Raw genomic sequence first — 71,333 nt, forward strand, 5'->3', positions numbered from 1 at the left:
TAGAGTTGGGGACAACTCAAGATTGATGGAGTTGACGGATGAATGCAATAATGGTACCTTCATGGTGGTGGAGTGTAAAGTGTAATGCTTGGATACCATTAAAATGATAAACCAAAAAAAAAAAAAAGTAATACTTTTGATGTAATCTCTTTTAGTTTTGTTTATAGGGAGTCAAACAAAGCAACTCATTTGATGAGTCTTCTACGGAATGTAGCAGTTATGTCTTACATATGAGGTACTATAGTCTTATGCTTTTGATTAAGAGATTGTTTGAAGATGTATTTTGCTTTAGTTACTATGTCATTGGCTCGATTTTTATCCTAGGAAAAGCTTATACTTTATGATTATAGGAAAGAGTTAAGACGTACTCATACATCCACTACAAGAAAATAACCTTTTCGTAGCGATTATTTTAACCTTTAGTATCGATTGTATTGCAACAAAAAGCTTTCCCAACGAATGGTCATTCGATACAATATCCCCCGTTGCCTTAGCCTTTAGTAGTGGTTTTCAATATCGCTGGGGTTGGCCTCAATTATCGATACGAAAAACTACATCCAATCGTGGTGATTATTGTAGCGATTACAATCGCTATAACTGTTTAACTCATTTTCTTCAAAAAAAAAAAAATATGCGTATGATCTTTACAAAATTCGAACATGCAACCTCAAACTCTTATATTAAATGTTTCATCAATAAGCTATGACATATTTTATATATTCTTTGTCAAACTATATTTATATATCTAGTGTTGAAAAGGTTTTTCGTATCGATTTTTAGGATTTAGTGGCGATTGTAAATGATACGATTTCTCAAAATTATATAAATGTGTAAAAATAGTATGGAAATGTATTATTATGTTTTCCGTATCGATTTTATATGGGAAATCCATGGCGATTGTAAAAATGATACGACATCCTTAATTATTTCACAAACATACTTGCATATTGTAGCGAATGTACAATCGCTATGAAATAATCGCTACGAAAAGAGATTTTTCTTGTAGTGATCATCAATTAAATACTTGTAGTTCATAAATGCTATCTCGCTCCTCTATTATATGGTCCAAAGACTATCTAAATGCAGGGAAATATACTAATTCACATAGCCTTTGTGCCAGGGTGTTCAATGAGGGTTTTGTTTTTTCCATAACACTCCTATTGTAGCTATAGAATGATGCAATAGCTTTGATTGCCTTTTTATATAGTAATGCGTACATTGGTGAGTTATAATATATATGATCATCTTCAAAATAAATAATCATAACACAAAACATGTTTTTACAATTAAATAAATTAAGATATAATCTCTTATTGATCGACCTAAGATAAGTATAATTCAACAGCAACTCAAAGTACATAAATTTTGAGATTCGAATTTATAACTGTCCAACGATGGCTAGCTGTATCGCGCGCATGCTTCCTTAGTGAAATATAAAAGGGGCATGTGTCAACCATAAATTGTGATAACCCAAAAAGGCAATAATTGGAAAATAAAGAAAACAAATGTAAAAACTTCAACCATTAATTCTCCTCCAAATGACAAAAATAGGAATCAGCATGAAACATGAATTGATTAAGATCCGAATATGCTCCTTGCAAGTAACATAATTAAATTACGTGGTCAAATAACATTGTTATTAAGACTTTTAATTACGTGCTCTACTACTCTGTACTTTGCATTTTCGTAGTATTTTAATTACATGATTTGCAACAAACACGCAAATTAATAACTTACTCATCCTAGCTACTACTAAATTTGTTATGCATTATTGAGTATTTTTAATTTTACTCTGAATATTCGGCCTTGTGTTAATTTAATTGACCGGTTTTAAAAGTCAAATGGAGCAACGAATAAGAGAATGATTTTATATTAACATACTTGATCTGCTTCTAGTGTTTCTTTGATTCGTTCTAATAATGTTGATAAGCCATTTGCTAATAATATAGGATACGATATGAATTGAATCATACTCGTATAATACTAATGATAAAATTACACCTTATTTATTGTAGCAATAATTAGCTAAAACACATGATAAACGCTACTAAAAATGTATGCCGCTCTTATTAATGTAGAGATTTTATTATTAAAAAAAAAAACAGGACGTTAACAAAAAGGAGCATTTTGATGATCATTTTGGGTTTGAAATGATCACATAAAAACTCTCAACAATGAATTGGGCCTGATTGTAAATTAAAATAATTGGTACAAACAAAAGAATTGGGTCCCAAACCCCAACCCATTCCAACATTCAATCATCCCATTAACAATTTCTAGGTCCATCAAGGTGATCAAACACCGAAAATGTATTAATACAAAATAAAAATAATTAATTCATATTAAACTTGAATTGAATAGATTAATTTCCACCACCAAACAAGAAGACGCAATACATTATTGACTAGAATTGAATTTTATTGTGCAATACAAATTCTTAAATAAATTCATCATCACAGACTATCTTATAAGTAAATTGGGATAAGGAGAGAGAAATACCGAGATAGTCTCATGCTTAACGTGATTCACAAAAATGGTCTTATGATGATAAGATGGTCTAACAAAAATATTTCCTATTTTATTAATTTAGTCGCATGTAAATGAACAACTTCTGATTCACACGATCATTTAATTAACCTTAATGATTTTCATTAATTGATAATGAAATTCGTTTATCAACAATCTTACAAACCAGACCAGAACAGACCAAACCAAACCAAATCATATAACAAAAAAAGTCAATCAACCAATAACTAATAATCAAATAGTTGAGTATTTTGATCAATAAAGAAGAACTTTATACTCCTATACTTTATAATCCTATATTGTATCCTTAAAATTGGATATACTCTTTTTCACATAACTTAGCAAACGGCATCATTTCCTCCAACCTTTCCCAATTTCTTTCTCATAAAAAAATTGGAGTTTGACTAGTTGGTACGGAGTATATTTTTTAGACCTCATTTTATTTTCATTTATTTGGAAAAGTTTCTCTCTACCTCTTTCATATAACTATCAATTTCTCTCTCATATCATCCATTATTATTAGAAAAAAAAAAAAAAAAAAAAAAGCTCAAATTTTGTTAACAATGGAGGAAGTTGAAAGAGAAGAAAATCAACAAGTATTGAAAGTTCTAGAACTCTTAAAACAAGCTTCTCATGATTTACAATCAAACCCAAGTCGTCAACCAACTGAGTCAAACTCATCCGCCGTTAAAGCTCTGTTAGAGCTCGAAACAGAGTCAGACACCATTCTTTCCGATCCAAGTTTATTTCAGCTTTCGCAACATCTATCATACCTTAAAACTCTCGTAGAATCACTCCATAAAACTTGTGGGTATAGTTTAAGGTCGTTTCTAAGGCGTAGAGTCTCAACACATCAAATTGTTCGAGTCGCCGAGTCGATTGAATCAGAGATTCAAGCTTGGATTGATCGTGAGTTTATTGATTCTCTTGTGAAAGCGCTTCGTGGGTTGGTTTCAGAATCACCAAATTTGGTGGAAGAATCAGAGTTGTTGATTAATCTATTGATTCAATTTCAGAACAGAGTTTCGCAAGGATTTGATCGTGAATTGCAGGATTTAGTGCTGAAAGCTGGGATTTTCAATGAATTGGAAATGTGTTTGATTAATTCGGATTTGTCAAATAAGATTAGAGAAGAATCTGCTTTTGCAATTGAAGGATTAATAAGGTTTAACAAGAATGTGTTTGTTGGCCAAGTGTTAATGGGTCCTACAATCAAAGCTTTGATTTCAATGTCATCAAGTTCATCACTGAAAGTTCTTTGTTCTTTGATCAAGTCAATCAAAAGTCCATTAGTTGATGAAATTGAATCAAACAATGAAATTCCGAGTATAATTGGGTTTCTAAGATCGGAGAATTTGGCAATTCAAGTACTTGGGTTCGATTGTGTGCTTGAAATCGGGTATTTCGGGCGAAAAGAAGCGGTCGAGGCGATGATCAAGGAGGATATAGTGAAGATTTTGGTGGGATTGCAAAGATCAGAGCTTGGAGGAGACTTAATTGATGTAAGAGAATGTGAAACAGAGGAAAACAGGGGAGAAAAACAGGGGAAAACAGAGGAAAACAGGGGAGAAAAAACAGGGGAAAACAGAGGGAAAAAACAGGGGAAAAGAGAGAAATATTTAGAAAGACATCCATTTGCAAGTTGTGTAGCAAGATTTGCAGTGCAATTAGAGGTGGGAGAAGGGTTGAGGCAAAGAGAGAAGAGGAGTTTTAAGCAAGAAATTTTGAGAAGAATTAAGGATGCTTCATTTTCTGATGCTGAAGTTGCTACAATTCAAGCTGAGGTTTTGTGGGGTTCTTTTCTTTGATCAAATTTTTTGTAGGAAAATTATTAGAAATTGTTGAGTTATGTTGAAATTTAGTATAGTTTATTTGGGTTACTAATTGTTTTTTTTTGGGTGGTTGTAAGTATTTTTGTGTATTTAATGTAAAAGGATTTGTTTGATGAGGTGAAATTTGATCATCATTTTTTTTAATACCTTGGAGAGATTAAAAAAGATCCTATTGAAAATAATCATATATATATATATATATATATATATATATATATATATATATATATATATATATATATATATATATATATATATATATATATTCTTATGGTAGAAAATCTAATTTAAATTTCCTTAGCTTCCAAAGCGTTTACATAATTTGTGCAAGTTAAACAAAAAAAGTGGTTTTTTTTAGCATACTATAACTTGTTGAGTAGTTTAACAAAAAAAAGTGATTTTTTTTTTAAATACTTCATATTGATATAATACCTCCGTTTCATATTATTTTTTTTAATTAATCATACTAGAGAAGCGATTCCGTACTTTGTTTGAGGGGGAAAATGAGTCTGTACATACAATTATACAAACTAAGCACCAACATCTATCAATGTGAAAAGGTCTATAATATTCAAACAATTTTTGTTAGAGAGTATTAATCCTCGTACTATAAACACTGAAACTTTTATTCATTCTATCAGAAGTATCATGTGAATGTCTGATCAAATAAATAGCTTTTTCACAGTTTTCTTATACGGTATTATGAAGTTGGCTACAATAATTGAATTGAAAACTACCACACTTCTTTAAGGTATATATGTAGGGTCTATTAAGGTTCAATCTCAGGCACTAGAGACAGGGGGATGGGGTGACCCATCTACGAACTAGAGAACTTCCTTCGTTTCTAAATGTTTTTTTTTTCGGCTTGCATATTTTTCAATGCATGTATTTGGTCATTAACGCCTTTATGTATATCATTACATGTGTGAGACGAATCTAATAGGACTCTGATGATGACTCATGATTATAATTTTCTTTTCAAGTGATACGTAGTATTCAAAATAAAAACAACTTTTAAAAACGCGGATTATACACGGCCATGTTGTCTTCCAAAAGGTGGTTTCCAAATATTACTACACGTGTGCATCTCAACACCAACAAAAGCATTGAAACAAAAACAAAACAAACTGTTGTGTTGGATCACCTTAAACAGATATATTGATGCATTTCAGAGACTAGTATACTGTAAATTGTGATGCATTTCTGGCTGAAATTCGTACACTTTTGATTGTATTAATAAAATTGCCTCCTAATTCCTACACTCAAGATCAAAATGAGCAAGTACTACTCTCTTCCTCCAAGAACTATATAAACAACAGGTTGTATCCCTCAAATCTCACTAATCAGCAAAATTGAAACGTAAATCTGTATGCTGCTATAAAAAAGGCTGATAATTGTCGGTTACTGAGGGAAGGACGCCCTATGTATGTCAATGCTCAACCTAAAACTCCAGAAGTAGGCAGCAGGATGATTTCATCCCACCTCCTGAGCTTCAGTAAGTTGAGATTTATGTTCCCTTTTTCGGAAAATAGCCCTGGCAATAGTGAACACAGCGATGAAAGCTATTTGCACATGTTCGGAGCTAGAAGTCTTGATGGAAACTTGTCCCATATTCCGGTTATTCAAATTTGCATTAACTGACATTCTTGTACCTCGGCTTGGACGGAACTCTGTCTCCAAATTTCCACTCAAGACTAACTCATTCTTAAAAGACAGAACATTCATGGTCATACTGACCTTATCACTCCTCACTGGGTAGTCTCTTCCTCTTAAAGTAGCTTCAAGGCTCCCGCCGTATGCAGCTTGGCCACCACCCTCCAATCGACCCACATTAACTGCCAATTTCAGTCTCTTACCTAAGTGAAGGGAATCTTCAAGCTTAGTACCAATGTAGTACTTGTTCTGGAATGATATCACAGAAACTCCACACCCAGCAACATTTTGCTTAAAGTTTCCCGATTTTGCATTACTTCGAACAGTGTAGACCATATCACGGCCAGATGATTGAACATCAAGGCCTATAGAGTATGTGGGGCCCCTTGGATCTGTATAGGCTGCAGCACACTCAGAGTGAATACTGAAATCATGCTTGTCCTTGCTCATTTGTCCAGAAACTGAAGCAGTTAAGTTCCTTTTAATCTCAACGGCTGTTTCCAAGTTTACTCCGTCAAAGCCCACATCATGGTCCCATCCATGGGGATCTAACACAGGCCTCCAGAGCCATTTATCACTCATTACAACACCTCGATACCTGTATACAGGTGAATCACAGTCAAAACTTGGAGGGACTGCTATATCAGGGAGCTGTACAGCCTCTGGCAATGCTTCAGGATCATCAGTATTGCCTTCAGAGGGTAATATTTTATCCCCTAAAAGCTTTCTTTCTTTTCTCTTGCGTGACTCTTCCTTCAGTTGCTTCTTCAAAAATAAGGTTTCTCTGTAATCAAGCTCATCAAGATAATCTTTCTTCTGAGAGTCACTCAGCTTTTCAAATTGAACTTTTGTCAAAATGCGGATAGGAGGTAACTGATCATACTCATCCTCTTCACTATCTGAAAGGCAATATTCATCAACTTCATCTGTCATTGAGGGGCGCTGCTGGAGAAAAGACGAAAGCAGATGGGGCAGTGAAGGCAGCCGGGAGTTATTAGATGGCCCAAGTTCAATGCTGTTTTGGAGTCCCAAAAGGGAATTAGCATCACCCAGTACCTTAGTGCACGTGCACAATAACAACAATTGTCGTTTCCAGATCTGCCCATTCGGAAGTATTCTTTCTCCTGAGTTATTTGTCCTACATGAATGGTTTTCAGCCAAAACAACCGGGTTTTCAAGCTTGGCATCAGAAACCACCAGCTGTATGTATCTTTGCAAAAGGTCAGTGCAATGGGTCACGTATGATTCATAATTGATGGAAGAGCCAGTGGGTCCCTCAGGAAGTTCTGCAGCAGCGTTCGTCATGACAAGAATGGTGTTAAACCACATTGCAGAACCAAAAATATCTGTCATTAGCCTTAAGAGGGGGAAGTCATTATACCCCTTGCTCATGGTATCAAGGCGTTCAAGATACAAAACAACATCTGGAGGATTTTTTTTAATGTACCTTTTTATAGAAAGCATAATTTTCCTGTTCCTTCGTGCATTGCGTGTAGAAGATGGCCAGAAACCAGGAGTGTCAATGACTGTTACCTTAATATCATTCACAAAACCAGTAATCTCTTGGATGCGATCCGTAGCAGGCTTAAAAGCATTTGTCATAGCCTTTGTCTGATTAAAAATAGAGTTAATTGTAGCACTCTTACCAACACCGGTCTTTCCCAAGACAAGTATTCTCAAAGAAAAATCAAGTGCAGGTCGCCCAGCAGCCTCCTGTTCTGTTGCTAAAGATCTAGCTTTATCACTTCTGAGATTAATTCTACTTAAATCTGATTCCCCTGCTCTAATCAATGTTGCTAGATGAATCCGGTATAGGACCTTAGCCACAAGTATGTCTTCAGGTGATTGCCTAAGCCGTTGCAGAATACGGAAGAAATTGATTTGAAGTGTCTCAATTTTAGATAATGGATCCAACTTTATTCTACCAGTAGAATTGGGAGAAGGAGAGGGAAGGTCAATAGAATCCATTGAGCTTTCTTGACCTCTGTTGGAAGAAGGCAGCAAATCAGCAGTTACATGCGATGCTATCACCCCAGCATTTTGTGCAGAGCCTGTACACACCAAGAGCAGCATCACATAAGAAGTTGTTCAAAACTAATGGTACACTACCCAAGTGAAGTTTCTCCACCAAGAATATCTATCATATCCTAAACATACTCTGCTATAACAGTATCAAATGTTTAAAGCTTCATATTACATTTTTTCTTGGAAAATTAAATTCATATTACATTTATGTAACATGTATGATACAAATCGTGTATTACGAAGAGCAACTTGTGCTACATGGCCCTCAAACCCAAACAATAAGCCTACAGGCAAAGTAAACCTTTTCTCCCCAATCCACAGGTAAAGCTAAAAAAAAAAGAAGTCGAGGTGCAAAATAAATTCCAAGGGACAAGCCTCCAATTTAGCTAACAGATTTTTTTTTACTCATCTTAACGCGGGAGCCCTATGAAGCGAGGGGGAGGGTGGGGGGCGGGGTGGTGGTTGGAGTAGTGTGGGTAATAGGGGTAGAATCTAACTAATGCTGATCCTTTAATTTTGAAACTTTGATTTATCAGCTATGAGGTGGTCAAATAATTGCAACAACATTGATTGTTTTACTACATATTGCAGCTTAGAATCCAACCGGACAAGCATCAAAAATTCAAAATCACCTGGGTGCAACATACTGACGGAGCAATCTGACAAAGGCCCAAAGCAACTGGATTTATAGAACTTTCTTTCTACCAGAAAAATGAACATAAGGGGATAGCACCTAAACCAATATAACCTCGATAACATGCTTTCTCCTAATAATGTTTAAAGACAAAAAATTGGATGCATTTTGACAGCTGGCATCAACAGAAGCACAAAACTGAATACCAACAACATAAAGACTCAGGTAACATTACACATACTTAAAAAAAAAGGGTTCTCGTAAAGCATTTGTGTAAGGATAATCTTCTATCAATCTAGTGTAATCAGTTGTGGTGTAAATAGGGTTGGTACTACCATAGAAGTAAAAGTTATTAGCAACACTCGATCATTCACTAGGTAGCACTTCTTCATGGCAATCTATCTGGTTACATAAAAAATACATCAAAACCAGCTTTCCAATAATATCTAATACTTGGTTAACATAAATTCCTCAAATTTTAAGTTGAAGTACCTGAAGAAGCAAACTCCTCATTCTGGGGTTCTTCTTCCAAACTGCTAGACAAAGGCCTTGGCAAGACAAATGAACCAGAAACTAACTGAGCGAAAACCCAATCCCTGATGCTCTTCATCTTCAAGAAGACAAGAACTAGAAGTAAATACGAAGTAGATATCTAAAGTGATAACCCAAACTTTCAACTAAGAGAAGCTGAAAAGCTTAAATGAATAGAAGATGCTGAAATTGAATATAATTCAAGTTGAACAACTCGATTCCTTAAGGCTAGAAAGCTAAGTAACAAAATGGTAGAACCGTAGAAGCAACTGAACAAGCATAACAATCAACACAGTTATGTTAATTACTTTTAATCAATTGCATATGTAAGATTATCTTTTTGACTAGTGAAAGCCGAAAGCATAAGAAATGAAGAAACACAACTCAAATAAGTGATCATAACAGTTCACAACCTTCCATCTACTTGCGACTTACGCCTTTAAGAAGCGTAAAATTAGTGCTTCTAGCTTGGATATAATCCACTAACAATCTTTCAAAGATCCAAATGGTCACTGTGAAGTATACTTCGTAATAATAAGTTATCTTAGCAACGGCGATTTTAGTTACCTAAGACTAAAGCCAAATTGATTAATTGAACCATAAACAGATTGTTTCTCTCCTAATTATCACAAACCTATCCAAAACCACAATACATAGTACATCAGAAAACCTTCAACCCAGCTCCATTGAGATAGTGGCAACTGATATTTGATAATACACCAGCAAAAATACTACTGTACTCCATATGTTACAAGAATTCAAAAACTCATGCCAGACACAGGTACGTCCGTACGTGTCCAAATGTCCAACTCCACTATTTTGTATAAACAACCATGTTTTTGGTCTAAAATGAAGTGTCAAAAGTCCAGATAACAATTGTATACAACATCCAATTTTCTCCATTCTTATTAGTTATTAACGCACCAAAGGCAATCACACAAATTCAGATACCACTGAAAATAATCTGCATTCTATCATAGCGATTACAGAAACTACCAACCAAAACATAATTACAGCAAATAAAAGATGCATAATCAGATTATCGATCAATTAATCAAATCATTCCAATCACAAAACTTTTTCCATAATTTTCATCACAATGCAATAATTCAAAGAAAGAAATTGAGGAAATTACCTTCATTCAAATGTTGACCCACGACCAATTAGTACACAGAAACAAATACCCTGATCTTGAAAGATTGAAAATTCCATCAAAATTGAATCTTCAACTCTATAATTAAGGGGGAAGTCGACGAACCCATTTGACAAAATTGAGGATAAAATCAAATGAAAAAACTAAGAACACTAACACACTCTTCTACCTACACCACAAAAAGGCGATAAAACCCAAGCTAAAAATCAAATCTTGGATATTGTGAAAAGACAGAAGTAAGTAAATTGTTTGTTGACGATTTTTGCGTCAAGTATCTGAATGTAAGACACAAATAAAAACCCAATTTTGAGATTGAGAAAAGAGGAAGAAAAGGAGAGATAATGTTTTTGTTGTTGATGTGGCGTATAATTGGTTGGTGGGATTTTGGGCTTTGAGAAGCGAACCTCAAGTACTCTGCATGTGGTAAATGAACCTAAAGCTGACCCGACTCCAACCTGCTTGAACTAATCTTGATTAATTGAGATTCAGTCCTATGTCGTTTTGATTCGTCCCTCTCCTACCCTATTCCCTCTAAACACCTATATTTTGGAAAACGAGGTTAGCAGTGCTTCTTATATGCTAAAAAATGCTAAGTACTTAATTGAGACAAGTCACAAAGCCTAAGTGTTGGGGTGTGGAATGGTGCAAGGGGGCGTGTGGCATATACACAAGACATGTGCACCCAAGGATAAGACATACAAGTAGTTAGTTTTGTCGTTTGAGGGTATGTCGTCGTTGCCTTAAGACATGATGATTAAGGATGAATGAGATGGCTCTGGGCATTATCCATGACTCCCAAGGCCCTTTGGGAAACTCGTGGAAGTACCTGGATGCATAATCTTGTCGGGTGAAAAAATGATGTACGAAAGCCAAATTTGAACTATAATACAAGAAATCGGAGTAATTTAGAAGGTATCGGGATCCGGTGTCAGAAATTCACGGAATTGTACGGGGATGCAACCTGGGGCCCATATGGTATTATTTGGACCCATATACGACCATAAGTCGGTTACATAAATGCCCCGCGGAAGCTTATAGCCAATATAAGAGGCGTGTAAGAAAACGGGTAAATTGTATGCTTAAAAGCAAATTGGATGGTTCCACCCACCCAATTGGACTCCTGGAGGGTATTAGGGTATATATGTAGCTTCTTGACAATTTTTGTTTTCGGGTAAAAAAAAAGCCGAAAATTGGCAATATTGAAAGCTATCATACACGTTTGTTTGGCCAATTTCGAAGGTTTCGGGACTCGGTGTCAAAAGGTGTTAATTGAGACATTAGGGGATACATCCCGGGGTCATATAATATCGTTTGGAACCATATATGATCGTTATATGTTATTATAAATGTTCGTGGTAGCCTCGAGTTTATGAAATCGGTGCAAGTTGTAAAAGGGTAAATTGACAGTTTAAAGGCATATTGGATGGTTTATGAAATCGGTGCAAGTTGTAAAAGGATCCGTGGGAAGCATCTCGGCAATATATGTTTTCGGGTCCAAAAAAGTGAAAATTTGTCCAAAATTAAAGGCTATAATACACGATTTCGAGTTAATTTTTGACATTTTTTCAAAAAAATGAACTGAATGCGTGAGGTGACTCCTGAGGTCATATAAGGTGGTTTGAAACCATAACACACCTATAAAAGATGTCTATAAAGTACCAAGAATGAGTTTTGTTTCTATTTTGAAATTCATGAATTTTTGAAATATAATGATGTCAGATAAGTATAAAAATGTGATATGGCTTGATTCTAATGATGTCATAAAAATATAATAAAGTGATGTGACTTGACAATAATGTCATAATATTATGTGGTTATAAATATAATGATGTGATGTCATAATATGATATGACTTGACAATAATGATGTCATAAGAGCATAATAGTCTCATATAAGGAAAAAGGAAATAATTTTGGCAGACTTCTTTTGTGAGAGTATAGTTTTCTATACTCTACTCACATTAGGGTGTTCCAAAATCAATTATGGACGTGCCAAAATCAATTTCCTAAGGAGAATGATATCATATAACCATAATATTGATGTGATGTGACTTGATACTATGGCTTAAAATTGGAAAAGAACACGTGTTATAATGTAACTATAAAAACTATATACAAAGTAGTATATACCAAGTAATACAGCCACGCACTAAAGCACAAACACAGCAAGGTCTACCCTTTTTTAACACAACTTAAAATTGTACATCATCTAGCTTGAAAATCAAGAGGCTAATCATTTTTTTTCTTACAGCAATAGTAGAAATCCACCTTCAACACATGCCCCTCCCCCTACCGTCTCAAGCTCGGAACCATATCTTAGCACATATCAACCATGTCAAAAGAGAAGAAAAGCTTGTTTTGTAACCAAGCCAAATTACACATCCTTCCATTTTGATGAAGGGGTCACAACCTAGAGATTTCTTTGAATATGCTGTAATTGATATTTGGAGGCCTTCATACATTAGGACTTTTTTGTTCGTCCAATACTCTACTTTTGTTTGTTGGGTATTTTGAAGCCCATTTATTACACACTTTGGGCCAACTAATTGCATTGTATTTCAGCCAACACCTTATTTAATCCAATACTAGATTAGTCTCTTCAGACATCTAATTTTAACAATTTTTTTTTTTTTTTCTTTTGTTTTATTTGTGTGTAATATAAGTAATTGGAAAAATTCTTTTTGGTACTCTTGTGATTTTATTTTCTCTGTGTATTATCTTTAGTAATCATGAATTATTAATTTCAATTAACCAGAATATTAATATTAAATTTTGATTAAAATCTTTAACCGTTAGTTTTGGACTAACATGGCATGGCTCGTGCCCATATATATAGTAGTCGTGCCTTTCAAAATAAGTTCAACAAAAATAAAGGGGTTTGGAGTCTAGGACATCACCATAGATATTCATTGAATCAAAATTATTTTGTATATATTTATATATATTCCATAACCAATATCCACTCTATGCCTAAATCTAATTAGACAGTGAAACTAGAAATAAAAAGTTACATATTAAATTTTCACAATAGAAGACTATAATAACAAAAAACTACATTTCTAGACATACACAATTCTCAAAAATTTCCCCAAAAAATTAAAAAAAGAAAAAAAAAAAACCCCTTATACCACAAGTTTTTCATGATGATTTGGATTAATCCTTTTATCCTTTCTTAACATCATTATTAGATTGTTGCTTCGTATTATTGTTATTGTTATTATTAACGAGTAATGAAGTCGATGAAGCAGGTTGATATCCCATAGCATGGTAAGGATACTCTGATAGAATTTGAACCACTTCTCTCATTGTTGGGCGTTCAACACTATTCTCTTGGGTGCACAGCATAGCCACAAAGAACAAATGCATCGCTTCATCTTGAGGTACCGCGGTTAGCCTTGAATCAATGATAAGAGGCACATTTTCCTTACGACAATTCGTTTGAACTCTTGACCATTGCACTATGTCCACCCCTTCTCCAAAATCTCCCACGGGACGACGTCCTGTCAATAATTCAAGTAGTACCACACCAAAACTATAAACATCACTCTTCTCGTCCACTCTTAAAGTGTACGCATATTCTGCACGTCAAATTAATTGATAAGTTAGATACTATCATAATATCATATAGTAAGATAATACAACTACAAAAAAAAAGACGGCAATATGAATAAGAATCATGCATTAAAAAAATTCAAGTATCGGATACTAAGCACATTAAAGAAGTCGCATTCTAAAACTGTCGGAGACTTTAGAAAACAAAATCATATATTTGAATCCTTGAAAGATTCATATCGAATCAATCAACCAAATTAGATTCTTAATACACCCAACTCCAAAGTTGCCTTTTTTTTTTTGTGTGAAAATTTTACTTAACATACATATAGGCACGATTAAAACACTTAACTAATCGTAATTGTTACATTTACTTTATTATTATAGGTACCCTGAGTATGCACCCAAAAAAAAAAAAAAAAAAAAGGTACCCCCGAGTTAACCTAACATACAATAAAACAACATTCAAACACACACAACCTAACTCAATTAAACTTGTTACGGAGTACAAAATGTAAAATAATTATTAATTTAAAATTAAAACTAATCCAAATAATCTGATAGTCACCTCTATTATATTATGTGTTGTTGTATTATACGCACACGACGAAAATGAGTAATTAAAAAAAAGGAGAAACATAATAGGCACTTTAATTTCTTTATGTAAAGAGAAAACATTAAGGGGGAAGTGGGCACGATAATATATGTGCATGTGGTATTCACTTTCACAGCACACGATGGATGATAGTGTCACACTGGCCCAGAGATACTAATCAGTCAACTTTGCTTTGCTTCTTTTTTTTTTTTTTCCTTCCTTTTTTGCTTATTTTTTTAATTTTTACATTTTACAATTCTTTAGCTGTTTTCCATAAAATTCTCCCCAAAAATATTTGCTCCTCTGACACCTAACAATTCACCAACATTTCATCACATATAGACCCCCCCCCCCCCACATCTTTCACTTTAGCCTCGACAAATCATGGACTTCCCTATTACTAAAATGTGTCCCACGCCTATTACTATGCATGAATAGTTCAAAATCTAACTCCATCACTGTAAAAACATTACTTCCTCCGTTTCAAATACGATATTATCCTATAGCTAGCGATAATCCAAATTATGCATAATACGTACATAACCCTAATATATATATATACTTATTCATTAGTATGTATGTGTATTTAGTTGGGTCAGTTTTGTCATGTCTAACTACGAGTTTTAATTATTATGAGTGTAATTTGTACTAGTAGCGTGAATATATCTAGGGATGCGAGTGACGGTAGGTTTAAAATAGAGCTAATGATGAGAGTAATGATAATGTTTGGTCGCATTCATTGGACATTGAGAATGAGAGTACAATGCAATGTAACAGCTAAGCAGCCTTTTTGTAAGGTTCAAAATAGATCCCAGTTTTGGAATTTTACACTCCCGATAAATGTTTACAGTATTGTTGAATGCTTTTTATCCTTCAAATTAAAATAAAATTACCGCCATAATAGTGTATAGTGGAGTACTGTAATTTATTATTGTGTCAAAAGAATCTGAGAACTTAAAACATGTACTCTTAGAAAATTGACCTATATATTCTTATTATATATAAAAACACTTGGAAAATAAAAATAATTATAGTTTTTTTTTTTTTTTTTTTTTTTTTTTTTTTTTTTTTTTTTTTGTTGTTGTTGTTGTTGTAAGTACGGGGTACAAAAATAGATTGATGTGATATCCTTTCAAGAAAAAAAGACAATACGAATATACAAAGTACTCCCTAGATTTATTTATGGGAAAATCTATGTGTATGGATTTAAACCACCCGACACGAGCAAAATATTCACTTATATATTACTCATATATATGTTACTCTTTTATATATCATGCATTACAATATGTTATTCTAATTTTTTAGTGCTATTATACTAAGTATGAAGTAATACTTTGGGTTAAAAAATTATTGTTAGTTAATATTTTAAAAAATATGGTGTAATTTCAAATACGAAGTATAATAATATACGCACGAAAACTAGAAAAATAAGTAGTATAATGAGTACAAATATTATTGTTATTATTATAATTATTAGAATTATTTTGGTTTATTTTTAAGGCATGTTTACCAACAGCAGACAATCACAATTTACCAAAAACTATATAAACCAAAGTGGGCCACTTTTGTTCACTAACAAACTACTGACCAATTGACAGAACTTCACAAGTTCACTCACACTATAAGCATTTCATATAAATTAATTAACTAAGTTAACGAATTTATGCAACAATTAATCTTAATTTTTTTAATTAATTAATCCACTGTATGAATCATGCAAGGACACTAAAATTTTGTAAGCTAGGAAGAGCAAAACTGCAACACTCAATTGAGAGAATGATAGTCACATACCTGGAGCTATATAGCCATAAGATCCAGCAATTGCTGACATGCACTCTGACGCGCCGCCCCCGGACAAGAACTTGGCTAGCCCGAAATCCGCCACGTGTGCCTCGAAATGCGAGTTCAAGAGTATGTTATTGGATTTTACGTCACGGTGAACTATCAAAGGTGAACAATCATGGTGAAGGTAACAAAGTCCCTTAGCAGCCTCTATTCCAATTTTGTACCTCATATTCCACCCTAGGAACCCTCCCAATTTTTTACCATGTAGGGCTTCGCCGAGGCTCCCGTTCCGCATGTACTCGTACACCAAGAGATTGGTGTGCTTGTTTGAGCAGAACGCGAGCAACCTGACTATGTTACGATGTCTTATCTGCCCAAGGGTTTCAATCTCCGCTTTGAAACCATGGTCATGCCTATTGGGTCCGAAACCTAACAACTTTTTTACTGCGATTTCGGACCCACAAGGCATTTTACCGTGGTAAACAATCCCCGCACCCCCTCTTCCAATCACATTGCCATCCTTCATGCATTCAAGAATATCCGAGACATTAAATTCCACCTTTGTGAAAGTAGTCATTTTCCAAGAATCTGACCTCTTTTTAAAGGATTTTGCCTTGATGACCGCAGCCACCGCGAAAATTAGGGAGCAAACCAAAAGGGCAAGAGCAAATATGAGCTTAAACTCACCACTACTCGATTTCCTACTCGGACTTGGAACAAAGGTTAAGTTACAAGGGTTATTCAAAGACGACCCACAAAGTAACGGGTTACCCACAAAGGATGAGGCATTAAACACGGCAAACTGCCCTGATTCGGGCAGTTTGCCCGAGAGGTCATTAAAGGAAAAATCAGCACTCGTAAGACTTTTCATAGACCCTATCGACACGGGTAACGTACCATTTATGTGATTCCTAGACAAATTCAAATAACCCAAAATTCTATTACTAGAAATTTCAGGAGGAATTGACCCAGAAAGATTATTTTGGCTAAGATCAAGATATGTAAGATGAACACAATTTCCAATTTCAAGAGGAATTAACCCAGAAAGATAATTTTTGCTAAGATCAAGCTTAATCACTTGCTTAAGCTGACCAATAGACTGTGGAATTGGACCAGAAAATTGGTTACCCTCAAAATAAAGAAATTGAATAGAAGTAAAATTGGACAATGAAACAGGCAAAGGCCCTGATAATCGATTATTCGACACGTCGATTTGGTCTAGTTTAGCAGGATTGAATGACACAGGATCAACATTTTCAGGCAAATTACCTGAAAGATAGTTGTTTTGAAGCTCTAACAAGTTAAGTTTGGGTAAGTAGACCAACCCATTTGGGACACTACCATTAAGGTAATTTTGGCCTAATCTTACCCTAACAAGACTAGTACAAGAGCCTAGATTTTCAGGGATTGGTCCAAAAAGAAAATTATTCATCAAAATTAAGACACTAAGTTGGTTAGAATCACACAAATTTGAAGGGATAGTACCAGTGAGTTTATTTGATGACAAATCTAGCTCTTGAAGCTTCCCATTTTGGCCTAAAAATCGCGGTATCTCACCCGTGAAGTTGTTCTTCCACAGCTTGAGAGTGTCCAAGTTAGGCAAACCATCAGCCACATAATCAGGAATTGACCCATGTAACTTGTTCATGAAAAGATTGAACAATTTAAGGTTTTTAAGGTTGATAAACTCATGAGGTATCTCCCCACTAAGCTCATTAATCGAAAGATCGAGATTAACTAAACTTGTGAGGTTCCCTAATTCATTAGGGATACTTCCTGAAAGATGGTTCATATGCAAGTAGAGTGTATCAAGGGATGCTAAATTCCCTAACTCTTTCGGTATCGGACCGGATAATCCACAACTTGATGCATCCAAATGAACAAGGTTAACCAACTTCCCTAACTCCTTAGGAATGCCACCTTCATACACATTGTATTGCCCTACATAAAGCTCCCTTAAATTTGTCAAGTTACCCAACTCTTTTGGGATACTTCCTTGAAGATCATTTCCTCCAAGAAACAAATATTCTAAGGAAGTAATCTCACCATAAATTCTTGGGATTTCACCAAAGAAAAAGTTCCCTCCCAAATCTAAATGCCTTAGTTTTTTCAACCTTGTTACCCCTAAAGGAAGAGGTGAACTAAGGTTATTGTTATTCACATCAAAGACTTCTATGTTCGGCGAAGATGAAAAGTTCCAACCAGCTAAACCACCATTGAAGAGGTTGTTAGATAGGTTGAGGAAGCGAAGATTTTCTTTGTTATCAACAACGACTTGTTCGAGTCTACCCGAGAAGTTGTTTCCTGCTAAGGAGATATGAATGAGGCTATCTAAGGTGGCTAAAACAGGGGAAACAGAGCCTTCGAGGTTTAAATCAGTTAAGTCTAATGAGATTACTCTCCCATTTAGACACTTAACTCCTTTCCAAAAACAAACCGAGCTCGAATTCGAGTTGTTCCAGCTATTCAATGAAGGGTTTGAGTTATGAAAACCTTGCTTAAGAGTAAGCAATGCTTCATAATCTGAGGCTAAAACATGGGATAATGAAGATGATGACAACAACAAGAAAAAGACACTAAATACTAACAAATTTAGCAATGAAGTGAGCATTTTACTGATGTTTTTGGTAAGAAAAAATGGGCTAAAAATAGAAGTTTTTTAGTGTATGATGAAGAAGAAGAAGAGGATAAACATTTTTTTGGAAAGATTTATTTATTTTGAAGGGTTTTTAAGTGAGTAAATAAGAGAGTGTAAAAGTGAAGAGAATCTGGGAAACTTGTTCTTGAGGTGTGAAATAGTAATGGAATCAAACATCCTCTTAAGAGAGAAAAGAAGAGTCTTCAAATTTAAGCTAAAGATTTTTGCTTTATTTCTTTCTTCTATCTTTCTGTAAAATGGGATGATAAAGAAGAGAAGGGTGCTGCAAAAAAATGAACTTCTGGGGCCTCTTAATAGTATCCTAGTTGCTCCGTTCTTTTTTATTTGATCGACTTTACTTTTTACGGTTTTAAATATTACTTCCTTCATTAATTTCCATTTGCTTGTCTGAATTTATTTTGTGTGGTAGTAAATAAAAGAAAGAAATTATGAGGACTATGCTAGCTAAAGTATAAGCGTAACAATCTGGTAAAGGACAGAGGGAGTATAATATTACACGATGTATATATACAAAAGATGGGTTTCCAATGAAGGGAGAATTTGCTTTGAAAATTTATTGACCTACTTGAAGTTGAAATTTTTTTAGTCTTAGCAATAACAAATATGCTTACATAAGCTGTTATTATTTTATATTTTTGTTTGGATTTTGTAGCTTTGTTTTGTTAGAGAGGCAGGCAATTTAATATTTTATTTTTTGGTCATCTTTGGACGTAGACACGTAGTATATGTAGATTTGATAAACAAGATTTTCTTAAACAAGGTTGGTTGATAATTTGATATACATGTTCATAATCTTCATATAAAAAATAAAATAAAACACAAAACCTACTTTCTTGTATGTTACTTTTATTTGCTGCTTTCCTTCTAGTTGTTCTTCTTTCTTTGCTTTATTGCTTTAGTTTCATCATATTTTGTTTACTCTTCTCCTTTTCTTGATTTTTCCTTTCTTTTCTTATGCTTTAATCTTATACGCCATGTCGATCTTTGAATTTAGATTATATTTTATAGAGTTTTGTTTAATTTAATCGACTTAAGTTATTTTGGATGAAAGAGTGCACAAAAGATTTAAATTATATCACAATTAATATAAAATTGAGTTAAGCTTGGATGAATCGTGAGGTATGTAACTTAAATCATTTACATGAACTAAATACAACAAAAGAGTTATGAATAACTATTTATAAATTTCGCAATATATGTGTATGAAGTTTCAATGTATTATTGGCTTTATACAAAGTACGAAGTATTAGTTATTGAAATATAATTAATTTAAGAAATATTATCATGAATTCGACAACTATATAAGTATATATACAAGTCAAACCAGTATTTTGGCCCAAATTCAAACTAACTCATAATCATTTACATTTTTGTCACGCTTGTTGGACCAAGTATAAATTTAGTGGCGCAAGAGATTTATGTGTTAAAGTGGATGTGCATATGCATACTAAAGGTAATGAACCCTAAACTTATTTTGGATTTATGTTCATAAGAATGAAAAATAAAAATTGGCATTATATTTTTACTTCAAAATTGCATATAAAAGATGTTTGGACATTGTAATCATGAGTCCTTCTACAACTTTTCAAATTTCGTTATCAATTTTTGTATTTTCTTTGGCCTAGGTTTATGTTATAATTTGGGTTGACTTCCCTTATATCATACATAGGACCATACATGTTCTAATATACATAGAAGAAAAGACTCATTAAGCTACAATCAAGCTTACATATAACTTGTACATAGGTGACTAATATTGTGAGACGGTTTTATAAATTATAATATAAGACGAATTTACTTTCAATTACTCTTTTATTCGCGATGCTAATGATACTATACTTGAACGAATATGTAAATCGATGGGGGCAGCTCCAGGAACTTCCTGTATTATTATGAAATTAAAAAGTCCACGAAAAGAAAAAGCAAGAAGAAATAAAGCCGTTTGGATAACAGAAATTTAAAGTTGATCATCCAAAAAAAATTAAATGAAATAAAAAGAAAGAAAAAAAAAACAGAAATTTAAAGGTAATAAAGATTTTATGTGAAAAAAGAAAATAAAGAGATAGAGAGAGGAGAGAAGTAAAGTTGGATTCTCTTCTTCTTTGTAAAATAAAAATTCATTGTGACAAAAATACCCTTTAGCTTTAATCAAAGGCCATGTTTGCTTTTTCTCTTTTTATGCTACTTGTACACTAAACTTATATGCTTTAGATCGGAGAGATGATGAAGTTACACTTTATATGATAATACATGAAGAAATAAGGAAAAAATAATTATATAAAGATGCCGCATGATTTTGATCATATGAGGATCCACATAATAATTGTATAATATATAGTGAATAAATATTATAAAGGTGGTGAAATGTGGTAGACAATAATCATGATGAATAAATGGTGTCACTACTAAGTAGAATAGTAGTTTCCATGATCATTAGCATTGGATCTTGTGAATTTTTGTTGATGTTTATAGGCATTAAGGTTGTGTAATCAATTACTATGAAAAGTTTCATCTTACATAATTAATTCAATACATTTAATGTGTATTTGTACTCATTATCTATTTATAATGTATTCAAATGTTTTTCTCTTCTTATGATACCGAATATATATAATCGTCAATTTGATGATGCATGAAACACTACATGCGTGTGTACTCTTTAATGAAGTTGTACGTAAAATAGTAAAATAATTGAAAATTAAAATGATGGAGCTCTTCTATATATATATATATATATATATATATATATATATATATATATATATATATATATATATATATATGCATGCACCTTATTGAGGATCACTTGCAATGGCAACAATCCTCAATTACACAAGAATTTTCCATGGATCAAGTCTCATTTCACCTAGGCTCCATATCGAGTTAAATGTAATAGTGACGGGGAGAGTGAACCGATGTCCTAATAATGTAAATACTAATAAAAATGTTGAAATTTTGTAATATAACTATTTGATAATTTTAGTCAAGCTAAGAAGTGGTCGGTCTCATTATGAAAAATTATAGTTTCCGTAGAAAGTTGTAAACTACTCTCTCATAACTGTTCGTCGATCTATACAGACACTGTACATATGACACGAGCACCTTAACATATATTGAATGTAGATCGATCGAGGTACTCCCAAGTCCATAGAAAAGAACTTTAGTATCAAAAACCTAACAAAAATGAGCAGTCAACCATTATTTGAAATAGTTAAGGTGTAATTATATCGATCCCTATTTCCGATCCTAAGTCCCTACATGACATGGAAAGGGTAAATAAATACAGTTAAATAAAATGGTGAACAAGAGAGCAACTAGTAGAAGCTGAAAATCAAAAAAATAACACAGATAGTTTAAGTGTTAATTGGGGGCCAGAAATTGATATCAAGATTTGAAGATCCAAAATCTTTACTCCACTATAAATTATTGAAGACAATCAATAAGCAAGAAGAAGACTCTAATTAAGCCTTTTTTAAACCATAAATAAAACAACAAATTATCATTGTTAATAAATCTTTGCATCCCCCAACTTTTGATCAATTATGATCATGTAAACTTTTCTAGAGTTGGTACAAGTGTAATGTAGTAGTCAACCATATTCTCAAGATATATATTGAAAGTTAATTACTTGAGTTTGCTTCACAATCAACCCACTACTTTAATTATACATAGCCTTTATTTTTGGACAATTTTTAGCGAGAATTCAGGCTCCGAAAGGAAAGAGGTTGGATGATTCTTGTAGAGTCCATGATGAATTCTTGGGAGGTCATTTGGATGTTTGAAACCATCTCTTTAAACTCTTGACTACCAAATACCAATCAATGCAATGGAATTATGAATAAACAACATATAATTGAATTAACCTCGTTCTCGAGACTTTACTGCCCTATTTATATACTTGTTATTATTTCCAAACCAACTTTTATGACACTGTGAGATCTCACATACGTGCTTACTTTATTTTTAGAAATATTTCCCGAAATTGGTCCAAAATCGTTGGTTATACCTTCAATTCTAGACAATTTTCGACTCTTTTGAATTTGGAAAGGCTTACAATTTTCGACTCTTTTGAACTTGGAAAGGCTAGGATGCTTCGAGGGACTAGACGAGATTTGAGGAGGCAATCCGGATAGTTGAAATCATCTGTTGTAGCTTTTGACTAATAATGCAAAACAGAATTACGAAATAGTATCATAATTGAATCTAACTCATTCTTGAGACTCTTTAGACCTATTGGTAGGCATGTTATGATTCAAACCCAACTTTTATAACTTTAGATGACACGTCATACACTCCTTCATTTTATGGGATAAGTGTTTTATTTATCTACTCAAAATGGGGCAAAGAAAATGAAATTGAATGGTCATTACTTAAAGTCTTAAATAGATCATTTTGAAACCTTTGTCATTGATTTTTTAGTATCATCACTTGAAAATACTACCTCCGTTTCTTATTATGTGCAACAAAGGAATATTTTATGTCTCACAAATAATACCCCTTTGTTGCACATAATAAGAAACGGAGGTAGTAAAATGTATGCACCTACTATACATTTCATACAATCATACATGATATAATTTCCATGCAATAAAAGACCAAAGTACCATAGCTAAGTGGGCAAGTGGATAAATTTCAATTTATCAACTTTATTACCTTTTGCCCTAGCTAGTTCATCTTAAGTTGGAAACATGTGCCTGCAATGACAGTGAATTTGTAAGAAGGTAAAAGATGATGATTATTAATATATCATTACATTTGTCTTCTAAAAATGATCAAAATATAATTTTGCAGCCTGAAAATAAGGGTCCATTGATCCATTCTTAGAACAAAAACTTTAGCTTTTGTTCATTTGTTTTTTCCTTTAAGACCTTCTTTGCCCTTTTAAAATGGGACCAAACTCTTCAAAAAATGTGAAAATTAATTAATTTACTAGTTAATTATGGTATTTATATGTTTATAATATATGAAAGGAGCTTCTTTAGAAGATGGAATAGTCTTAAAGAGAGGGCTGAAAAAGCAAAAGCAACAAAATTTGCATTGTTTTTGTTCAATGCTTTCGATCTTCCACTTCAAAAAGAGAATTCAAAGAAAATAAAAGGAAACTATGTGCCTTCTTTTTACATGGAAAAGAGTGATTGTCTTTCATGTTAACTCTCTTCAAAGGGAAAATGAAGTTTTACAAAGAAGAATCCATTATTCATGCATTGAGAATTGTGCCATTGTGTTGAATACAACTCTGCCCATTTTCAATTGGTAAAAGGTACACCCGATTATATGTAGATTTGCATGTAATGGGTAAAACCACAACTTATTATGAAGCATCCTGCTTTATTAATAAATATGATTTGATTATGTGAGATTATACGTGCTTTTACTTTTATAATGATGTTTATGCTCTTTATGTTACTATTCGTTTTTGACTACTTGCTAAACATTTATAATTAATTTTGACATAAAAAAAAAAAGTACTCCGTGAAAAAAAAAAAAAAAAGTGTGTAACGGTATAGAATTTTCATAATAGTTTGTGCTGTTATAATATTTTTATGTAATTTTATCCGGAAGAGGGGTAGACTCATTTTTGCTCGTTTTACCCTATGTGCATAAAAATAAAATTTTTAAAAATAATAATAATAATAATAATAATAATAATAATAATAATAATAATAATAATAAAAATTAAAAAAAAAAAAAAAAAAAAAAGCTCGCAGACTTCGATCATACACGACAACACAATCTTTAAATACTATCCTGAAATGTTGAAATTTTTAAATACTATAGTAAACTGTAAACCACAATACAGCATGTTTAACATATAACAACATGACCAGAATAAGTGATGACATTAATTTCTTCAAATTCAGATTTTTTTTTTGTAACATTTACAATAAGATATTATATGTTTAACAGGTTTCTGTACTATGATTAGTAGATTCCTACAAGACACTAATCAGCTAATCATCAATTTGATTGCCTACTTGAAAGAAGTCCAAGGAGTTACAGGAGATAATGGACGAGGGAGCTCTATGGGCGCGTGAGGCAGACACATACAATGAGTTTCTTCTACGTCCTTTTCATCACACCAGGACATATTTCGCATCTTCTTGTTGCAACTGGATGCTGCTCTCATTCCTCTTTCTTTCTGACACTTCGAGCAAGCAGCTGATCAAAGTGCGATGATGTTCACAAATTTCCTCTTAGCAAACGCCAACCACCATTTGTTTGGTGTTCCATTAGGTCGATAAGCAACACCCAGTAGTCTCCCACTTGTCTCTTCTCTTATCTGCTTCAGGTAATTTCTGAATAACACTGTTAAGGAAAAAAAAAGGTTGAGTTGCTCTGTTGCTCATTGTCATGAAATGGAGGGCAACGGGACATCAGCTCAACACGATATTTCAAGGATGATATCTGAGGAGTAGAGCAGCAGTAATACACTATGTAACCCCGACTCATATTATCACGGCCTCAAACACCCCATGTCAGATCCTCGACACTCTGATATGGGTGAGGATACATGACAGGTCATTTCGGACCAAAATAAAAGGAATTAATTTTAGCACGAATGTAGGATACAAATATTTTTTTTATACCATATTACCATACCAATACGCAATTCCGGGTAAGTTAACTGATACATTACAAGTTGATAATGTTTTATTCACAATCTCCAGAGCTATTAGAACATAAAATGCCTATGTCATGACATCTGATAACAAAATGATGAAGCAAATCAGAGGTAAAGCTATATAAAATTTCATGTACAATTAATCAAGTCATTCTCAGGATGAAGACAGCATGAGAACTGAATTCTGAAATTGGACCTCAACAAATGCCTTTTGGATTATTGAAGCTGAAAAAGGGCTCTGAATCCTAAAATTTTACACAAGTGCATTTTGGGCTGTCAAAAATGAAGTTTATATAGCACTAAACCTGGAACTTATCCTTCAAACATGCATTTTCAAAGGGCAAATTATATTATCCTAAATCCAATTTGTAAAAACATGCTGCAATCGTGTAGGAAAGAAATGGTTCACATAAGCAGATTACACAACAAAAGATGCAAGTTAACATGTATTGTATAATAACCATAGAAGGGTAAAGAAAATTTACATGCTTCCTGCTGCGATTTAGGAGGTGTAAATAAACCAGGGAAAGGAAACCCAGACTCTCCAGGGACTGGAACATCCTCAAGACCCAAGTTTATGATTGCCTTGGTACCTTCAGCCAATGTTCTACATCCCTCGAGCCTCTTCAATGCAACGTTGATATAGTAAGTTAAGTAGATAAGCAGCTTATCAGCAGAGCTCTTTATGTCAAAATTCCTGAAGAAGACATTAGCGCGGAAAAAGGTAATTGCTTCATCAACAATATCAGTGCTTTCTGCACAAGTTTGCACAACACACACTGATCAACAACAGGAGAATATAGCTTGTAGTATTCATTTACGGAGTACATGAAATGGGTTCAAAGGAATGGTGATTAGCCTAACCTTGATCAGAAATTGGTGCAGGACCCTTGATATGGCTTTTTAAAGCAAGTAGTGGACAACCACAAGCTTTCGTTACGCCTTCCTCATCAACAAAACTAGAGTGGTAAACCTATGATCATAGCCATAACTTATTAATTCTGCTAGCATCAAAAGCTTGAAAACAAATCATTTCGAAGTCCAAACTACAACGAATTTGCCTATTAATCCCTTGATTGTATTATAAAGATTAGAAAAACCCAATTCCAAAACTACGTTCCACAAACTCAACTACATAATGTACATGTCTAGGTGATCGAATCACGAATTTTCCAAAGATCGTGCAGTTCACCAACACGAAAGCTTCAAAGTGAATCGAGTATCCAACACGAATACTTAAGGTGAAACAGACAAAGCACATAACATTGTATTATAATTTTAAGATTTCCACATAAAAATCATATCAAATACGTGAATATCATCATCAGAAGAGAAAATTTCAGTTGGAAAATTCTTGTATTATGTAGCTAAAGAAAGCACATTTACATAAAACTCCCAGATCAAAAGCAATCCCAGAAGCTAAAATTGTATAAATGCTATAACATCATAAATTGTATAAACAAGAAAATTGCCATCTTTAACTAAATCCAATGTCATACAAATTTAATTAAACAAAAATAAAGAAAATTTAATTAAAGAAAAGGTGTTATTTTTTTCTCACCATAACGAGCTTCAGACCTCAATGTTGCAGAAATTTAGCCTTGCAAAGATCTGGGCACAACAGATTTTAATCACAAATTTGATTCTACAAACATCAAATTAAAGACATTTCAGACAATGGAAAACATGAAATGTTCAAAATTTTATAAATTTAACAAGAAATTTAAGGAAAGATGAGAACATTTTACCCGAATTAAAACTTGGAATTATATTGGGGTTTTTGAGTTCTTCCTTTATTCCCACTGATGAGAGCTGATTTCATCGATTTCAGCAATTGTTAGGTGGTTAGTTTTGTTTTAGTGCTAGTTATACGACGTCGTTTAGGAGGACCACAATTTCCGCAACCAACCATATTATTTTCATTTTATAACTATGGTTAGGTGATTCGTTTAATTAATATGCTTGAAAATGAAATAGTAATACATATGAAGATTTGAACACGTACAAATCGAACATATAAAGGCTTGAACATGTTTATTTGTTCAAAACGAAACTATTACAGTCAATATTAAATACAGTGGCGGAGCTATGAAGGGGCCTGGGTGACACCGGCCCTGCCATTATTTTATTTTTTAAAAATTTTAGTAAAAGATGTAAATTTATAGGTTAAATACAATTTTAATGCAATAAATAACATTAAATTAGTTTTGCCATAGTGGTAGTGCATTGAATTGAATTTAAGTTAAAAGTCTTGGGTTCAAGTCTTTATATAAATATTTTATTTTTATTTTTTATTTAGTGCCCCTCCACCTTAAATATTCTACATCCGCCGCTAATATTAATACTTCGTAATAAGGTCACTAAGTTCATTAGAAGTGTTAACTTTTTAAACTAATACCAATGTCACATACATAAGCTTTGCCTCAATATAAGATGACATGAATATATAAGTTGGTTGATGAGCTCGATTACTATAAAATTCATTCGAAAAAAGAGAAAAAGAAACTTGACCAAACGAGCCAAGCCCTAGCTCAAACATATGAAGTACTAATTATTATATAAACAAAATTTAAACTGAAGTTTTGATATTTGAAATAATGGTGAAGTGAAAGAGATAACTGCCTAGTAAAAACTATTATATGGATGAGACAATTCTAAAAGAATAACTAGATGAGAGAAATTCAAGGGAAGATGAAATACAATCAATATGCCTAAATCAAAGTAGAAAGATGTCAAATTTCACCTATACTTCTAAACTTCACATAGGAAGTAACTCAGGAATCAAGTCAGTACTGCTGCTACTACTGCTACTGCTGTTACTATTGAGCACGACGACATGTCCACTCGAATCAATATCCAGAATAACTGAATCACCTTCTTGGATTTCACTTGCAAGCATCTTCTCAGCCATGCTATCCTCCAAGAGACTCATGATAGCTCGTCTCAGCGGCCTTGCTCCATAACTTGGATTATAGCCATCCTCCACCACTCTATCTTTGAATCTCTCGGTCACTTGAATATTGATGCCTTTAACTTGAAGCCGTTTGGAAACTTCTTTCAGCATGATTTCTGAAATCTCCTTGACTTCCAACTTTGTAAGCTGCCTGAACACAATCATATCGTCTAACCTATTCAAAAACTCCGGCTTAAAGTACTGCTTAAGCTCCTCGACCACTAAAGTCTTTATCCTGTTATAAGTGCTATCGTGTTCGTCGTATGTCAGATCAAATCCCATACTGCGGCCACCTTTCTCAATTACACTGCTTCCAACATTTGAGGTCATAATCATGAGAGTGTTCTTAAAGTTCACCGTCTTCCCTTTACTATCAGTTAATCGCCCATCCTCTAAGATTTGCAACATCATGTTAAACACATCAGGATGAGCCTTTTCAATTTCATCAAAGAGCACCAATGTATAAGGGCGACGCCTCACAGCCTCAGTAAGCTGCCCACCCTCGGAGTAACCCACATAACCTGGGGGTGAACCGATCAACTTAGAAACTGTGTGTCTCTCCATGAACTCACTCATATCAAGGCGGACCATGGCTTCTTCAGAACCGAAGTAGTAAGCAGCTAAAGCTTTTGCAAGTTCTGACTTTCCTACACCAGTTGGACCGGAAAAGATGAAGCTGGCAATTGGACGATCAGGATCCTTTAGGCCAACGCGAGAGCGACGAATTGCACGGCTGATGGCTTTGACAGCTTCGTCTTGACCTATTACACGACCATGGAGATTGTCTTCCATTTTGAGAAGACGGCTTGATTCGTCCGCTGAAACTTTCTGAACTGGTATACCTGTCCAAGAGAAAACAATATCCCTAATCTCTGCGTCTGTCACAACTGCTCCAACGTAGTCCATATTTGCCTCTTTCTGCTCCTTGTCTTGGCTTATGAGTGCAGATATTTGTACCTTCAGTTCTAGTTCTTGGTCACGTAATTCACCAGCCTGCATATGGCAGTTTGTAAAACTGTTTAGCAAGAACACCACATATCACTGGCAAAGCATGAAAAGTCAGGCATTTTGCAGCACTATGTACTGAGAGAGTGGAAGTGGCTACAACTCAAAGCCTCAAAGAAATAGACCTGCCCACAGAAGAAGGAAGCTTGATACAGTTCATAGTCAACCATAGCAGACAGACAAATAAATCTGAAAACTCACCTGACCCGAACCAAACCCAACATAAACTGACTTGAATTTTTAATAGGCCACTAAATGTCAGATCGAGAATGAAATTCACCTAAAAATTGAGATCGACAAACCCGACCTAAAAATAGCAGAATTTTGTTCTTAACCAATTAACCAGAACGCTATCTTCTAAAGAAGTGACTATGTTTAGAATAGAAGGATTAGTAGGTAATTAGGAGAGTAATTCAGATAGTAGATGCATTTATAGTTTTATAAGCCTCCTTGGTCATTCCGAAATTCCAACTTTCCAAGAAATAATATACTGAGGTTTCTGTATCCATCTTTTTAGATCCATACAATATGCAAATTCTTGTATATCAGGGTCAAGGGCACCATTAAAATGGTTTAAAGACAAGGTCATATAAGCAGTGAACCTTGTACATGAGTTCATGAAAACAAAATTATGACAGGGCAGTAGCAAATTATTGAATTCAAAACTTCAAATCATAAGTTCATAACTTTCTAGCGACCAGTATAAAAGAGCACACAGATTTACTAAACTTAGTGATCATGAAAGTGTGACACAGGTGCTACAATTTACAAGAATGAGTAAAAAGGAGTATATCTCTGTAAACAAAACTTTTTACCTTCTCAAAATCTTGGTTGCGGACAGCAGTATCTTTCTCATTTACAATCTGAGTGACCTGCTTCTCAAGTTCTCTTACTCCTTCAGGAAACTGGAAGATGGGAGAAGAAATTAAGGCCCCAACATAAAAGTTTCAAGCCCAAAACTTTGGAAGCATAATATCATACCTCAGCATGGCGCAACCGCACACGAGCACCAGCTTCATCAATAAGATCGATAGCTTTATCAGGAAGAAACCTATCACTGTGGAATATACAGAGACATTAGAACAAGTTACAAATGACTACAGTATTAGAAAGGAAAAGAGCAGAAATATAAGAAGAAATGTATCTTATAAAAGTTTTTTGTCAAACATGAAACTTTATTTGTCTTCCTTTTCCCCCTGAGAGTTGGGAGGGCTATGAAAGAAAGAAGTAACAAAGCTCCATACACTGTGGACTGTAGGAAAGGAAAACCAAAATCAGCATGGTTTCACTAATCTTTATGAGTGAGCCTAAGTAAAAAGTGGATCATATTTCTCAAGACGAGTCTTAAAGTATATAGGTTGTTTCATACCAACTAGCTACTATGGGTAAACAAAGAAGATTCCAGAGATGGGGCAGATTGCCAACCTATGAAAGAAAGAAATGTTTAATCTGAAGCAAAATGGAATGAAAGTGAATTATTATTACACAGCTATGAGTAGTTTATGAGTAGAACTATTAGGATGACAATGTGACATCATAAGCAACCTACCCTTCCACCCCATAGATAAAAAGCATATGTAACCAGATTACTTGACAAAGTGGTACAGTAACTACGCATCAACTGGCTTACACTTGTTTTCAGAACATTGATCGGCTACAAGACAATCTGTAAGAGATGGATGATAGGCAATCTGTAAGAAGCTGAGCAAAAATAAGGAACGAATACATGCCTGATGTACCGGGATGACAGTTCTGCTGCTGCAATTAATGCTTCGTCTGTATAGGAGAGCTTGTGGTGAATCTCATATCGCTCACGGAGCCCTCTGAGAATCTGTATTGCTTCGTCTACTGTGGGTTCAGGCACTTCAACAGGCTGAAATCTTCTCTCTAATGCTGGGTCCTTCTCAATGTGTTGCCTGTATTCATCAAGCGTTGTGGCCCCAATGCACTGTAATTCACCCCTTGCAAGAGCTGGTTTTAACATGTTAGCAGCATCTATTGCTCCTTCCGCTGCCCCAGCCCCAACCAAAGTATGCACTTCATCGATAAAAAGAATTAGGTTATCTGATTCTTTGACTTCTTCCATTATCTTTTGCAATCTACCCTCAAACTCTCCACGATATTTAGTTCCAGAAACAAGACGGCTCAAATCAAGAGTAATAACCTGAAAGCAAAAAAATGAGTTATAACCTGAAAGCAAAAGATGAGTCTTAAATGTCTATAACTGGGATGATCAATTGTAGATTCAATTCAAAGAGTGGACCCTGTAAGAAACAATTTTTATTTTCATAGTAGTATACTAGTATGTTGCAAAGCAATATCAGCCCATGCTATGATAGAATTGGATAAATTCATGAACAGGTTGTTGAGTTGAATATTACAAGAAAAAAAATTATTGCACACTGAATAGCTCCTTAATCCATGTGATTTTGCAGCAATATAAAGTGGCGCTCACCAAATTCTATGAGCATATTAAACAAACAAGCATATATCTCCTGGAATCCTAGTTCTTTTTTCATAGGCATCCTCTCTAAAAGGGTAGACAGGAGCAGGTATGCCCCCATCTTCTCTATTAGCTAATACGGTTGAAAAGCAAGAATAAATATAATTGCACTATCTTTTCAATGTATAAGCTTTCCACAAACACTATTAATGCGTACAACTATTAAGAGTGACTTACTATGGTAAAAGATTTGGTAGATTATAAATATACATGGAAAAATTAAAATTGGAACATCACTTTAAATGTGCTCCACAATATGCATTACATACCTGCTTTCCCTCGAGTGTTTCTGGGACATCACCAAGAGAAATTTTCAGAGCCAGACCTTCTGCGATAGCTGTTTTACCAACACCTGGTTCTCCAACGAGGCACGGGTTATTTTTTGTACGACGACTCAATATTTGGATGACACGATCTATTTGTTTTTGCCTTCCAACTACAGGATCTAATTTTCCCTTTACAAATAGAAGAGATTCAGTTAGAAAAACAATGTACATACTACATAAAGACATAGTAGTATATTAATTCAGTTTCTGATAGTCATCAATAAGAGTTCCAGCACATATTTCCAGCCACCAAAGAATAAAAGAGAAAGGTCTACAAGGGTTGTGCATACCTCTTCCGCCACCTTTGTTAAATTTGTGCCATATTCTTCCAATGTGAGCATAACAGCACCTGATTTTCCACCTGCCTGGACAGGCTCCTTTTCCTCATCCATCATGCTTATAATCTATTTACAACATGGAAAATGTCACTCACATGAACAGAAAGGTTATAAAAACTCTTTACACACACAAATTAATCATCATAGATATAAAAAAAATTACAATTACTAACCTGTTTGCGGATTTCTTTTGCATCAACACTTAGATTATCAAGGACACGGGCAGCTATACCCTCACCTTCACTAAGCAATCCCAACAGCAAGTGTTCCGCACCAATATAATGTTGACCTTCAGCATACAAAAAAAAAAAGGCACACAAATGAATCTCGGCCTTAGAGGCACACTAATGAACCTCCCCAAGCTTAGAGGCAGAACTTTAACTTCTGATGTATACCAAATACTTGAGAGACTGCTATACAATAAGTGCATGCAAAATGCAATATCAGAAAACATCCCATTTTTCTCCTAGGAACTACAGCTTCAATACACAACTATCAATAGCAAAGTCTTACCAAATTTTCGTGCCTCTTCCAATGATAACTCCAAGACATGCTTAGCACGAGGACTAAACGGAATTTCAATGGGAACAAATGCACCACCTCTTCCAACGAGCTTCTCAACTTCCAAACGCGCAATTTTCAAGGTAATACCCGCGGATTTCAGAGCCTTAGCAGCAATGCTGGACCCTTCACCAACAAGTCCCAACAAGATTTGCTCAGTGCCAACAACATTATGACTTAATCGCCTCGTTTCCTCTTGAGCAACCAGTACAACTTTAATCGCCTTGTCAGTAAAACGATCAAACACCGCATTAATAACACCCCTCCTTTGTTTCTCTCTACGAACCAACACAGCATCTTTCATCTTAGACTCAAACCCTACAGTCCTAGAGCTTCCCATAAACCCAAAGTCTAAAGTCCTAGAGCTTCCCAAAAATGGGGTACTCACTCGTAGCTTGGGTAAAGCTTGAGTTCTTAATCTAGGGTATTGAATAGGTGCTGTCATTCTAACAGATGAATTCATCATCCTGTTACTCAGAAATTTCTCATTTCTTCTTTGATGGTTTAATGAAACAGGTATCTTAAGCAAGTGAGGTGCAGAAATAGTAGCCATTCTTTTAATCTGAATTCAACAAGAATTCTGCATTCAGTACAATTAAACCAACCAATATAAGCACAATCATCAAATAAATTCAACAGTTTAACACTAGAACCAATAAAATGATTAAAGAAAAACTCATTCGTTCATTCATCATTTCATTCAATTATACTGCATACAATCCAACCCAATACTAAAAATGGCATCATAATCATAATAATCTTAAATAGAGTATAAATCTAAAACCCATCAAGATTATCATCGAAAAAAATTAAAACAATTTAGTTAACACTAATTACTATTGAATACTCATTAACCCATTAATCTAAACCCCATAAAACCCAGAAAATTTGCTAATAAACCCAGTAATTACAACAACAACAAAAACCCAGAAAATTAACGAAAGATAGAAGATTACTGTTTAATAAAGATGGGAATTGCCGGCAGAAGAGATGCTAAACGCAGGAACAAAGACTCTGAAAGTAGAGAGGTGAAAGAGAAAATTGGTAATAAACCCAGTATTATTTTTTATTTTTTTGGTGAAAGATTTAAGGTTGAAGTAAGAGATTTAAGGGCCCATTAATGAGCTTTTTGGCCAAGTTTCTACCTGAAGCCCGCAAATTCGACTAGGATTGGTATAGAACAAACAACAAGATTTTGAGGTGGGGTTGCATTTTTTTGGCCTTTTTTTTTTTGTTTTTCTCTTTTTATTTTTAATTGAAGAATTCTTTTTTTAGTATGGAAAAATCCAATCTTGTGATTGTTTCCACGTTTGGAGTACTCTGGTGGTTTAATTTGTAGGCGATTTTTTTATACTACTTTCGTTTTATATTATTTGTAACGGTTAGACATTTTTCATCTCTATTTTAGTACTTTATATCAAATCGTTTCAAATAATATGAAACGGAGGTAGTAATACGTTCATTTGCAAAAGAATGTTTAGCTCGGTTTTTATTTTGCATACATATTTGGGGGTTGTTTGGTTACACAAAGAAAATAGGGGAAGTGGAAAATCATGGGAATTTGAAAATACATGAATTGTTTGGTTGACAATAAAATGTGTAAATGAGGGAATTGCAAATTCATGGGAATTGTGACTTCCCACAAGATATGGGAAGTTAATTACCTAACCCCCCCAGGTTAGTCAAACTTCTCATGATTTGCAACTTCCCTCATGCCAACCAAACAACTTTATACAATTCCCATAATTTTGATGTAGGAATTTAATTCCCATTATTTTGATGTAGGAATTTAATTCCCATGAAATACAAATTCCTATGGGAAGTAATTTCCCATAGCAACCAAACGACACCTTCAAATCATTAATATATTTACTTTAATTCGCATTTTATGTGATTATGTTATTTTTTTTTGTTGATTAGTTGAAACTATGTGAAAGCACATAAAGTTTGGCTCAAAAATCAATAGGGTATGTAAAGAGTATAAAGAAATTGTGCTTTCCTAGTCCTCTATGATATTTTTCTACTTGTTATTTGGTGTAGTTTTTGAAACAATGTTTTTTTTTTTTTTTTTTTTGTTGTTAAATTGCATAATATTTGCAACTCGTATTTAGGACCTGTTCACATTTACTAAAATGAGCTGAACTGAACTGATTGGAGCTGAACTGAGCTGAAATGAAAATTTTATGAGAGAGAGAAATTAAGAACTGAACTGAACTGAACTGAACTGATTGGAGCTGAACTGAATTGAACTGATTGGAGCTGAACTAAATTGAATTGAACTGAATTTAAGTAAATGTGAACAGGCCCTTAAGCAATAGTTAATCTCTATCACTCTACCTATCACATTTTGGATCACCGATTTTAATATTTCTCTCTCTCTCTCTCTCTCTCTCTTTTTTTTTTTTCTTTGTGCATTCTCTCTTTTAATCTTTCTACATGTTGCATCTATAAAATAGCTATAATGATATCTTATGATAATATTACTCGTAAATGATAAGTGGCTATGGAACCATAAAATAAATTTGATTATGGGTGAAAAGTTACTCATAAATTTGTTTATTCAATTAGGGTTATTTTCTTTGTTTGTTCGTGTGCTAAAGTTTGAAGATTTAGGGTTTCATCGTTTCCGAACGTATCTAGAAAGCCATATGAGTTTTTTCACCCAAACAACTACACATCCGTGGATCTCAAGCCGAATTAGTGCTAAATCACATATTGTATTGCTTCGGATGAATTTTTTTATTAAGGCAATCGTTGATCGAATCTGCGATGTAACTAGTTTTAATGTGATTTGTACTTGTGTTAGAATTTTAGATTTTCTAGGAATTGTTTGTAAGTGCCGTTTGAAAAAAAAAAGCTCATCAGATTCACATAATGATAGAAACATACTTATATATATATCTATACTCTATATTTTATTTATTTTTTAGTATTTAAAAACACAGACCATCATCCCTATAATGCCACATGTAAATTTCATTTTTCCTCAATGCCACATGTAGGGATGGAAATGGATCAAGTTCGGATTGGGTGGAGCTTCACCCGCATCCGTCACTCGCATCCATCCGTTTCACCTGATCCATCCGTCACCCGCATAATACATCACCCGAAATCCATCCATCCATCCATCATCCGTGGGTGAAAAGGATGGGCCGGGTGGTAAATAGGTGAGTGAATAAAAATTAATTTTTGATAAAAAAAACTTGAGAAAACTATTTTGACCCTTTAATATTAAAATAATTATTAATATCAAAATAATTATTGTAAAATAATTGTGATATGGAAAATATTAACATAAAAATAAAATATAATCGTACCATACAACTTCTAATATGCAAATATTATACTTCCTCCGTTCTGTTAATATTGCAACAAGGAGGAAATTACGCATCCCAAAACACATTTTATATGCTAAATATCTATAGTTCTGTAAGAGTAAAAATTATATAAAGTTGATATTGTAAAAGTATTTTATGAGACGAAACCAACAAGATCTCACTTGAGTATATTTTTCTTAACGTATAAATCATATTATATGGTCAAACAAGAGTGATGAATAGTGTAAAAAGTCCATTGTTGCAATATTAATAGAACGGAGGAAGTATATGTATAAGATATTTATATTTATTTTTAAAAAATAAGAATATTTATTATACTAAATGGATGGATGGGTGACGGATGATATTAACCACCACCCGAATCCGACCCGATCCATCACCCGATTCACCCCATCACCTGCCTCTCATCCATATAAACCGGGTTTTTCACCAGTTTAATAAAGCGGATGGACCGGGTGGTCGGATCATCCGTTTGGTATTTCCATTCTTAGCCACATGTCACCTCATTTAGGGGGCGTTTGGTTCGCAAACTGGTATGGGGTTGGAATCAAGAATGAAACCATAGTGGTATGGGTTTGGAACTTGATTCTTAATACCATATGATTGGTATAATTATAAAATGCAATGTTTTTCTTTTATTTTAAGCCTAAATGTATGGGAATGAGCCAAACCCACCTCCCCCCAAGGTTTCTAAACCCCATACCTTGGGGGTTTGAGGTATGGGTTTGAAACTCATAAAATCATAAAACAAACATAAGGTACGGGTTTAAACCATTCTAAACCTATACTTTATACCTTAATTATGTGAACCAAACACCCCCTTAGTCTTTCTTTTTTAATCCCTTTTCTCATATTAAAAAAATAATAATAAAATTTAATTAAATACATGAATGTTGTTTTATTCACTTTCCCCCAATTTAATTTCTTATAATTACATTTAGGGGCCGTTTGGTTGGGGGTAATCAGGAAAGGGAATGGGAATCAGCTGGCCCGATTCCCTTTATTGATGTTTGTTTTGCACTTTCTTTCATTCCCTTTCCCCTCTTCATTACCCCAAATCCCTCTAAGCTCATTCCCCACCACCCTAGACTTTTCCATTCCATTCCCTAGCCACCACCACATCACCACCTTCCTACCTCTACACACCACCGAGAAAACCCAACCACCGCACTACCCACGATTCGCCACCTCTCCGACGACCTCCGACGACTCTCCCCCTCCCCGTAAAGCTCTCTTCTCCTCACGCAAAAACATCCCCAACCTCTAGAAAGCCCCCCCTCTCCCCGAAAAACCACCGTCCGACTCTAGGGCTTTTCTAGGTTGGTTTGTGGGGAAGAGATTGATGCGCGAGGCCGGAGAAGGGTGGCGAAGGTGAGGCGACCGGCGATGTAGGTGCGGCTGGTGGTTTGGTGGACGGATGGTGGCTAGAAAAGGTGGAAAGTGAATGAATTAGGTGATTGTGTGGTGGTTGTGGGGTGGTTGTGTGGTGGTGGGATGATGGGTTTGTTTTCCTTGGTTTTGAAAACAAACAACATAGAGAAAAATGGGTATTTTTATTCCATTCTCTTCCATTCCCTTTGTTCATTCCATTCCGTTTACCCCGGGTGAACCAAACGGCCCCTTAATTTTCACCTCTTCTTCTCCTCTATAAATTATTCATTTTCCAATATACATAAACTAAAAAATAATTATTTATATTGTATACAGTATACTTATAAACAAATCGTGCATTGCACGGACCAGAACGCTAGTTATTATCTATATAGCAAGAACTAAAATCTAAGTAAAGGATAAAATTAGAACTTGAAGTAAAAATCAGCTATTTTTATAGATATTTTCAAAAATTAGTATAATCTCATCTCAAAATTTAAAAGTTCAAAAACTTATTAAACCTTATTTAAAACTTATTTTAGCTGTATTTTGTACTTGAGTAACCTTTAGCAGAACTTATTTTTCCTTAACTTAACTTATCAGATTATATCTGAATTCATCTGATGAACTAATTAAATCTTGAATAAGTGAAAATTAAGTGACGATCAAAATAGACCCTTATCAATGTTTTTATTTTAACTACTACTTCCGTTACATATTATTTACAACGATTAGACATTTTACTCTCTACTTTATGTCAAATCGTTGCAAATAATATATAACGGAGATAGTATTATTTTTCAAAAAGAATATTTGCAAACAAATAGTTTAGTCTCCATCATTTTCGATCTCTATTCATTTTTAACATGTGCTGTTCAATTTGTAGTACATATATTGGAGATATTCTAGTGTATCTAGAATTATCTTATTGTGATATTATTGTGCATAATTTAGGAAACATATCTTATGAAAAGATATGATAGAATATTGAGGATATTATTATCCTAAGTGTTATATATTCATGTATTGTGATATTTTTTATGAATGAGAATTACAGAAAGTATTCTTTGATGTTTTGTGCTTAGTTTAACATGGTATCAAGAGCCAATTAAGGTTTAAATTTTTTTCGTGCATTTGATTTACATAATCAACGTTCGTTTGCTGTGAGTTCTTGAGTCTGTGCACCGAGTTCTTGGTCCAAATTAAATTTTTTTAATTTTTCCTGTGAGTCGAGAGCAATGACAGGAGGTAGCGGCTCTGGAGATGGTGGAAAAATTAAGGTGGACATGATTTATCACCTTGGTTCGAGTGATGAACCTGGGAATATTATCACTCCAATACAACTACGGGGTGAAAATTATGATGAATGGGCGAGGGCTATTCGAACCTCGTTGAAGGCTAAGCGCAAGTACGGGTTTGTTGATGGAAGCATCAAGAAACCATCGGATCAAGAGAAACTGGAGGATTGGGAGGCTATTCATTCAATGTTAGTCTCGTGGATTACTAATACGTTGGACCCTTCGGTAAGGGCAACGATTGGTGAATATGATGATGCTCATCTCTTGTGGAACAATTTGAAGAACCACTTCTGTGTGGTTAGTGGCACACGAATTTGCCAATTAAAGATGTCCTTGGGTGATTGTAAACAAGGAAAGATTGATTCCGTCGCGGCGTATTTTGGTCGTATTGCCAAGATATGGGATGAACTAAACACGTACATCACCGTTCCAGTGTGTTCGTGCGGCTCGTGTAAGTGTAACATTGTGGCTCAAGTTGAAAAATTGAGGCAGGAGGATTTTCTAGACTAATTTTTAATCGGCTTGGATGAGGCTTATGGCTCACTTAGGGGCCAATTGTTGGCTCAGGACCCGTTACCCACGGTTGATAAAGTTTATCAACAATTAATACAAGCTGAGCGTTTGAAAGGCGGGGAGGCGCGTGACAGTCCTATGGCCTTTAAGGTCGACACACCTGCCAAATCTCAGCATGCAACGGGTGGCTCGGATAGGGTGTGCAATCATTGCAACCGCACCGGTCATGATGAGTCGGATTGCTACCAACTCAACGGCTATCCATCGTGGTGGGGGGATCGTCCTCGTGGAGGTAGGGGTCGAGGCCGAGGTGATGCGGGTTCTAGCAAAGGAGCTGGCCGAACAGGGGGTCGCGGTGCAGCAGCCGGCCAGCAAGTTCGAGCCAACAAAACTGTTGGGCAGCCATCTTCTAACTCCACTCAAGGCGGAGGTGCTACGGCAACTGATGGAGCTGCTCTCGTGGGTGTTTCTCCTACCCAAATTCAGCAACTTATTGATCATTTGAACAGTATGAAACCAAAATTACAAGGTAAGGATCATCAAGGTTGGATAGTTGATACCGGCGCATCCAATCATGTGACTTGTGATTTGAATTTGATGACGAATGTGACTAATGTTCAACATTGTCCGGTTGGTCTTCCGGATGGAAAGAGTGCTAATGCGTCCAAGATTGGCACTGTTACTTTACAAGGGGGATTGAATATTACTAACGTTTTATTTGTACCCCAATTGAATTGCAATTTGATTTCTGCGACTCAATTATGTGATGAATTGAATTGCACTCTGCAATTTACTGACAAAATTTGTGTTATACCACAACAAGAAAAGGGCCGTTTTGCGACGGAAATAATTCGTCGCAAACTGGCAAAATTCCGTCGCAAAGTGACTTTGCGACGGATTTCCGTCACAGGCATGGCGTCGCTCGAACTTTCGTAGCAAACAGTCCTTTTGTGACGGAATATCCGTCGCAAAACGAATTGCGACGGAAAGGTAGTTGTAGCTGAAAACAACATTTGCGACGAAAATTCCGTAGCAAGAGGAATCATTTTGCGACGGAATATTCCGTCACAAATTTTGCGACGGAATGTATTTCCGTCGCAAAATGGATTCTTTTGCGACGGAATAGTCCGTCACAAATTTTGCGACGGAAAATAATCCGTCGCAAAATACTCCATTTTGCGACGGAATTACATTCCGTCGCAAAGTTATTGTAATTTTAATTTTTTTTTTTTTTGTATTTTGTTTTTTTTTCCTGGAACCTGTATTCCTGCAATCCTGTTTAATTTTTTTGTATTTTGTTTTGTTTTCCTGGAACCTGTATTCATGCAATCCTGTTTAATAAAATACGTGCATTTAAAATAATTTCAGTCAAAAAGTCCACGCCCTAACATAATTCAAATATATACAACACGTAGCCGTAACTACCAAGTACGGTACATGATATAATTTTTTAAACTACAATGTCATTCAACTCCTTGTGGAAGTTTTCCTGCATTTGAGTTATGACCGACGGTACGTATTGGCTGGAAGAACCCGATCCTCGTCCCCTAGATGTGCCGTAGTACAAGTCAGCACCAACACCAAGACCTCTAACACGACCCTTCTTATTACGACCACCAGCCGCCTCAAAGAAAATTTCATTTTCAGACAGTTGGGAACCCTGGGTTCTTGATTCCTCCTGTCTGTGTTGGTACGCCTCCTGTAACAAACAAAGGATATACAATGCAGAAATAAAAATAAAGAATGAGAACCAATAGTTTGAGGCTTGATATAGTTCATAAGTGGCAATATAGGTTCACTAGGTCCTAAAACTAGGAAAATTGGGTGAAAATGGGGCGTTTTTGGTTCTAACTTGTCTATTTCTCACATTTGTTATCTAATGAACCTATTTTTGACCTTAATACACCTAACTAACATAGTTACTTGAGTTTGAGGCTTGAAATTGTTTATAAGTGGCAATATAGGTTCACTAGGTCCTAAAACTAGAAAAAATGGGCGAAAATGGGGCGTTTTTGGTTCTAACTTGCCTATTTCTCACATTTGTTATCAAATGAGCTTATTTTTGACCATAATACACCTAAATAACATAGTTACTTGAGTTCGAGGCTTGAAATAGTTCATAAGTGGCAATATAGGTTCACTAGGTCCTAAAACTAGGAAAATTGGGTGAAAATGGGGCGTTTTTGGTTCTAACTTGCCTATTTCTCACATTTGTTATCTAATGAACCTATTTTTGACCTTAATACATCTAACCTACATGAGGTTTTAGATGACATATATCCAGGGGTCCTTACCACTCCAACCTAACCCATCCTTGGACATCTTATCTCACTAGTGAATGTATGCCTAGTTTTCAATTCTATAGAAAATCCGACAGCATATCCCTACAGTTCTCCAAGTACACGATGTAGGTAATTAAACACACCAACATATGTACCCAGAAAACATTGTAGAGAAATGAGACGCCAAGATATTCCATAGAATCAAAAACATTGCATACATTCACCACCTAAAGTGAGATTAAACGTCAAAGGACAGTCCCAACCGGGGACTATTCAAGACATACTCCTAATGTGTATGTCTTGAACGGGTATCTAGGAATAAGAAGATGCAAATGCTTTCAAATCTTAGTGAACATATATAATTAACATACATACCATAATTGTTTAATTTAAACAAGTTTAAAGCAAGTGATGAAACACATATAATTAACACACAATTACCCACATTCAAATAAACATACATACACTAACATGTATTTTTAAATTAACATATATTTTAAACTAATCTAACATATATTTTAAACTAATCTAACATATATTTTAAACTAAACTAACATACATTATAAACTAACTAACATATATTTTAAACTAAAATAACATACATTATAAACTAATCTAACATATATTTTAAACTAAACTAACATACATTAAACTAATTCTAACATTGCAATATATCTTAAAAATTAAACTAATTCTAACATTGCAATATAAATTAAACTACACTACACTAAACACAAGTAATTAAATAATAAAATTTAGTTACAAATTAAATTAAAAAACATAATTAGAAAAAGTTAGGGTTTACATTAAAATTAAATTGAAAACAAAAACAAAGGGGCATAGTGGAATACTCACCGGGATTTGAGGGTGTTGTGGCGGAAATCCGGCTGCCGGAAGGAGGGTGGTGTGGTGGCTGCACACCGCCGGCGAACGGAGGGGCGTGAGTGGGCTTGAACGGAGGGGGTGGCGTGGGTGGGCGTGAGTGCGCGTGAGTGGGAGTGAACGGAGGGGGTGGGCGTTAGTAGGTGTGAGTGGCCGGATTCCGGTCGTTCCGGTGGCGACAGCGGCGGTGAAGTGGCCGGATTTTCTTTCTCTCTCTACGCTTTCCTCTATCTCTCTCTACGCTTTCCTCTTTCTGTTCTTCGTTTTCTTTTTCTCTCTCCTTCAGCGAAACTTCAGTTTTTTTTAAAAAAATTTAAAAACTTTTTGCGACGGAATTTCCGTCGCAGAATCCGTCGCAAAATGTTTTTTTTATATATTTTTTTTAATATTGTTTTGCGACGATTATTTCCGTCGCAAACAAACTTTTGCGAGGGAATAAATTCCGTCGCAAACTTTGCGACGGAAATTCCGTCGCAAAAGTTTGTTTCCGTCGCAAAGTTGCGACGGAATTTATTCCCTCGCAAATTAACCCTTTTTGCGACGGAATTGTAGTCCGTTGCAAGGTTTCCGTCGCAAAATGACCTATTTCTTGTAGTGTACAGGACCTAACGACGAGGAAGGTGATTGGAGCGGGTGAACGCGTGGATGGACTTTATTATTTCCGTGGTGTTCCTGAGGTGAAGGCTTTGAAGATAGATGGTGTTCAGTCGACAGAGTTGTGGCATCAACGAATGGGACATCCGTCGGAAAAAGTATTGCAACATCTTCCAGTTGTGAGTGGTTCTATTAGAAGTTCTAAAAATAAATTATGTGATGTATGCCCTAGAGCTAAACAACATAGGAATAGTTTTCCCATTAGTAATAATAAAGCTAGTCGTATTTTTGAACTTATTCATGTAGATTTATGGGGTCCTTACAAGACTCAATCGACTTGTGGTTCCCATTATTTCTTGACTATAGTGGATGATTTTTCAAGAGGTGTGTGGACGTATTTAATACGGAATAAAACTGAGGTTCAATATATGTTTCTCAATTTTATTGATTTGGTGAACCGTCAATTTGATTGTGAAATTAAAGTGGTCCGTAGTGATAATGGGACGGAATTTAACTCCTTGAAAAATTATTTTTTTGCTAATGGGATTATATTTGAGACTTCTTGTGTGGGCACGCCTCAACAAAATGGGCGTGTTGAACGGAAACATCAATACATTCTTAATGTAGCTCGTGCCTTGCGGTTTCAAGCTACTTTACCTAGAAAATTTTGGGGGGAATGTGTGCAAGCGGCATGTTACTTGATTAATAGAACTCCCTCTAGATTGCTTGATTACAAAACTCCATTTGAGATCTTGTTTGGTAAACAACCTTTATATGATTCCATTAAGGTGTTTGGGTGTTTGTGTTTTGCTCACAATCAACGAAACAAGGGTGACAAGTTTGCTAGTAGGAGTAGACGATGTGTGATCTTGGGATACCCTTTTGGAAAGAAAGGTTGGAAGGTGTTTGATTTGGAGACTAAGGAGAGTTTTGTCTCACGCGATGTGCAATTTATTGAGGACGTATTTCCTTGGAATAATTTTGATGTTGCCAATGATAGAAGCTACGACCATGTGCAAGCGTCGAAGTTTGTTGGGGTTGATGATGTAGGGGGCAGCGAGGTGGAGAGTGTGTGTGACGGGGGTGTTGAGCAGCCCCAGGCAGAGGAGACCATAGCTGGCCTGCGGCAGGACGCGCAGCACCACAGCCAGCCTGCGGTAGCTCCTGCCGAGGCGCCCAGCGCTGCCACAGCTGCTGGAATTCCAGCGACAGCTGGGTGCGACGAGCCCAGCACTGCCCAGGGCGCTGAAATTCCAGCGGCAGCTGGGTATGCACCACCTAGCAGCGTGCAGGCAGCAGCTCAGGAGAGTCCGAGTGGGAGTGAGCTTGAGGTTCTCGAGCAGGCGGAAAATGTAGAAACCATGGGTAAGGGCAAGCGTCCAAAATTTCCGTCGGTTAAATTTCGCGATTTTGTGACACACACCATACGGAATAAAAGTCCATCTCAGTCTCCCCGTTCATCCGTGACACCTTCTTCAGGTACTGTTTATCCCATAACACATTTTGTTGATTCTCACCGATTTTCTGTGCCACATAGAAAATATATTGCAGCAATTACAGGTAGCAATGAGCCGAAAAATTTTAAAGAGGCTATGAAGCATGAAGGTTGGAGGAAGGCGATGGCAGATGAAATACAAGCTCTTGAAGAGCAAGGCACCTGGGTTTTAGAAGAGTTACCTCGCGGTAAAAAGGCACTTGGGAGCAAATGGGTGTATAAAGAGAAATACGATGAGCATGGAAATCTTCAACGGTTGAAGGCTAGACTTGTTATATTCGGTTATCATCAGGTTGAAGGCCTAGATTACAACGAGACATTTGCTCCCGTGGCAAAGATGGTGACTGTTAGAACATTTCTTGCAGTCGCGGCAGTGAAGAATTGGGAGGTTCATCAAATGGACGTTTATAATGCCTTTTTACATGGTGACTTGGAGGAAGAGGTATATATGAAAATTCCCCCTGGCTTTGATAAAAATAATTCTGGAAAAGTGTGCAGGATGAAGAAGTCACTGTATGGCTTAAAGCAAGCTCCTCGGTGTTGGTTTGCAAAACTGACAACGGCTCTGAAGAAGTATGGTTTTAAACAATCATACTATGATTATTCCCTTTTTACTCTGACAAGAGGGACTATGCAACTTAATGTGTTGGTATCTGTCGATGATTTAATTGTTGTAGGGAATGATAAGTCTGCTTTATTGTCATTCAAAACATATTTGGGGGATTGCTTCAAGATGAAAGACTTGGGGGTTCTGAAATATTTTTTAGGGCTAGAAATAGCCAGAAGCAAGCAGGGTATTTTCAAGTGTCAGAAGAAGTATGCCTTGGACATAATTACAGAAATGGGTTTGATTGATGCAAAACCTGCAGAATTTCCCATGGAGCAAAACCACAGGCTAGCTCTGGCTAATGGGGAATTATTCGGTGATGTAGAGAAGTATAGACGTCTTGTAGGGCGTCTAATTTATTTAGCAGTTACAAGGCCGGATTTGGCCTATTCTGTGCATATTTTATCTCAATTTATGCAAAGTCCGAGGGTAGAACACTGGGATGCGGCCTTGCGAGTTGTAAGGTATCTGAAGAAAAGTCCAGGTCAAGGGATCTTGTTACGGTCTGATAGTGCTCTACAGTTGGAAGGGTGGTGTGATTCGGATTGGGCGAGTTGTCCGTTATCTAGGCGTTCTCTGACTGGTTGGTTTGTGTTTCTTGATTTTTCTCCCGTATCATGGAAGACTAAGAAACAACCAACGGTGGCTATGAGCTCTGCAGAGGCAGAGTATCGTTCTATGAATGCTTGTACTCGTGAGCTGAAGTGGCTGAAGCGGCTTCTGCGAGATCTAGGGGTGCGCCATGACAATGGCATGCATTTATATTGTGACAGTCAGTCGGCGTTGTTTATTGCGAAAAATCCCGTGTTTCATGAGCGCACGAAACATATTGAAGCCGATTGTCATTTTGTTAGAGGTGCTATTACAGAGGGTCTGATAAAACCGTCGTATGTGCCTACGACGTTTCAGTTGGCCGATATTTTCACAAAGGCTTTGGGAAAGGTCAAGTTTGATTTTTTACTCCGCAAGTTGGGCATATATGATCCGTATGCTCCCACTTGAGGGGGGGTATTGGAGATATTCTAGTGTATCTAGAATTATCTTATTGTGATATTATTGTGCATAATTTAGGAAACATATCTTATGAAAAGATATGATAGAATATTGAGGATATTATTATCCTAAGTGTTATATATTCATGTATTGTGATATTTGTGATGAATGAGAATTACAGAAAGTATTCTTTGATGTTTTGTGCTTAGTTTAACAACATAGTTTATACAACCCTTTAACTTATGAGCTAAGTAATCATCACCAATTATCATAATATATTACTCGTCATTACTCATTAATATTGAGTAATTTGATAAATAGTTTTGCTAAACTAGCCATTTTAGTGATTAAAATATCCCGATTTATAATTTAAAAAAAAGGGTTAGTCCAAAAATTCCAAGTCGGCACTAGATTGTTTCATGCTAAACAAGTCATACAATTTGCTACTTTTGGAGCCCACAAATTGAAGGCAATTGATTTTCTCCCTTTACATTCTGTCTATTTTCATGCACAAATGTTCAAGAAGACACCACAAACATTGATTTATCATCTATCACTGTCATTATTTGAGTAGTGCTTATTATTACTTTCTTTTTATTGCATTTGATTTTTGCCAAAAGTAAGCCCTTGCAATTTTGCAAATGCAAATACATATCAATCAAAATCCTATATAAAGCCTACAATTATTCTACGCAACATTTGTTTTTTATGTTATGGTAGTTTTGCTCTACTTATTATTAGAAGTGTTACAACTAAAATGCTAGATGATCATGTAGGCATAGGCATATTAACTTTTAAGTGATAACAAACAAGACTTGATTTGTCATAAAATTTGAAATTTAATTAATAGCTAGCTTAGCATTATGGAAATGTATAGACATCTTATAACAAATTGAATCATCTTTTACGGAGACACGGAGTACTATATGTGTAAAGGTAGTGGTTAGACCTAACAAAATTAACTTGCATGTGAATCCCACTCATATTCTCTAACCCAATTCATATTACATCTGAGATTATGTGGTATTCGAGTCAAAAATTAATATAATTAATATTATTAGTTATTTTAGTGCTATTATAGTATTATTAAGTAAACAATATAATATTTTTTAATTTTTGACAATTAAAATATTTTTTTTCTGTTTGTATGACCGGATTCACGTGAGTCCATTCTACACAATACTTTATTTTTTTTAATTTTATAGGATTACACACGAATAAACCTGAACTTACATCTATAACTCAAGTGGCCAATCTAAATTGTTCATCAATCAAATATGACTGAACCGATGTGTTGATCAAATGACTAGTTTACTGTACCGTTTTGCTTAAAGAACGTGAGAGCCAAAACTCTTTCTAAGACAACTTCAACTACTTTTGCTTAATTAGACAAAAATTCATGCATTAAAACTTATTCTATTTTCAGATGAACACCCTTTCATAATATAAGGTAATGAGAGTAACTTCTAATTGTAACTTTCAAGACAATCTTGCTTTAGCAAAATATATTTCATGTCATTATCAATCATACATATGTCAAGAGCACTAATGTATTTATGTTGCCTTAGATTAGAAGCAATGTCTATAATAACATTCAAGGAAAGCAACTTTGATATCTTATTAACTTCAATTACGAAAATTAAAAACATAATATTTTCGTCCCATTTTATTTGTCACCCCATGAGGAAAAAAAAAAAAGTAGAAATAAACAATGACGTTGATAAAGCCAAGCTTCAATTCAATACAATAATCTCTTAATTACTTGTACAAAATCCAAAATAACTAGAAAATTCAACATAAATATTGATGAAAAATAAAAACAAATAACTGCCCATTTCACAATCCATTTTTACTAAAACAACCTATAATCTTCAACCATTTAGGACATTAAGACTTTTATCCTTAATTGGAATCAGATTTTCTCTAACTAATCTTAATGAAATTCAATCTTTTTTTTTGTTTCTTTCTTATTTCAATTTTTTTTTTTTTTTTTTTTACAGATTGATCGAATTAGAGGGCCAAAAGAATACAAAAAAAACTAGCTGTACAAGGGACTTCTTCCTACCAAAAAACAAATAATTGAACCATTTAAATCTAATAGATGATAATAATGATGATTAACACACTAAAATGAAATTAAATTAGACTTGTAAATGAGGAAGTCAGCATGTAAGGCAAGTTAGCTAACGGCCCTCGTTGGTCTGCTAGTTCATGTAGATCCCTAACAATCTCAAACACGGCCTCTGGTTTCGCCAACTTCAGGGCATTTTCGGACATCTTCTTAAGCTCATCGCGCTTGCTACTGAACCATTCTGCGACTATTCTTGCTGTTTCTTTAGGACTACGCGTGAATACACCTGCACCAGTCTCTACTACATATGGTACGTTGCCTTTCTCCTGAAGTTAACATAAAAAAAAAAAAAAAAGGGGCTAGATGTTAGCATTGAGCTATGAAAATCATGCATGAGTAAGATTTTTTTATTTTTTTTTGGATGATTGGTGCATGTATTTGAACTTTGTATGGAATTTCGAGGTTTTAAGCCTATTGTATAAGGGTTTTCCATGTTTAGGTTTGGGGGTCGTGTCAGTTTTTGACAGGTCTACATGAACGAACAATCAATGAGATGTAAGCCAATGTATAAACTCACTTGTCCAGGGATGTAATCATTAAGAATGATTGGAAGACCCCTGATCATTGCCTCTGCTATCGTCCCTGGTCCTGCCTGTTAAAAACCGAAACCATTCAACTTAAGTCCGATTTTATGCTTAAGAGCACAAGCAGGGGAAAATTGTTAAGAGTAATATATGTTTTAAGGTTTACCTTTGTTATAATGCAATCACAAGCTCCCATCCACTTCTCCATCTGTTTCTCAAACCCTCTAACCTATAAATCAAAATGCATTGTTATTCGACGAAACAAGTTATATTGTTAAGGTTAAGGTAGGTTATATTGTTAAGGTTAAGGCAAGTTACCTTGACCGGGATTTTCCATTCCAACGATTCAAGAGTAGAAGCTAAGGATCTATTACGGCCACATATAATGATCAATTGACCAATGGGTTTCCCAAGCTGTTTATCGAACAAGGACTCTCCAAGAGCCTTGGCGGTCTTTTGTACAGGTCCCATCCCTTCACCACCTCCCATTAGTAAAACCGCGGGCAAATTTGGGTCCATCTCAAGCTCTACTCTCAAGTCATCCTGCAAGCAGAAGCTGTGTTAGTATCTGTTAAGCCTAGATCAAACACACACAGCACATTTGGAATTTGAGAGTCATCAAGGCCGTCTAATGTGTGCTTACCTTTGAGAGAATGGCACGAGCAAAAGAAGGCCTAACAGGCAAGCCAAAAACACGGATTTGAGAGTCATCAAGGCCATCCAATGAAGCCCTCTTTGCAACCTCCTCTGAGGGACAGTAGCATCTATTGACACCAGGATGAAACCTGAGAAATTAAATTGTTTCTGAATGTTAAAAACAATCTAAAGCAAAGGCAAGTAAGTTCTGATTTTCGAGTGATCAATGCTGATTTCCACTTACCAAGTTCGATGACAAGAGTTGAGATCAGTGATAACAGTTACAAAGATCACTTTCTTCTGAAGTCCTTGCCATTTCAAAACCCACAAGGGAATATGTTGCATAAGAGGATGAACACTAATGATTATATCCGGCTTGTATTCCATTAAACCAGCCTCCACTTCCCTTCATCCACACAAAAAATTTCTATCATTAGCCATTTATACACCGTGTATTAGTAATAATTCAAGCAAGTCTAGTCTATTCACAACATTAGTTATATCCACTTAACATAGGGCAAAATGCCCCTTAAACGAGCAATTCGTAGCTAGTGATAGTTCACCCCTAATAGTTGACTAATTGTAAGCCAATAAATAGGGCTCTTTCTAAAAGAAGAATATGATTACAACATGTAGTATTAGTCATTTCTTAGAAGCATTATGAACTAGTAACAACCATGATTAAAATTATCAATCATTTCAGTGATAGGCCACATGCATGTCATAAATCATTTGGAAAAATCGATCATGATCACAATAATAAAGCTTCTATACTTTAGACCTAATCTCTTTTAATAAGGAGCTAAAAAGCAGTATACACTACAAAAATTCGAAAGACATAATTGATAGATTCTTCAAAGGATTGACAAGAAATCGAACACATCATATAAGCAAAGACAAACATACTTAGCATAGAAGGCGGCGATAGCAGCAAGGTACATGGAGTGAATCCATTTAGGTGAAGTACTGTGAAATGCAAGGTTCCAAAGTTGAACATGCTTCACCATGAACTTGTACTGTCTTTCCATGTCATTCAATGGCCATCCAGTATATTCTTTCCATACATCCTTTATAATTATCTGGAATTACAGTGTGACAACCATGTTATACAGATTCTATTTTTGAATATAAAAAAAAAAAAAGATTTAGACAGCAAGATTATAAATAAAGTAGGGTTGTATTTTAATTATTTTGTATTTTTTAGTTATTTAGGGTATTGGACAACTTCATAGAAATTTCTTTCTTACAACATTTATGAAAATAACAAATAAAGGAAGGTTCAGATTTTATCAAGTAATTTCATTCTGAAAGTACAACCAAAAAGTACCAACAAATTTAAAAAGTAAAAAGGCCAAAATATTTGTAGGAAATAATCAAAAGTCAGGTAATTTACAACACCTGTTATAAAATTCACTTCCTTTTTTATTTTTATTTTTACATTAGATGCATAAATCCTAGGATAAATATCAGAATTGTAAATTTGTAACTCTTAAAATAGCAAAATTTACCACTATCAATTATGAATTTAACAAATTTGAAGCTTACAAATACCATCTGACTTCGTAAGTAAAATTCAAGTAAGAGAATCAACCAAATGACAGCTCAAAAACCCCAGAACCCTTCCACAACATTCAAGGGAACACAGAAAAACCCAGAAATTTTAAAACAAACCCAGAAAAACACCAGAAAATGTCAGAGAAACTCATAAAACCCAGCTGAAAAATCAACCAAATGACAGCACAAAAATCCCAAAAAAATCAAGAAAAAAATCCCAGGAAAACTTAAGAGGAACAAAGAAAAAACAGAAAATTTATAAAAACCCCATTAAAAATGAAAATCAAAATCCAGAAAAACTCACATTATATTCATCACCAAACTCCAATTTAAAAGTATCTCTAATAGCTTCAGCAGAAGCCCTGTGGCCCCCACCAGTATCACTCATCAAGATCAACACATTCTTTGTGCGATAAGCTCCAATTTGAACCATCTCCATTGTTGAACCATCTTCATCTTCTTCCATTTCATCAATATCCATTGAAGAAGATGAAGAAATCACAGAAGAAGAAGGGTAAAAAGATGAAGAACACCTTTTTTTACTGTAATAACCTCCAACTTTTGAAAATACAGAGCTCAATGAAGATGATCTTTTTGGTGAAATTACAGACATCACCATGTCAGAAATTAAAGTATACCCAAACAAAGAACAATAATTTCTCACAACTTAACTTGATCCAACGGTCGAATTTATTCCGACCGCCGGAAAATGGGAGTAAAAAGATGAAATCTTGGAAACTTTTTTATCAAAATTTTGAATTTTGAGCAACACCCATTCACCCAACGTTTAAATTTCTATAAATTTTGTGGGTTTTTGAAGGGTAGTAAAAAAGATTTGTTCTTGGTCCAAATTTGTTTTTTTTTGGGCGATTGAATGGTAGAAGAGGGTGAGTTATTTTTAAGGGTGAGTTTGATGCTTGGAATTATTCCAAGAATTTTTATTTTTATAAAGTTGGAATGTTCTGATAAGTAGATTCGGATCTTCCTATTGGCCCATAAACAAACAATAGCCAAGTGTATTTTTATAACAAAAAAAAAAGGAGAAAAAAAAAAAAAAACATTTTCTATTTATTACTCATAATATATATATATATATTTTTTTTAGTCCTTGAAAATATTTTAGGGGCCACAACCTTAACTGTGTAAAATTTTGGTGCGAATAATATGAAGTTTATTCTTTGGTAAGTTTACAAATTGTTTAAGAGATACCAATAGTCCAAGAGTATCGCCAACTTTGCCAAGTGGAAATCTTGTTGTTAATTTGTCACTCAATTATTGATCTTGGGTGCTTTAGAAGGAAATTATTGTGTATGCCCCTCAATTCTTTATGCTAAATATCCGTTTGTCCATTAGGTTTTGGGTGAAATATAAGCTCATTTTTGTTTTTCGCTTGCTATTATGTTCTCGAGTGATTTTAAAGGTAATTTTTATTGTTTGCTTGTTATTATGTTATCGAGTAAAAGAATAAATATGTGGACTTGTGGTACTTTTGTATTATCTATATAATTATATTCATCTCTAAAATATCCCCTTATTAATCATGTCAATGTAAAGAACAACCCATAAAGTGATTGGTCCAATAGAAAAATATAAATGTGAGTATGAAGATCAAAATTTGAAAGAATTATTCATATGTATAATATCTTATAAGAGTCTTAATTTTATTGAATATGAAATTGAAGCATTGGTTTCTCTTAAAATGGTGGAGTAAATACAAATAAATTAGTTTGGAAAAGGCTATATCCTATATGCATACCTTATAGATGAATATAAGTAGCTAAAAATTGAATGATTGAGAAAAACTAAACATTAATTAAACCACTTACGCATATCTTTGTCATTATTGCATTACTTATCATTTTAGAAACAATTACTTTTGTATACACCCGATTTTCAGTAATTTACTATACATCGAGTTCACTTTTGTCAAATTTAGTGTCACTTTTGTCAAATTTAGTATCACTTTTGTCAAATTTATCAATGAAGCATAAATAACTCTTATATATGTCACAGTAACCTTTGTGCGTTTTAGTGTAACTTTTACGTCTTTTATAGTCACTTTATAACGGATGTTCAGTAATTTACTGAACATCCGTTTTATTTAAAAGTTTGTGTTTTCGAAAATGCATTTGACTATTTGATGTTTATGTGCTGCTTATTGCATTACTCAATCGTTGTTTTAATGATCTTTTAGGGTAAAGATATATCCAAAATACAATTTCATAAGTATCTAATGACTATTCAAATCCAAAATGTCTACACATTAAAATTGTCATTATCAGAATATTAAAAAAAAACTTAAATTAGTGATGTCAATGCTCAACTATAAAGTTATTCACCCTTAAATCATATCAAGAACTCCTGAAATTATTCTAAAAGCTATCATTTACTCTTTTTTTTTGACAACACAAAGCTATCATTTTCAATTTATTGTACTTGTCAAAATGTTGAGAACGATAACCAAGTAAGGGTAATGCTATACATAGCCCTAGGGCTATATATAAGCATTGAATTTACTTTTGGAAAATGTATAAAGTTAGGAATTCATGACAAAAACACACGCAAATCGGTGTAATTAGTGTGTTTTTGTCATGATTTTCTAAATTTAAACAATTTTCAAGAGTAAATTAAATGCTTATATGTAGCCCTTAGGGCTATGTATAGCATTAATAAGCAACAAAAGATACAGAAAAATCGCATTATAACAACCTGATCTGAATTTATAGGAGTCGGAAAATTTATACGAGTGTATGGTAATTTTACGTCTCTTGTACAAAGTACGGAGTATGAAATTACGAGTACAAAATGATGATGTACAATATTTTTAAATTGTCTTAGACAAGTTGTTTGGCTAACGTCATATAGAATATCTTATGCTAAAATTTGTCATTAAGTGCATCATATTCAACAACTGTACTTGCTCAAATCACTTTCTCAATGAGAAAACGACTTTAAGCGTGTTTAAATATTGCGAGTTATGCTAAATTTTGTCATTAAGGATATTTTGCTAAATTTTGATACTAGGATTTATATTTTTAAGAAATGCTTGAATTTAAAAGGATAAACCATTGACTTTTTTGTTAATGACCTTAATGTCATATGATTATTGACTAATACGGATTACGGAGTATATTATGAAGTATATGATGGTCATGACTCAAATTTAAAAGGTCATATACTCGTATAAACATTGCACCAATATAAAATATTTAACCATAAAAACACATTTCTTTGCCATGTAATATCCGTAATGCTATGTTTTATTGAACATGTAAAATATATAAATAGACAATCAAGGTATAATTTTAGTACTCGTAAAGTCGAAATATTACTTAATTGCTTATCATTAGGAAAGAGCTTGAATATTGTTGGAAATAGGTAATGCAAACGGATTCTCGCGCTCGATCGGGCGGTGGTTCGCCCGACCGAGCGGAGGTGGCTAAGGAAAATAGAAGAACTCTCGCGCCCGATCAGGCGGCCCTCGCCCGACCGGGCGACGGACTCGAGTTTTTGACGAGCCCGATCGGGCGGCTCTCGCCCGATGGCTCACCCGAGGTGGGTTTTCTAGATCGCCCGACCGGGCGGTGTTCGCCCGACCGGGCGGTGTTCGCCCGACCGGGCGCAACACCAAGTCTGGGAAAACTTTATCTCGCGCCCGATCGGGCGGATGTTTGCCCGATCGGGCCCGCCTTTTTTCCTTAGGTCGGTTTGTTTATTTGTCTCCTAATTTCGGGACACATATAAATATGAGCATTGCCTTTCCTGTATTCATAATTTTAATATGATTGAACCCTAAACACATAAACAAAAAAACCTACCCTTTGAGATCTGAACAATTCTTGAGCAATTCCACTCTTCGAGTTCGGGTGCACGAATTACGAGGAGAGTTGCGTTAAACTTGGGGGGCGTGCGTCACTAGGAAACTTGTACAGGTGGTGGCGTATTTCGCTTCTAAGGCAGTGGATTATTGTTCCACGGCGCGACTGTGAGTTTGAGATCTTCAATCAAGTATTTTCCCTTTCATTTTCTCTATTTTTTGTTATTGGAATCGACAGGTATTTTACCAACAATTTAGAAGCGAAATAGTATTAATTTATTATATTGTTGATTCCTGAACTAATCAATTGGAGATGGAGATTATAATGTTTCGAACAATTTTTTTTTTTAATCAAGAAAAAGGGTATTTGTTGCAAATGATTTCGATGTAATTGTCCTTTCGTTGAAGCATTCGTCACATTGATTATCAATCATTGGTTAAATTTTGGAATGGAAATTAATTCTGTTCCGTACAAATAAAATTCTTGTTTCGGAAAATAAGTCGGTTAATCAAGGAGTATTTATCCTCAACGATTAGGAGATTTTGCCGTCAAATTGTTTTTTGATTTGGAGTTGAATTAGGCTTCAAGAATATATGTCGAGTTAGGCGATCGAATTGCCGTTAAGTTGGAGGATTTAATATTATTGGTTAAATAATAAGAATTTGTGAATCAAAGTGGAGCGGCAGTCCATGTGTTGATGATATATAAATGAAGTTATTGAAAAGTCAACTGTGTCCCATGGTCTCATGATGGTAATTTCATGAAAATTAAAGTTGATGTTCCTGCATCAATCGAGTGGATTAATAACCAAAGCTTGAGTTAGCTGTCTCTGTTAGTCTGGTGGGTATTGCGTTTTTGAAAATGCAACTGCTAGATGTTTCGGAGTAATTTTCTAGGCTCGTCAATGGCTTCAGTACATGCACAAAATCAGATAAGTCCTCCTCAGTTTATGTAATTAATTTGTAACTCTGCATAATATTGTTTATTATGTGCCCCAAGTATGCATAATTTTATTATTATGAGCTAATGCAATGCTATGTGGGGGGTGAGGTGAGTTAGATCTTGTAACTGACTAGTATGTTAGTTTTACTCTTGTAAAGGAGTGGTATTGAGGAGGAAGGTCTCCGTAAAAGACGTTTATCTGTGGCTATCTGTTTGTTGACTTGTTGTTTTGCAAGTAATTTATTTCTGCTAATGTATGTTTCGTCCAATGGTAATTTATTTATGTTCATGGACTTTAATGTGTTTTGTCCTAGTAGATTAGGGATGACATGTGTTCTATCTTATGATAGTGTTTTTTATTGTTTTTTTTTCCTCTAATCATGGACAATGTTTTGTTGAGCACGGAGTATGTGATAAGCTTGTAAGTGTCTCTTTTTTAGATTAAAAAAGGGATTTAGAATTATTGTTTCTTTTAATTCTTGTGATCTTAATCAGCTTTGTTCACGAACTTGAAATGTATTTAATTGGCTAGAGGTGTAGCAATTATTTTTCTTGTTGTTGGTCTAGATGAGACCGGTTGATTTCCGTGCTTATTAGCAGAATAAAAAAGGCTTGACTTAACAAAGCTAGAATGGCCGTGCAAGTTTGAAGTGTAAGTGCCCCACGTGAGGTAAGGATGGGAATTAACATTCTATATATCTTTAAACACTATTAATATTCTGTGAATGTTAGTATTGTGGGGGTTGCAGATATGTATCAATTGTTTATTTGTTTAGTAAGTATTTCACCCAAGAATTTGGTTTATACTCCCTAATTTGTTACCTGATTCATGATTATTTTCATGTGGTATCTGTGATGTGGGGGTTTCTAATAATAAAGAATTGACTTCTAGATATGTTTCACATAAAGTATGAAGGCTTGTGGGACTGAGGGTGATATGTATGCTGAATATCTGCTACGTTTATCATGTACGAGCTTGATATGTTAAATCCTTGAAATGTCTCAAGTATATGTTTTCCTATAACATGACATGTTATTTTTTCTCATTCATAGGATTTGTTCTTGCTTCCTAAGCTTTATTCTGCCAGTAAAGTTGATGAGTTCATCATCTAAGGTGTATTGGATTAAAGCTTAAACTAGTGTTATATCATCTTGGTTTTACTTTCTTGTTCGAAAGTTGTATGTAGATGTTTGGTGTGTGGTATATATTCATGTAATGGTGAATGGAAAAATCCTGAACCATATGGATAAACCTGATTGACTAGTTGTAGAAAGAAGCATGTTAACGCGAGTTGTGCACTCTCTTTGAGTCTGATATGTTTGAGAATAGTATATCTTTCCTTGCTATTATAAATCCATCAGTTGTAAGCATCTTTCAAGGTGAGTTGAAAGGTGGTTGATTGGAAATGGGCTAAAGGTAAGATACTATGTTGGTAGGATTTATTCTGTAAGTTTGGTGCTGACCAACTCTTATGACTCACCTGGTTTGTTCTAAGCTTGTCTGGTTTGCAGTAAGGTTGCTTAAGCTTCCTAGCATGATTGATTGTAAATCAAGGGTGTGTATTTTAAAAGGCATGCACAGGTGACAACTTAGAAGATGAGGTATTTTTTGCTCATGATGTTATATCCTTTGTGATATGTATGGTGAGTGGGGGTTAGATTTGAGTACTCTAACTTGTTATGTTAAGTTTTTCTTGGCATGTGAGTTGAACTTCTTGATGCATGTGTGATGTTACTATGGTTCGCATTGATAGAGTTCATTTGCTAGAATGATCATAAGTTGTTAACTTCACATGCATGTTGTTAATTGAGATAAAGATGTATATGTGTCTCTAAGCCCAGAAACAAGTACAAGATAATGTGATAAGCAGGATGGTTCTAGGAAGTATACCGATGAACTAATAAAGGTACGCATCAATCTCATTATTGTGATGTAGAGAAAGTGGTTTGGTAAATTATATTTATCATGTCTAAGCCAGAGTTATTTTCATGATTTGGCCTTGATGTTTGATTCAAATGTGCTAATGTTTTGCAATCTAAATGATGAACAAACTATTCTTGACGTGTAGTGGTTTTTTTGTAGTGAACTATATTGTTCATTCTGTTTGTCAAGAGAGAATTACTCAATTATTGTTTGAGTTTCAGTTAGTACAGGGATGAAGGTTAAAGTGATAAAGTTTCTCAAGTACCTATCCAGTAAATTATAAGAGACAATGATTGAATGAACAACGATGATTAGTTGAACCTCTTCAGTGTATGATTTTTACATGATGAAGGGTGGTGCTATGTTTCGAGTGAGCTGCAAAACAAATTGTTGTACACTATCCATTATGAAGCAAAGGTTCATTAGATTGGATGACGTGTGTCAAGAAGATGATTGTTGCAAAAATTAATCTCTGGAAGTTTGTCCATTGTGGGGGTAAGTTGATCCTCATGTTCTCTACATTATTTTTCACTAGTGTCTATGTATGTTGTCAGGAACTACAGATGTAGTGACAAAGTTAGACAGATCTTGTGGAGGTGATACTCATGTTAGAGTACGTGAAAGCAAAGAAGAATCAAGCAGGTCCTTATACTAGGATGAAGCACAGGTAAGTGCTTGATTGTCTAAGAGAATATATTTAAGATCCTGTGGGGTATTTTAAATTATTCTAGTGACGAAGTTTAAAAAATTGAGTCTACGTCCTGAAGTGATCTGGCTTAATAACCCTCTAATTTATATGGTTATGAGATACTTTGGTAGACTTGTTGCTTGATGTTTGCAGGTTGAGCTTTAAGTGCTCTTAATATGTCCATAACCCAGATTGGGTGGTCAATTGTGACAGATTACATGGACACACCGAAGTATTTTAATTTATTGAACTTTTGTTCTGAATGGGTCTGGAGCCTTGTTTTGGTTGACTCATTGTTGGATTTACACCATATATGTTTATTGAATCTATAACTCTTTTTATGGTCTGTTGACCAGGTAGATTGATTCAGTAAGGTTGAGCGTGGCTCTTAATGTCATTTGTCCAGTTATTCTTTTAGCAGGGATTGATAATGGTTCTTAAGTGGATTTAAGACCGTTAGCCCAGTGGCTCTTAGAGTAGGATTGATAATGACACCGAAGGTGGAAGGTTGAGCATTGCTTGCTCTTAATACTACTAGTCCAGTTGCTTGAGAGTAGGGAACAATAGTGATCCTTAAATGACTTAGAATCACTAGCCCAGTTACTACTCGAGTAGGGAACGATAATGGTACCAAATGACCGAGGTTGGGAGTATCCCTTAATGCATCTATCCTAAGAGCTCGTTGAGTAGTGGATTGATAGATGCATCGACAAGTTGATAGGGTTGAACTTTACGTTCTTAATGTTCTTATTCCATTGCACAGAAAATCTTGGGTTTGCAAGGTGCTTGAATGTGTTTTAAGCTTGCAAGGAAAGACCCTAGATGTGTTGGGAATGTGTATTTTTTACACCGACGGAACACCTACGTGAGTACGAGGGGTGGCCTCCTTCAAGGGAAAATTGTGGTGTAGTTTTCCTGAAGTACTCATGAGAGCTCAAGGTGTAGGCCAAGATTGGCGGAGTTGCTTAAGCTCTAAAGTCAAGGTATGTGTATTCAAGGTCCCTTCCTCGCTCCTAGGAGTTCAAATCTTAGGATACTCACTAGGGAAGTGTTGAAAACCTTGTGCACTAATGTGTTAGTTCAAACCTTTGAATACTAGCATTTAAGTACTAAGACTTTCATTTACTGTTCAGATTTCATGTTGAAGATCCGCTCGCATTAGTGGGGGATTGTTGGAAATAGGTAATGCAAACGGATTCTCGCGCCCGATCGGGCGGTGGTTCGCCCGACCGAGCGGAGGTGGCTAAGGAAAATAGGAGAACTCTCGCGCCCGATCGGGCGGCCCTCGCCCGACCGGGCGACAGACTCGAGTTTTTGACGAGCCCGATCGGGCGGCTCTCGCCCGATGGCTCGCCCGAGGTGGGTTTTCTAGATCGCCCGACCGGGCGCGACACCAGGTCTGGGAAAACTTTATCTCGCGCCCGATCGGGCGGATGTTTGCCCGATCGGGCCCGCCTTTTTTCCTTAGGTCGGTTTGTTTATTTGTCTCCTAATTTCGAGACACGTATAAATATGAGCATTGCCTTTCCTGTAGGGGGTGTTAAATACCGCCATCCAAAATTATCAAAACCGCCAACATTTAGTGTGAATGGACAATGATGTCCTTAGTACTTCACTACTATCTTCCCTCTTGCCATCAATCACTAACACCTTGACACCACCACCCTAATTGACGACTAACACCACCACCACGCCCACCACGCTGACCGGCAACGATCACCACCGCACTAGCGACCCACCACCTTCCCTCCTTTTTTTTTTTTTTTTTAAATTTCAGATTTTTAGGCAATCGCGGTAACCAATGCCCAAAATCAACTACCGTGTATGGTAAACGGAGCCCAAAATCAGTTACCGTGCATGGTAACCGGAGCCCAAAACCAGTTACTGTGCATGGTAACCGGAGCCCAAAACCGGTTACCGTACATGGTAATCGGTTTTGAGCTCCGGTTACCAAGAATCTATTAAGGTGCACGGTAACCGGAGCCCAAAACCAGTTACCGTGCGTGGTAACCGGAGCCCAAAACCGGTTACCATGGATGGTAACCGGTTTTGGGCTCCGGTTACCACGGTTACCTAAAATAAATAAAAAAAAAAACCATCACCTTCACGCCGACTAGGGAAGGTGGTGGTTTGTCATAGAGGGGGTGTGGTGGGTCGTCGGTCAAAAGGGGTTTTGATCGCCGGTTGGAAGGGGTTGTGGGTTGCCGGAAGGATGAAGGGATGGTGAAGTAGTAAGGGTATGACTGTCCATTCACACCAAATGTTGGCGGTGGTGATCATTTTTATTGGCGGTGTTTAGCAATCCACTTCCTGTATTCATAATTTTAATATGATTGAACCCTAAACACATAAACAAAAAAACCTACCCTTTGAGATCAGAACAGTTCTTGAGCAATTCCACTCTTCGAGTTCGGGTGCACGAATTACGGGGAGAGTTGCGTTAAACTTGGGGGGCGTGCGTCACTAGGAAACTTGTACCGGTGGTGGCGTATTTCGCTTCTAAGGCAGTGGATTATTGTTCCACGGCGCGACTGTGAGTTTGAGATCTTCAATCAAGTATTTTCCCTTTCATCTAGCTTCTCTATTTTTTGTTATTGGAATCGACAAGTATTTTACCAACAAATATAACTATATAAGTTAGTTAGGGTGACTGGTTTAATTTAGAGTTAAGAGTTGGTTGTGAGACCAAGATTTAGACTGGTGTTGGCTGGATTTCTTCATTATATAAGAAATTATCAATTATTATTTAATTATATTTATATAAGTTGTAATACTTGTATTTATTTAGTTATTTATTATAAGAAATGGCAGTTATTAGTTAATGTAGGCTCCCATGTTATCAATCATCATCACTATCAGCCAGCTCGATAACGGCTATCGATCTTTCTATTATACTGCCTTTTCAATTTGATGTTACTCCTCTTGACCTTTTTGTGTATGTTTACTACTTTGTCATTATATACTCCGTATATACTCATACAATATACTTAAGGCATGTTCTCTTCAACTTAATTTCAATTCACTGCAGTTCAATTCCTAATTTTCTTCTCTCATAAACAATTCAGTTCAGTTTAGCTCCAATCAGTTCAATTCAGTTCAGAACCCTTAGTATATATATCATTATTTCTTTGCTTGCATATATTCACTTAAACGTTTACGATTTATTATTTACAATGTCATATTAAAAGTGAGTACAGTATTTGTAAAATTTTACTTCATATTTTAAGATGTAAATACGACAATGGAATATACTGCGTTACATATATTGTATGGTCATATGGAGTAAGGAAAAAAGTCGAATTAGGTTTGTATAGGAGTGTTGGATACAAAACTACTAATGAGATAACAAGTATCACAAATAAAAATAAATTAAAATGTAGGTAGAAATAAGTTTAAAATTGAGGTTAAAAAAGGGGGGTCGGAGTACTAGCTTAGCTAAATGTTACGAGAAGTTCTTTCAATAGCTTAAAAGTTATAATTTAACGAGATGATCAAAAGAATTGACGTATCACCAATTGTTCCAAGTCTCTAAACAACTCGTAATAAGGCAAGTAGGGCAACGAACATTTTATGTCTCGTTTTGTAGGAACAAGCACACACACGCGTATACATTGCTAATAGTACATACTTTGTATGTAGGACTATATGACTTATTTGGTCGTTACTCGTTAGGAAGGTTAGCTAAAGAAATAAAATCGTCAAAAACCAGTTCCAAGTCCAAGATCCAACTAATATTCAACTTCATGGCCAAGTTGAAGGGTAAGTCCAAGTTTATTGAATTATTTAAAATAACATGCACATTATTGCAGCACTGACCCTCCATGGCTTAGGTGGCTAAGGATACACTATCTAAAGCCCTAGGTCATGGGTTCAAGTGTTGGTGGAGAGAGAGAGAAAATGGGATTGATTATTCAAAGAGGTATTTCAAAATATCTCCTTTTCTAATTTTATTAGAACTTTTTACTCTTGAAAAAAATTATTTTTGATGAGATTGTATAATAATAAAATTGTAGAAAAAAACCGAAGTTTCAAGCAGTTCATAGTGTTTGTAACCCCAAATCCCAATTTCCTCGATATAGTCTTGAGTCGATTGAAAGCTACCCTCTTTGAATAAATAAATTGCAGTTTCTTAGCATTTGTAACCCCAATCCCCTTTTAGTTTCTGTATAAGTTTGTTTAAGAAGTGTAAATTTCCTCCATATAGTCTTGTGTCGATTGAAAGCTAGCCTCCTTATTAGACTGTCGTTAAAAAATGAATAAATAAATTGCAGTTTCATTTAGTGATTATAACATAGACAACTTTTCGTAAATTCCATTGCAAAGTCCTCCCTAAATAGTAACTTATCCAAAAAAAAAAACTATTTGAAAATAAGATGAGCCGGTATTCTATTCGAAGTAAGGATTCTGCCATTAGATATTATTATTACAGTACATATAACATTGTAAGGAAATGGTGCCATTAACTATCATATTCTATCACAGCACCTGAACATAGCAATTTTCGCTTCCTAACTCTGCAACAAGCTCTGTTGAAATAAAAGCCTACGACTAAGGGGTCAGGTAACAGTATTCTAAGCCGTTAAGTAAACAGCCGCCATTCACAAACCCATAACCTTGCAAGTTAACTGCATTAAATCTATCTACATACGATGTTTAATGTTAACAAACCCAGAAATTTTTCCCTGATTCAAGTAACCTCAGCCTTTGGGACAAAACCTGAGCATATTGGACAAGGAGGGTCTCTTTTATCCTCAAGGCATGTTCTCTGCTCTAAGCAATCAGCATGAAAAATATGCCCACAAACTAAAATGGCAACAATTGATAGCTCTTCCGAGGCAGTGGTTCCAAATTGATGAGGCTTCCGTCTGAATGATTTCTGGCACAAACCACAAGCCTTCTTCACTCCGTCGGATGAAAGTGCATGAATGACCGAGCTGCTCGACCTAATTCTCTCTGGCCGCCAGAAGGCCCTTTCCCTAAACTCTGTAAAATCTTCATTTAAAATGAACAAATAGAAAACGTAAGAATTTGTGTTCAGCAATGGAGAAAATTGGCCAAGCACAGCAACATATTTAGTAACAGCTGAGAAAAGTGTAGCACAATAATGGGTAGAAAGGTTGATCGTAGTATAAAAGACCAAAATGCCATCGCTAATACCAGCAACTAAGTTCAGGGTTAAATACTTACTCAATAGTCTAGCAGATTATGGGATCTAAGAATGATCTGTAAATCATAAATAGCCACAGGCCCACAGAAAGCCTTAAGCTTCTACACATAAAAACCCTTTCATTGTCACATTATCAACAAAATGACTACGCATATATAAATGCACTTGTAGGCTGTAGCGACCATCGTTATGAAGTAAACAAACCAACTCATTAGTCTAGTAACTAGGTCATCTTGTAACTTGAATGTTGTCATGTATCTATTCCCTTTTCACCGAGGCATTGGAGGAATCATTAGATTCAAAGATAAAGATCTCCTTAAATCTCCCGTATTTCTGATTATACCTGAGACTTCAAGTATCATAGCCAATAAGGTTTTAGCTTAGTACTTACACTGACATATTGGGAATATGAGGTCCCAAGGTCAAATTCATTTCTGAATTCTGATTTTGTATTGAATATGAGGTCCCAAGGTCAAAACACTTGATATTTTAATAACCTTAAATTTCCAGTGAGCCACCCTCAAAAAAAGTTCTAATAAAAACTGAGAAAGATAATAGTGCACTGATATTCCAATCTGACACTCCCTACTTATGTAGCACAGGCACTTCACTTTATAGCTGTCCTCGTACCCAATAAGCTCTAGTACGGGCGATATACAATTACTTTACTTAATAGTGTGCCGCCGCAGTACCCACTGTTTTATAATTTTTAGAATTGCATTTTTCCATCCCATTTCGTTGACCCAACCCCAACTCGTTGCAACCACATCCCTAGTTTCCCCACATGTAGGATCTTTTTGTGGGATGAGAATTTCAGAATAATCCTCAAAAGTACAATATAGCCTATTCCCTGGATCTAACAATGAACTTTTATCTTGCTATAAGTAGCCAGCAAATTGCATGCTAAACATGTATGAGGAACAAGAAATCAAGCATTCAAGCCCCTTGAAATGTTATCCTCGTACTCATAATGTAACTTATAACACCAGCATCTAGTTCTCATAAATTTACACTATATTCTTAACCTCCGAGAATTACAGATCATAAGGAAGAGATGGCATGAGATAAAGGAAGAGGAAAGAAGGAAACCTGCATGATGTCCAAAATCAGAATTGTATTTACTACCCAGCTTAAAACATAATCGCTCATCGTGAAATGGGCTACTCTTGCCGTAAGAAGCAGAGGGCTTATGGAAATTGGATGAGTTTCGACGAGAATACTGGTTTCCAAAGTGGTGACGTGAGCGCTTCAACAACATTGAGCGGCTCAGATTGTGATGATGATGATGTTGACCAAGGGCAAGTTGAGAGATTGGTTGCTTTCCATGACTATCCATGATTTCTTTAACAGAAGAATGAGGCTTGAACATACCACTGTTTTCTGGATCAGAAGCATTCTGCTACACAAGTAAACAACAGAAGCCCTTGGATCAGGAAGAGACAATAAAAGAGTAGCAACACATTACATTGAAAGCATAAAATAAACAAAAGCTCACTTCAAATCAAATTCCGGGGTTCACAAATGAAAATGCGCATGCAGTTAGTGGAAATTTTCCAAGAAAACATCTAAATGTAACATTAACCATCTACTATAGACCCTGCCGGGCAACAAGATCTGAATATGCAGCTTCAGTATTTCCCTATTCCTTGACACAAACTAGTACAAGAGAGGAGACTATCTCTGAAAGGTCCACTAGGGAACATTTTAAAAAGGAAAACAGTAAAAATAGGATAGACTAACATTTTCAGCACAAAATAAAGGAAACGATACAAATACACAAACATAAAAGCATTAACGATAATGAAGAGATAGAGATATAAGGTAGAGCCGTAGAGATAGTAGTAATGGCACTATGGCAGTAATACAACTACTGACTAAAGACACAAACAAGAAAGGGGAAAAGGTGAAAAACCTAGGAATGGTTTTTTCAGAGTTTAGACAATGGAAACTCTGCTTTAGGAATGGGTTGGGCCTTTATTTTCTATCTTTGACCTGTTCTGAACATGTACGAAATAAATAAGAGTGTAGTACAGAGATTGGTTGGTTGAAAGGGTCTCAGCCTACAGTGATCTGAACTTTCTTCCAAGACGTGAACAGCAACTGTTACCAGGTTTAAATTATGCCTATATTTGATACATCCAAAGAATTGAATAAAAGTATGCCTAATTGCCTATGTTTGATATTGCTAGAAGACCTTAAAAATTTCATATAGGTCTCGAGTAGCTGTGTTACCAAATTCCTAACTAGATTTGATTTATTTAGTTTAGCAGCTTTGGGAGCTTTATCAGTAGCATAGTAGCATTGCAAAATGCCAGCAGATTTAATAACCAAAGATGAATAACATAATACAATAGTAAAAAGCAGTACTAGTAGAATAGTAGCAGTAGCAATTCTAGGGAGAAGACAAACCTCCCCAAGTGTCAGATCCCTTCCTGATGAACATGGCATGGAATCTGTAATATAAGAATCAAGAAGTTAAGATGACCATTTGTAACACAACCAAAAGCAATTTATCTTAATGTGAGCTCCCCGCCCAAAGTGCTTGTCAAGGTTTGTCAAGTGATTAATTCAGTGAGAATAATTATTATAATATTTAGCATTGGAGAAACATAGGGACATGGTGTACTATATATATTAGTACTCAACATGCATTGGAAGGTCTATTTCAGAATTCAGCAGATAGTATCACATTTTTATCTAAACCTAGTATCAGTGAAACTATAACAAAAAGACTAGAGAAAATCTCAGTGTTTCCCAGCATTAAAATAACCGTCCAACTGAGGCTTCCAAGAGCATAAGACCTCAAAAGCTAAAAAAAAATTCCAAAGCATGCCCGAAAAAAACCTGATTCTACAGATTCATCCTCTTCATCATTAATTGTGATGAAGGAACTTCAGCCTTAATTGATGAAGAGGGAACTTTAGCCTTAATTATAATAATTGGCCTACTTTTATGGCTCTCCAAGTCCACTGCTATCACTCTTGCCTGAAAATCCTAAAATTTGACAATACTGTTCCAATCTGAAATACGGTGCTAAAGCTAACACATGCATGTGTCTAAAAAGTAAAAACCCAAATCAGTAAATTTCCTTAAAGTTTGGCATTCTTTGGCACAGGAATCCTGCAGTTCATATCATTGTCCTATAATCATGATAATTTGAGAAAACGTAGCTTCAAACTGAATTAGGGCAATAGGCACCAATGTCAAACACAGGCAGGTGTGATTAGAGGCCCAACTTCGTCAAGTTTCTCATAATTTGACAGTTCAAAATGTCTAGGATAACATCATTTACAACCATGTCCGATAATACTGGCCATCCTACAATCATAATAATTCGAGAAAATGTAGCTTCAAACTGAATTAGGGCAATAGGCACCAATGTCTAACACAGGCAGGTGTGATTAGAGGCCCAACTTTGTCAAGTTTCTCATACTTCGACAGTTCACAATGTCTAGGATAACACCATTTACAACCATGTCCAATAATACTGGCCAGCAGACAAAGTGTATCTTAAATTTGGACAATAGCATCAATGTCCAATACAAGCATGTCTCAAAATCTAACACGGCCAGTTTCCACGAAATTTGATCTACATAAATGTGTCTATGATTCATGATGCTCATACACATGTCCTGATGAATATCCAAGTATCCAACTAAACGCAGCTCCAATTCGAGCACCAAAGCACAACATAGGCGCCACATGTTTTTAGGGATCCAACACTGCTCATTTTCTAAAATTTGTCCAAAATCGACATATTGATCAGTCATATTCATACCTCATTACCTCATGTTCCACAATATTTGACTATTAAATAAAGTATCTACGATATGGCATTTCACCAATTGACATCATAAAAATCTTTTGAACACTTAAAAAATACTCCACTTATTTAACTAGCTAAAAATAGATCCAAAGCTAACACCCCTTCATTAGCTCTACTGAAAACTAATTTTTGTATCCAATTTAAACTCAATTCTTAGTAAACAAGATCGAAACTTTGATCAAACAAATCTAAACAAAAAGCAAACAAATTAAATCACAGGAAATTACAAAATCACACTGAAAGCACACACTTTTTTTTTTTACATAAATTCCAGAAATCAACACAAAATTCTCAAAATCAAAACAAAACCCACGATCCTTAACATCAAATCATCAAATGGGTCGGACATAATTTTCCACATTTTCACATTTCAATCAAACCCCATCACTAAATTACATGAACTAGCAAAAACCCACCAAATACACTTGCATAATTTGAAATTTTAACCAAAAAAAAAAAAATTAGAGAAAGGGAAAACCTGAAGGAGAAGGATGATGGTAAAGAGCAGCAGATGATCCTGTTCGCTTTCTTTTCCCCATAATTAACCGATAATTTTGGACAAATTAAAAATTTAAGCGGCTGAAAATGGGTGATTTTGCCAATTAATCCACCAAAAAAAAAAAAAAAAAAAAAGGAGTAGTATTTTGCTGCTCTGATTTTCTCAATGGGTCGCTAGATTTTGGGTCGAAGAAAATTGAGGAAATGTAGAAAAAGGGAAGAAATAGCGGAGAAAGAGAGAAAGATGATGTAAAATTATGATCAACAATTTCTTCAATTGTTCAAGGGAAGTCAATTGAAGACACGTGTTGTTTTATCTTTATGTTGGGAATCTCATAGCTTCTTCCAGATTGTTTGCTTTGCTTTGATATTTCTGACGATCAATGTTTCTCAATCTAAAATATCTGATGGAGTTTTCAAAGAAATGCCGACTAGTATAATACTTCAAATCAAAGACTCAGGGCCTGTTCCGATTGACTGAATTCAGCTGAACTGAACTGAACCGAGCTGAATTGAACTGAACTGAACTGAACTGAACTGAGCTGAACTGAACTGAACTGAACTTATTAATTAGTGATTTTTAACTACGGATTAGTGATCTTTGATTATTTATTGATATTTATTACTATACATATGTGTATATACAAATGTACATATTAAAATATTTACGAAAAATATACTATATAATTATAATTATAAAATGTATGGAAAATATATTATAAAATGTATGGAAAATATATTAAAAACTTGAAACCTCTAATTTTCTCAATGAGATTAACATTAGAAATATGTTTCGAAAAAATAGAACCATTTGAACAATGAATTGTATCAATATTATTATTGTTATTATTATTATTATTAATTATTGATAATTATTATTATTATTTATTGATTATTATTATTAGTATTATTATTAGTATTATTATTATTATTATTATTATTATTGTTATTATTATTATTATTTATTGATGATTATTATTATTTATTGATTATTATTGTTAGTATTATTATTATTATTTCAATTATTATTGTTATTATTATTATTATTGTTAATATTATTATTATTGTTAATATTATTATTATTATTATTATTATTATTATTATTATTATTATTATTATTTTTATATACTATTTATTATTATTATTTTTGTTGTTGTTGTCGTTGTAATAAGATCTTAAAAGAATGAAATTTGGCTTTATATCATTAGCAATATCATTAGACATAAATTAAGAGCTGAGCTGAACTGAACTGAACTGAACTGAACTTTACTGAACTGAGCTGAACTGAACTGAGCTGAACTGAACTGAACTGAACTGAATTTCAACGGAACAGAACAGGCCCTCAAAGTTGGTTTACTCTATCTATATTATATAGAATAAAGGTCTATTCTAATTGGTTTCAAAAAAAAAAAAAGGTTTATTCTAATTTACTGAATTAAATGGAACTGAATTGTTTATGAGAAAAAAAAAATAGGAATTGAATTGAATGGAACTGAATAGTGTAATAGGCTCTTTATTTTTAAAGTGCACCAATGTACTCTACCTTTGTTTCACATTTTTTGCAACTCTGAAGGGTGCATGAATTCCTAGACTAAATTTGTTTTGTGAGTGTAAGATAGATAGAGAAAATTAGAAATGCATGTGATGAAAAGAGAGATACAGAGAAATGATAACCTAAAAAAGAAAGAAAATATTAGTTGCAAATAACGTGTAGCATCCATTTTTTACCAAAGTTGCAAAAAATATGAAATGGAGGTAATACATTATTTAGTCAAATTACAAAACACAATGTGTACTTGCGTAATGTTCTATACAAATCATAAACACTTCATCTATTATAGCCTGTTCACATTTAGTGAACTGAACTGATTGGAGTTGAACTGAACTGAACTGAATAGAGGTGAAATAAATATTTTATGAGAGAAGGAAATTATGAGCTAAATGGAAATTAAGTTGAAGTGAACATGCCCTTAGTGCTTGTGTTTCATTGACTGAACTGAACTTATTATAGTTGAACTGAACTAAACCGAACTTATTAGAGATGAACTGAACTGAACTGAAGTGAAATGAATATTTTATAAGAGAATGAAATTAGGAGCTGAACTGATTGAATTAAACTTAACTTAACTTATTAGAGCTGAATTGAACTGATCTGAAAATAATCGTATGAGAACAAACTCTTAATCATTTCACATGGACCAAGAATTTAACCAATTCAACCAAACTACGAAATAGCACTCAACTCCTCTTAGCCCACTCCACTCAAAAATACTTGCAAAAAATCCCTCATCGAGCCTTCTCGAACCCAAAATCTATCATAACCCTACCCTTTTTTTTTTGGGACATAGGTCAAGTCTATTAACACAAAACCCAAAAAGAGCTAACCTCAAGCAGAGTTCATCAATATCTAAAGATGTTCAGAAAAGCAATTGCCGCCGGCGCCGGCGTTCACCAACCATGGCGCATGATTTCCCGGCGACATTCCTCCGTCGTCTCCTCCGCCGTCAACTCTGTCTTACTCCGCTCACTCAAAGACCACTACCTTGAAGTCTCCAAGATGGCCCCACCACCGGTAAAAATCCTTAATTTTTGTTAAACCCTAATTTATTTGTTTATTCAATAATTCAATTGATTGTTTTGCAGAAAGTTAACCCACCTGCTGATTTCACGATTATGAAGGGGGCATTGGATTCTAATGGCCCAGTACTAAAGAGGAATTACAAAAATGAGGAAATTAGTATTTCTGTAATGAGATTAGCTAATTTTGTTACTGAGGAAGATGAAAATGATGATGATGATGGTGGGATTAATCAATTGTTTGTTCATGTTGATGTTTCGAAACCTGGGATGAGTGATTCTATGCATTTTCTTTGTGGGATGTACCCGGATGCTGTGGGGATTCACTCTGTTGCACTCAGACCTAAGACTACTGATGAGGGGTTCCTTATGATTCCTAACAAATACACCGGCCCGCTTTTCGAGTTCGTTTCTTGTCTC

General features: G+C 35.0%; 7 protein-coding genes across 11 annotated transcripts in view; 1 reads left to right on the forward strand and 6 right to left on the reverse strand.

Moving 5' to 3' along the window:
* Positions 1-5,400: 5,400 nt before the first annotated feature.
* On the reverse strand, positions 5,401-10,705 carry LOC145635703 (translocase of chloroplast 90, chloroplastic-like). Of its 2 annotated transcripts, XM_081687032.1 has the most exons (3): positions 10,337-10,705; positions 9,163-9,280; positions 5,401-8,062 (listed from the first exon to the last, which is right to left on the reverse strand). In XM_081687032.1, the coding sequence occupies exons 1-3, from the start codon at positions 10,340-10,342 to the stop codon at positions 5,832-5,834; spliced, it is 2,355 nt and encodes a 784-aa protein (XP_081543158.1). In that variant the 5' UTR covers positions 10,343-10,705; the 3' UTR covers positions 5,401-5,831. The 2 variants fall into 2 exon arrangements, with proteins under 2 accessions (XP_081543158.1, XP_081543159.1); XM_081687033.1 differs by lacking the exon at positions 9,163-9,280 and having other exon boundaries at positions 10,337-10,704.
* Positions 10,706-13,258: 2,553 nt separating this feature from the next.
* Positions 13,259-19,233, reverse strand: LOC145635704 (uncharacterized). The gene is made up of 2 exons (XM_081687035.1): positions 16,295-19,233; positions 13,259-13,931 (listed from the first exon to the last, which is right to left on the reverse strand). The coding sequence occupies exons 1-2, from the start codon at positions 18,897-18,899 to the stop codon at positions 13,516-13,518; spliced, it is 3,021 nt and encodes a 1,006-aa protein (XP_081543161.1). The 5' UTR covers positions 18,900-19,233; the 3' UTR covers positions 13,259-13,515.
* A 5,437-nt stretch (positions 19,234-24,670) lies between these two features.
* LOC145634389 (actin-related protein 2/3 complex subunit 3) lies at positions 24,671-27,511 on the reverse strand. Of its 2 annotated transcripts, none has more exons than XM_081685808.1 (5): positions 27,318-27,511; positions 27,131-27,180; positions 26,434-26,542; positions 26,055-26,324; positions 24,671-25,253 (listed from the first exon to the last, which is right to left on the reverse strand). In XM_081685808.1, the coding sequence occupies exons 2-5, from the start codon at positions 27,131-27,133 to the stop codon at positions 25,111-25,113; spliced, it is 525 nt and encodes a 174-aa protein (XP_081541934.1). In that variant the 5' UTR covers positions 27,134-27,180; positions 27,318-27,511; the 3' UTR covers positions 24,671-25,110. The 2 variants fall into 2 exon arrangements, with proteins under 2 accessions (XP_081541934.1, XP_081541933.1); XM_081685807.1 differs by having other exon boundaries at positions 27,131-27,214; positions 27,318-27,509.
* A 316-nt stretch (positions 27,512-27,827) lies between these two features.
* LOC145634390 (ATP-dependent Clp protease ATP-binding subunit ClpA homolog CD4B, chloroplastic-like) lies at positions 27,828-34,377 on the reverse strand. Of its 2 annotated transcripts, none has more exons than XM_081685810.1 (9): positions 34,212-34,377; positions 33,208-33,817; positions 32,868-32,983; positions 32,647-32,760; positions 32,300-32,485; positions 31,258-31,691; positions 30,509-30,584; positions 30,343-30,432; positions 27,828-29,515 (listed from the first exon to the last, which is right to left on the reverse strand). In XM_081685810.1, exons 2-9 carry the CDS (start codon positions 33,806-33,808, stop codon positions 28,328-28,330), a joined length of 2,805 nt encoding a protein of 934 aa, XP_081541936.1. In that variant the 5' UTR covers positions 33,809-33,817; positions 34,212-34,377; the 3' UTR covers positions 27,828-28,327. The 2 variants fall into 2 exon arrangements, with proteins under 2 accessions (XP_081541936.1, XP_081541935.1); XM_081685809.1 differs by having other exon boundaries at positions 33,208-33,835.
* A 14,327-nt stretch (positions 34,378-48,704) lies between these two features.
* Positions 48,705-52,401, reverse strand: LOC145634391 (monogalactosyldiacylglycerol synthase 2, chloroplastic-like). The gene is made up of 8 exons (XM_081685811.1): positions 51,778-52,401; positions 50,826-50,998; positions 50,164-50,325; positions 49,927-50,068; positions 49,602-49,826; positions 49,450-49,512; positions 49,277-49,351; positions 48,705-49,025 (listed from the first exon to the last, which is right to left on the reverse strand). The coding sequence occupies exons 1-8, from the start codon at positions 52,090-52,092 to the stop codon at positions 48,765-48,767; spliced, it is 1,416 nt and encodes a 471-aa protein (XP_081541937.1). The 5' UTR covers positions 52,093-52,401; the 3' UTR covers positions 48,705-48,764.
* Positions 52,402-63,090: 10,689 nt separating this feature from the next.
* Positions 63,091-68,756, reverse strand: LOC145634392 (uncharacterized). 2 transcript variants are annotated; one of them, XM_081685813.1, is made up of 4 exons: positions 68,317-68,756; positions 66,422-66,465; positions 65,102-65,408; positions 63,091-63,837 (listed from the first exon to the last, which is right to left on the reverse strand). In XM_081685813.1, exons 1-4 carry the CDS (start codon positions 68,375-68,377, stop codon positions 63,533-63,535), a joined length of 717 nt encoding a protein of 238 aa, XP_081541939.1. In that variant the 5' UTR covers positions 68,378-68,756; the 3' UTR covers positions 63,091-63,532. The 2 variants fall into 2 exon arrangements, with proteins under 2 accessions (XP_081541939.1, XP_081541938.1); XM_081685812.1 differs by having other exon boundaries at positions 65,102-65,411.
* Positions 68,757-70,672: 1,916 nt separating this feature from the next.
* Positions 70,673-71,333, forward strand: part of LOC145634393 (uncharacterized protein At2g39795, mitochondrial-like) — a 4,138-nt gene continuing 3,477 nt past the window's right edge. Inside the window, exons 1-2 of the mRNA XM_081685814.1 lie at positions 70,673-70,908; positions 70,980-71,317. Coding sequence (XP_081541940.1) covers positions 70,750-70,908; positions 70,980-71,317 — 497 coding nt within the window. The 5' untranslated portion in view covers positions 70,673-70,749. The remainder of the gene's footprint in view (positions 70,909-70,979; positions 71,318-71,333) is intronic.

This window comes from Chenopodium album, chromosome 6 (genome assembly GCF_948465745.1).
Source record: "Chenopodium album chromosome 6, dcCheAlbu1.1, whole genome shotgun sequence".
Classification (NCBI taxonomy): Eukaryota; Viridiplantae; Streptophyta; class Magnoliopsida; order Caryophyllales; family Amaranthaceae; genus Chenopodium; species Chenopodium album.

Bases quoted from the DNA above. Each gene is read 5' to 3' on its own strand.
- LOC145635704 (XM_081687035.1), bottom strand. From the start codon at position 18,899: ATGCTCACTTCATTGCTAAATTTGTTAGTATTTAGTGTCTTTTTCTTG. The intron at 13,932-16,294 runs GTATGTGACTAT...TTTGACGTGCAG, and splicing joins TTATGGCTATATAGCTCCAG to AATATGCGTACACTTTAAGA.
- LOC145635703 (XM_081687032.1), bottom strand. The intron at 8,063-9,162 runs GTACTTCAACTT...TGGTGTGTACAG, and splicing joins TGAGGAGTTTGCTTCTTCAG to GCTCTGCACAAAATGCTGGG.
- LOC145634392 (XM_081685812.1), bottom strand. From the start codon at position 68,377: ATGGGGAAAAGAAAGCGAACAGGATCATCTGCTGCTCTTTACCATCAT. The intron at 66,466-68,316 runs GTTTTCCCTTTC...CTTATATTACAG, and splicing joins CCATCATCCTTCTCCTTCAG to ATTCCATGCCATGTTCATCA. The intron at 63,838-65,101 runs GTTTCCTTCTTT...TTTTAAATGAAG, and splicing joins TGATTTTGGACATCATGCAG to ATTTTACAGAGTTTAGGGAA.
- LOC145634390 (XM_081685810.1), bottom strand. From the start codon at position 33,808: ATGGCTACTATTTCTGCACCTCACTTGCTTAAGATACCTGTTTCATTA. The intron at 32,984-33,207 runs GTAAGACTTTGC...TGTATGCTGAAG, and splicing joins GGAAGAGGCACGAAAATTTG to GTCAACATTATATTGGTGCG. The intron at 30,585-31,257 runs GCATGTATTCGT...TATATTCCACAG, and splicing joins CTGTCATCCCGGTACATCAG to TGATAGGTTTCTTCCTGATA.
- LOC145634389 (XM_081685808.1), bottom strand. The intron at 26,325-26,433 runs GTTAGGCTAATC...AAACTTGTGCAG, and splicing joins TGCACCAATTTCTGATCAAG to AAAGCACTGATATTGTTGAT. The intron at 25,254-26,054 runs GTAAATTTTCTT...TTTCCTTAACAG, and splicing joins TAAATCGCAGCAGGAAGCAT to TGTTATTCAGAAATTACCTG.
- LOC145634391 (XM_081685811.1), bottom strand. From the start codon at position 52,092: ATGGTGATGTCTGTAATTTCACCAAAAAGATCATCTTCATTGAGCTCT. The intron at 50,999-51,777 runs GTGAGTTTTTCT...CTGTAATTCCAG, and splicing joins AGTTTGGTGATGAATATAAT to ATAATTATAAAGGATGTATG. The intron at 50,069-50,163 runs GTAAGTGGAAAT...TTAATTTCTCAG, and splicing joins AACTCTTGTCATCGAACTTG to GTTTCATCCTGGTGTCAATA.